General features: G+C 46.7%; 5 protein-coding genes across 5 annotated transcripts; 1 reads left to right on the plus strand and 4 right to left on the minus strand.

The window, feature by feature from the left end:
• The first annotated feature begins 2,865 nt into the window (after positions 1–2,865).
• Positions 2,866–8,011, plus strand: LOC137838373 (uncharacterized). The gene is made up of 2 exons (XM_068647617.1): positions 2,866–3,443; positions 7,999–8,011. Exons 1-2 carry the CDS (start codon positions 2,866–2,868, stop codon positions 8,009–8,011), a joined length of 591 nt encoding a protein of 196 aa, XP_068503718.1.
• A 5,662-nt stretch (positions 8,012–13,673) lies between these two features.
• Positions 13,674–15,952, minus strand: LOC137838374 (uncharacterized). Its single transcript, XM_068647618.1, has 4 exons — positions 15,728–15,952; positions 14,865–15,221; positions 14,623–14,812; positions 13,674–14,488 (listed from the first exon to the last, which is right to left on the minus strand). Exons 1-4 carry the CDS (start codon positions 15,950–15,952, stop codon positions 13,674–13,676), a joined length of 1,587 nt encoding a protein of 528 aa, XP_068503719.1.
• A 17,280-nt stretch (positions 15,953–33,232) lies between these two features.
• Positions 33,233–33,610, minus strand: LOC137838375 (uncharacterized). The gene has a single exon (XM_068647619.1). It carries the CDS (start codon positions 33,608–33,610, stop codon positions 33,233–33,235), a length of 378 nt encoding a protein of 125 aa, XP_068503720.1.
• A 1,085-nt stretch (positions 33,611–34,695) lies between these two features.
• LOC137838377 (uncharacterized) lies at positions 34,696–35,247 on the minus strand. Its single transcript, XM_068647620.1, has one exon. It carries the CDS (start codon positions 35,245–35,247, stop codon positions 34,696–34,698), a length of 552 nt encoding a protein of 183 aa, XP_068503721.1.
• A 1,296-nt stretch (positions 35,248–36,543) lies between these two features.
• Positions 36,544–37,503, minus strand: LOC137838378 (uncharacterized). The gene has a single exon (XM_068647621.1). The coding sequence runs from the start codon at positions 37,501–37,503 to the stop codon at positions 36,544–36,546; it is 960 nt and encodes a 319-aa protein (XP_068503722.1).
• Positions 37,504–71,236: the final 33,733 nt, after the last annotated feature.

Below are 71,236 nucleotides of genomic sequence, written 5' to 3' on the forward strand. Positions count from 1 at the left end.
CAGAAAAGCCGCCAGAGATGGTGTGCACTTCTCCGTGAGTTGGGACTTCATGAGCTTGACCTCCCTCTGGCGTCGCTGGGACTGTGGTCGTGGTGGACCCAGCGAGATAATCTTTCAAGAAACCATTCTTCACAAGCTCGTCCAACTGATAGCCCAGCGCCAAGCAGTTATTAATATGGTGCCCAAACGCCTCGTGGAATTCGCACCATGATTCCTTGTGAGGCCCCAGTATTTTGTCAGACTTCACCGGTGGCCTCAACCCGTCAGCTATGTTGGCCACAACGATGAGGTCTTTGAGTTCCACCACAAAGTTGTGCCTTAGTGGTCTATTTCCCTCTCTCTTTTCTTCGGCTCGACCCCTTGGCTGGGTCCTCCTTGTCTCGTAAGTGCGCTTCCTGTCTGAGTTCCTTTTCTCTGTGGCAGCTTCGTGGACCCTAGCAGGTTGTGTGCGTATCTGCGCCCTTGGTCGCGCAGGTGCAGCAATCGTGCACTTCTCGTATGCCTCGCCCTCCGAGGCAATGTGCTCTACCGTCCGACACCTCACTTCAACAAAAGTCTTGGGGCGGCTGCGGTTGAGCGATTTGCTCCGAGGCAATGTGCTCTACACCCCCTTCCTAAATGCGTACACGATCATGGGCTCGTCTGTGGTACCCACCTTTTGATGGAGATCAAGCTCAAGTGGACATGGAGGCAAATCATCAAGAGCAAGAAGAGGTTGAGGCTCAAATGGAGGACGCTCATGGAGTTCAAAGCCCACCTCAAAGGCTTACAAGGAGCATGTTCAAGGCTTTAGGAGCTAATGGACGTTTTTTTTCTCTTTTTGTAATTTCTTTGTTTGAAGGTGCTTAGAGGGAAACATAAGAAACCTCTTTTGTAAAAGCATCTTTAGGTCTTTAGTTTAGGAGTCTTAGGGGGGTGTGCGTTTAGTAAAGAGGTGTAGGAGTAATAGGGAGGTGCCAAAGTGTGAGGAAGTCACACCTTCCTCATGCTCTAGGATTGGCGCCAGTTTCATGTAATTTGGGGGGGGGGGGGGGAATTTTGAATTTAATTAGCTTTGCATTTCAGCACCTCTAGGCTATAAATTAAGGTGCTGCCTTTGTATTTTTCAGATTTGAATTTTGAATTAGAGAAACTCTACTCAATTTGAGAGAGAATTGGAGAGCTTTGTGCCTTCCTCACTTAGTCTTATCTTGAGAGTTCTTGGTTACCTCAAGTGGCGGCATAGCACACTCATCTTGGAGTCTCCATCCTCTAAGTGGCGTGATCATCCAACCAATTCCTCCATCTTCATGAGCTTTCTCTTCTCCTTCCTTCCTTCTCCTTTTATGTTCATGTCTTAGCTTGTGTTCTTGCTTTTTCAGTTTGGCATTTTAGTTCCTTTGTTGTTTTGCTTCGGTTCCTTTTGCTTTTGCCGATTCTCTTTGCTTCTTCTTCAATTTCTAGTTGCTTTTTTGATTCAATTTGATAATACATGGATCTTCCATGTGAGTTTGGGTTTTGGTACTAATCTTGGTGAGTTCTTGAACATAGAACCTTGATCCAATTCTATCAAAAAGTGCCTACCTCATATCCAACTGAAGTTGATTCCTAAGAATGTCAAGAATCATTCATAATGTGCTATTGGAATCATATCATGTGGTATCTAGAGTTTAGGTTTGTTCTTGTTTAATTTTGAGTTGTGTTACACTTTAATTCAAGAGCTCTTTAATTCTTGTTGTTTACCTTTCTGTTTTTAGGCCTATTTTGAGTTTTATTGCTGTTTTCTTAATTGTGCCTATCATATGTTTGTGTATTTTCCTTTTTTGAATCCATACAAGTTTTGTCATAGTCATGTTTTTTCCAAGAATGTCATCACTTCTTGAAGTACTTTTATTGTATTTTTTGTTTCTTGCTTTGGTGTGATACAGTTTTCTGAGTTTGATACTTGATCCTTTGTGCATTTTCTGTTTTAGAATTGAGTTCATACTTGTATTTTAGACCTATACAAGTTCCTATATATCATTTTCCATTATGTCTTTGCTAGTTCTTAATTATGTTTTTCATTCCTGTTAGGATTCCTCTGTTTTCTGAAAATGTGCTTACTGTTTTTCCTTATTGCAATTCATTTACTCACTGGAAAATTCTGAAATTCTGGATTTGTGTTCTTCAAAGTGTTAGAAAAGAGAAAAAAAAGAAGTACTCAAAAATTCAATGTACACAAAAAATGATAAATAAAATAAAAAAAGTGTACAATTCTGCCGAAAAAAATACGGTAATCTGGCAGCGATTTTGAAAAATTTATCTCAATTAATTGGCTTACTGTTTTTGCATAATTCCAGTGCCATTTTTTAGCTAAGATCTTGAAGTTTCTTTGGTTAAAATTTCATAATCCAGTTCGCTTTATATCATTCCAGTTAAATCAGTGAACATCAAGCACAGTTTGCATAAAAATATTTTCCAGTAGTTCTGTTTTTGTTTTCTTCATCTACTCTAGTGCTTTTCTTTAAGTATTCTTTTGTGTGCCTACTTTTTCATTGAGTTCCTTATTTTCTTGCTCGTCTTTTATTCATTACTCTTTGAGTTTGTCATACATCTAGTATTCCTTTTGTTATATCCTTTTTATTGCTTATACCTTTTCTTGTTTGTCTTTATTGCTTCATTGATTTTGTTGTGGTTGGCTTTGAGATTGGTGTGCCTTGCTTTGACATCTTTCATTTGAGGATTCCTAAGGCCTCAAGATCAGATTGGTGCAGGGACATTATTTCTTTGAGAGTGATTTTCAGGCCAGATTCACTTCAGCAATTTGGTCGCCAAATTCATTTTTGCTAACTTTGTTTCTTAACTTGTTTGCTGTTTTTTTGTTTGTGTTTGCTGTTTCATTTGCAAATGGCTGGTTATTCAAGTGGTGAATCTTACAAGCAGCACTCTCCTTCCAAAGCTTCAGTCCTTGGTGAATTGCATGAAGCTCAACGCACCATTCGGCGTTTGGAAAAAAAATTGCAAAAGATGGAGGTGCAACAAGCTAGGCCATCTCACTCTATCAATGGTGGGCATCGTTCTCATAGACCTTCATCAAGGGGTTCTTCAAATGACTTTGGCCGAGAGGAGGACCATAGGAGAAGGCAAACTCCACCTCAATTCTATGGACATAGACATCACAACCAAGGGGAGAGACATCACCGTGGAGTTGGATACTACCAAGATACAAAGGCTAGGCTACCTTCGGTCAAGCTTCCTTGTTTTAATGGCTCTAGTGATCCTAATGTGTATTTAGATTGGGAGGCTAAGTGTGAACAAATATTTGAGATCCATGAGATCAAAGATGAGCACAAGCTTAAGCTAGCCACCTTAGAGTTTAGTGATTATGCCATGAAATGGTGGCATGGTGTTGTAAAGGACATTATCTATCACAAGGGTCCTCCCGTGGACTCTTGGAACTCTTTAAAGGATCAAATGCGCACTAGGTTTGTACCCCCACATTTTAGGAAAGACCTCATGTTGAGACTCCAACGGTTTCAACAAGGCACGCTAAATGTGGATGAATATTACAAAGAGTTAGAAACGCTTTTGCTTAAAGTTGAATTAGAAGAAAGTGAGGAAGCTATGATTGCTAGGTTTGTGAGTGGTCTAAGGAAGGATATTCAAGATGTTGTTGAGTTACAAGAGTATTCATCATTGGGTGCTTTAGTTCATCTTGCAATGAAGGTGGAAGCTCAACTTGCTAAGAAAAATTCTTTCAAAAATATTCCCAATGATGGTTACTACAACAATTCTTGGAGGAACAAAAAGTCTTTTTCAAAATTTCCTTCTAAAGATTCTTCTTTCAAACCCAAGGAACCTTAGCCATCTACTTCTAGGCCTAAATCCCCAATTAAATCGTCTAGTAAGAAATGCTTTAAGTGTATGGGTTATGGTCACATTGCGGCTAATTGTCCTTCTAAAAGGAATATGTTTGTGCATAATGGCATTGTCATGAGTGAGCATGACTCGGATTCACCTAGGCATTCTTCACCTTCTAGGGTGTCTAGTGAGAATGAGAGTGAGAGTCCACTTGAAGGAGATTTGTTAGTTGTGAGAAGACTTCTTGGACAAGTTTCACAACCTTTTGATGAAAGTCAAAGGGAAAATATTTTCCATACAAGATGTCTTATTCAAAACAAAATTTGTTCTTTGATAGTGGATGGGGGTAGTTGTGCTAATGTGGCTAGTACAAGAGTAGTAGATAAACTTGGATTGCCTACTATCTCTCATACAAAGCCCTACAAATTGCAATGGCTTAGTGAAGTAGGAGAAATTGTTGTGAATAAACAAGTTCACATCCATTTCTCTATTGGAAAATACAAAGATGAGGTATTATGTGATGTTGTGCCCATGGAAGCTACACATGTTCTTTTGGGAAGGCCTTGACAATTTGATAGAAAAGTTTTTCATGATGGCTTTTCCAACAAACTTTCTTTTGATTTCCATGGTCACAAGGTTACTTTAAAATCTCTCTCTCCTAGAGAAGTCCATGGACCACATCATCATGAAAAAAAAGAGGGAGAGTGAAAAAGATAAAAAAGATAAGAGTTCTAAGCCTACACTTCTTGTGTCTAGGCATGAGCTTCAAAGGGAAATAGTGGCTCACCATCCTCTTTTCTTAGCCATCCCTAGAACTCTAAAGTTAGAACCACTTGTTGATAGTCCTCGTTGTTTGGAAAATTTGGTAGAAGAGTTTCAAGATGTGTTTCAAGATCCTTCAAAAGGACTTCCACCTTTGAGAGGGATTGAGCACCAAATTGATTTGATACCGGGATCTTCCTTACCAAATCGTCCATCCTATAGGACCAATCCAAGTGAAACCAAGGAAATTTGCCAACAAGTTGAGGCTTTGATTGAGAAAGGGTGGGTTCAAGATAGCATGAGTCCTTGTGCTATGCCTATCATCTTAGTGCCTAAAAAAGATGGCACATGGCGAATATGTTCGGATTGTAGGGCCATCAATAACATTACAATTAAGTATAGGCATCCCATACCTAGGCTTGATGGTTTGTTGGATGAATTGCATGGTTCAAAAATCTTTTCAAAGATTAATCTTAAAAGCGGCTACAATCAAATCCGTATCAAACCGGGTGATGAATGGAAGACGGCTTTTAAGACCAACTTTGGTTTGTATGAGTGGTTAGTTATGCCCTTTGGTTTAAATAATGCACCAAGTACCTTCATGCGCCTCATGCATCATGTTCTTAGACCTTTCATTGGTAAGTTTGTTGTTGTTTACTTTGATGATATACTCATTTATAACTTATCTTTGAATGACCATAGGTTGCATGTTAGGCAAGTTTTAGAAACCCTTAGGAAGGAACATTTGTATGCTAACCTTGCTAAATGTATGTTTGCACTTGATCATATAGAATTCCTAGGGTTTGTTGTAAGTAGCAAAGGGGTCCATGTGGACAAAACAAAGGTGATGGCCATTCAAAATTGGCCTACACCAAAATCTTTGAATGAAGTCCGAAGTTTCCATGGACTTGCTTATTTCTATAGAAGATTTGTACCAAACTTTGGTACCATTGCTGCACCTCTCAATGATATAGTGAAAAAGGATGTGGTTTTTCAATGGGGAGAAGCACAACAAAAAGCTTTTGAGACCTTAAAAGAAAAATTGACTAATGCTCCCATCTTAGCCCTTCCTAATTTCACTAAAACATTTGAGATTGAGTGTGATGCTTCAAGTATAGACATTGGGGCTGTCCTCCTTCAAGAGGGCCACCCCATAGCTTATTTTAGTGAGAAATTTTAGGGAAGTCATCTCAATTATTCCACTTATGATAAAGAATTATATGCACTTGTTAGGGTTTTGTTTACTTGGCAACACTATCTTTTTTCTAAAGAGTTTGTGATACATAGTGATCATGAATCTCTTAAGTATTTGAAAAGCCAAAACAAGCTTAACAAGAGGCATGCTAAGTGGGTGGAATTCATTGAGCAATTTCCTTATGTGATCAAACATAAGCAAGGCAAAGTAAACATTGTGGCGGATGCACTTTCTAGAAGATATACTTTGCTAAATCTTTTAAGTTCTCAATATCTTGGCTTTGATCACATTAAGGAACTTTATCATGATGACCTTGATTTTTCTCTCATCTATCAAGAGTGTCTTAAGGGAGGACACAAAGATTTTTTTATACAAGATGGCTTTCTTTTTAAAGGAAATCGTCTTTGTGTGCCTCAAAGCTCTATTAGATTATCTCTTGTTAGAGAAACTCATGAGGGGGGTTTAATGGGTCACTTTGGGGTTGCTAAAACTTTGGATGTGTTGCATGAACATTTCTTTTGGCCTCATATGCATAAACATGTTCATAGTTTGTGTGATAAATGCATAGCTTGTCGGAAAGCTAAATCTAAGATGCATCCCCATGGTTTATATACTCCTCTTCCTATCCCTTCAATGCCTTGGGTTGAAATATCTATGGATTTCATCTTAGGATTACCCAAGACATCAAAGGGAAAGGACTCTATTTTTGTGGTAGTGGATCGTTTTTCAAAGATGGCTCACTTTATTCCTTGCCACAAAGTGGATGATGCATGTCATATTGCAAACCTCTTCTTTCAAGAAGTAGTTCGCTTGCATGGGATCCCTAGATCTATAGTGTCCGATAGAGATCCCAAGTTCTTAAGTCACTTTTGGAAGACCTTGTGGGGCAAGCTTGGAACTAAACTTTTATTTTCTACCACTTGCCACCCACAAACTGATGGTCAAACCAAGGTGGTGAATAGAACTTTGGGACAACTATTGAGATGTTTCATTTCGGGGAATACTAGAGTGTGGGAGAATTTACTACCACATGTTGAGTTTGCATATAACCGTGTAGTAAATTTTACCACCTCACATTCTCCTTTTGAGGTTGTCTATGGGTTTAACCCCTTAACACCTCTTGATCTTCTTCCTATTCCCATTCTTGGAGATGTCTTGTGCAAAGATGGGGATCAAAAGGCTTCTTTTGTGAAAACTTAGCATAAAGACATCAAGAAGAGAATTGAGAAGAAGGTTGGCAAGTATGCTGAACTTGCCAATAAAAGGAGAAAAACATTGTTGTTTGAGGAAGGTGATTGGGTTTGGCTTCATTTGAGGAAGGATCGTTTTCCTACTCAAAGGAAGTCCAAACTAATGCCTCGTGGGGATGGACCTTTCCAAGTCCTACAGAGGATTAATGACAATGCTTATGAGTTAGATATGCCCTATACATTCTTAGGTAGTCATACTTTTAATATTAGTGATTTAACTCCTTTTTCTATAGGTCTCCAGAATTCGTGGTCGAATTCTCTCCAACTCGGGGAGTATGATGGAGATCAAGCTCAAGTGGACATGGAGGCCAATCATCAAGAGCAAGAAGAGGTTGAGGCTCAAATGGAGGACGCTCATGGAGTTCAAAGCCCACCTCAAAGGCTTACAAGGAGCATGTTCAACGCTTTAGGAGCTAATGGACGTTTGTTTTCTCTTTTTGTAATTTCTTTGTTTGAAGGTGCTTAGAGTGAAACATAAGAAACCTCTTTTGTAAAAGCATCTTTAGGTCTTTAGTTTAGGAGTCTTAGGGGGGTGTGCGTTTAGTAGAGAGGTGTATGAGTAATAGGGAGGTGCCAAAGTGAGAGAGGAAGTCACACCTTCCTCATGCTCTAGGATTGGCGCCACTTTCATGTAAATTGGGGGGGAATTTTGAATTTAATTAGCTTTGCATTTAAGCACCTCTAGGCTATAAATTAAGGTGCTGCCTTTGTATTTTTTAGATTTGAATTTTGAATTAGAGAAACTCTACTCAATTTGAGAGAGAATTGGAGAGCTTTGTGCCTTCCTCACTTAGTCTTATCTTGAGAGTTCTTAGTTACCTAAAGTGGCGGCATAGCACACTTATCTTGGAGTCTCCATCCTCTAAGTGGCGTGATCATCCAACCAATTCCTCCATCTTCATGAGCTTTCTCTTCTCCTTCCTTCCTTCTCCTTTTATGTTCATGTCTTAGCTTGTGTTCTTGCTTTTTCAGTTTGGCATTTTAGTTCCTTTGTTGTTTTGCTTCAGTTCCTTTTGCTTTTGCCGATTCTCTTTGCTTCTTCTTCAATTTCTAGTTGCTGTTTTTGATTCAATTTGACAATACATGGATCTTCCATGTGAGTTTGGGTTTTGGTACTAGTCTTGGTGAGTTCTTGAACATAGAACCTTGATCTAATTCTATAATAAAGTGCCTATCTCATATCCAACTCAAGTTGATTCCTAAGAATGTCAAGAATCATTCATAATGTGTTATTGGAATCATATCACTTTGACCGTTTATTCTGTGCAGAGGGTCCCTCAGCGCCGCAACCCAACTTAGGGTTATTCTATTGTGTGAGCTTCTCTTCGAAGTACTCTCTGGCACATGGGCTGACTTTCTGGGTGCCAACCCATGCTTCCCAATCACTAGTCACTCACCCTGGGGGGCGTATCTACCTTGCTCTCGTACCATGCACGTGGTTCTCCCCTGGTCATGGCCCTCTCTTGGGTCGTATCTGTCCCAGGGTCTCCCAGCAGTGGCGTGGGTACTTCACGAGTCAGGTTACCCCCTACTGGTACTTGAACTTATGGCCTTGAAGCCACCTTTCTCTTCTCCTTACTACTGTTCTGTATGGTCGAGGCTCGAAGCCTCTCTGGCGATGTCTTTACTTGGCGATGTCTCTCTCGAGCGACGCCTCTCTCGGGCGATGCCTCTTTTGGGCGATGCCTCTCTTGGGCGACGCCTCAGCGAGGCGATGACTCGAGCGGTCAACCTATTGACTTCTTTTCCTTGGGTCCCTCCATGCGTTGACTCTGACCTTTGGTCAACGCCCGGGGACGGGACGGTACACCTCCTTTTTGCATTGCCATGAAATCAAACTTGATCCTAGCAAATGACAGGTGCCACTGGTGCTCTTTCTGTCAATCTTGCATCCTGCAAAGTCTGAATCAGAGTAACCAGTCAAGCTTAATGAAATATTACCTGGATACCACAAGCCAACTTCTTTCATTCCTTGTAGATATTTTAGAATCCTTTTAGCAGCATTGAAATGTGATTCTTTAGGAGCAGACTGGAAACGAGCACACATGCACACTGCAAACATTATGTCAAGTCTGCTGGCAGTGAGATACAATAAGGATCCTATAAGTCCTCTGTACTTAGTCTCATCCACAGGATTTCCAGCAATATCATGATCCAAATGGCTGCTAGTTGAGAAGGGTGTGCTGATTGGTTTGCACTTGTCCATTCCAAATTTTCTCAGCAGATCCTTGCAAATCTTAGTTTGATTTAAGAATATGCCATCCTTGAGTTGTTTGATCTGCAAGCCTAGAAAATAATTTAACTCACCCATCACAGACATTTCAAACTCACTCTTCATGATTTCCACAAATGTTTCACACAATTCTCCATTGTTTGACCCGAATATGATATCATCCACACAGACTTGAACTAGAATTGTGTCATCCTCTTTCTTCTTAATGAACACGGTTCTATCTGATGTGCCTCTGTCATAGCCTTGTGAGGTAAGAAAATCATTCAACCTCTCATACCATTGTCTAGGAGCTTGCTTAAGCCCATAGAGAGCTTTCTTGAGTTTAAACACATGTTTTGGATGTTGATGGTCTTCAAATCCTGGTGGCTGTGAAACAAATACTTCTTCATTGATATAAACATTCAAGAATGCACTCTTCACATCAATTTGTAATAGTTTGAATCCTTTGATGCAGGAGAAGGCAAAGATCAGTCTGACAACTTCAAGCTGAGCCACTGGTCCATATGTCTCATCATAATCTATTCCCTCTTCTTGGTTATACCCTTTAGCCACTAGTCTAGCCTTATTTCTCACCCCATGCTCATCAATCTTGTTTCTAAATACCCACTTTGTTCCAATGATGTTCATTTCAGGTATTCTAGGAACAAGAGTCCACACCTTATTCAGAGCAAACTGATTCAGTTCCTCTTGCATAGCCAGAATCCAGTGCTGTCCTTGAGAGCTTCACTCATATTTTTAGGTTCCTCTTGTGAAACAAATGCCATTGTCTCACACAGATTGTTTAGAGAATTCCTAGTTGAAACACCTTTTTCAATATTTCCAATGACATTATCAAGGGTCAGATCTCTTGGTGTCTTCCATTCTTTTGGTAAATCTACAGAAACATAAGATTCTTTGACAGCATGTGAGTCATCAACATTTATATGAATAAATTCATTTTTATTTAAAACAGATTTTAAATCATCACATTCTAAGTCATCTGAAACTGGTTTTGGCATGTAATTATCAGATTCATCAAATACAACATGCATTGATTCTTCCACTGTTAGCAATCTTTTATTTAAAACCCTATAAGCATGACCATTCAGAGCATAACTGATCTTGCAGGTGATCCGATCGTCGAAGGACTCACCACGTCAAACTCCGTCTTCCGCAAAAACGTTCCAAGCACTTCCCAAAAGCTCAAAGCGAACCTGCGAAACACAACAAACGGCGCCTCTAGCGGCTGATTGCACTCCAATGCTCAAGTCAGCCACGCAAAACCACCAAAGAACTAAGAACTAGGAATCTCAGCGAGACTCGTGTGCACTCTGTGATTCTCTCTTTCTCTCTATGTGTAAACTAGTCACTTGCAAGAAGGAATCTTACCTCCCCTTGTTTGAGCGCGGAATGCCTTTATATACTCTGTTTGCGCGCCTAAGTTATTCGTGTACGAAGTAACTTAGCGTGTTTCTTTCACTAGGTGTCTCGTGCAACCTCAGCGTGAGTACCAGGTGTGGCTTGGCTAAGCGCACGTACCAGGCGTCACCTACTATGTGAACGATCACCTCTGCTTTGCTCCATGCACGTTATGGGTTAAGAGAGCACCAATCACCGACTGGCCGCTAGCTCTCTTAGGCCACTCTCATGCACGACACTACAAAGCACATAACTTCTCCTTTCTCTGATACTCTGCTACACAAGGTTCGTATGCAACGCTATCGCTGGGAATCGCTTCTCATTCCCAGCTCAACTGCGCGTAACCCGAAGACCCAACGACCGCCACTCACCCCAGACGACCGATCGGTGCCCCATAGCACCACGCCCTCTGCTTCATGGCGCTTATCTAGACGATGATCGCGCATCCTTTTTGACCACCGATCACCACCTGATCACCGATCACCCCCCGGGTGACCCTCTCCAAGACACATCAGCTTCCCTGGCCCACGTGTCCCACTAAGAACGGTCGACGTGGCTATCTGTTGCTGACGTCACCGACTACCGATGACCGACCGGATCAATAACCAATGTGAATTCCATCATCAAATTTTGCATCAAATTTTCCCAAATTCTCTTTTCCATTATTCAGTACAAAGCATTTACATCCAAATGCCCTAAGATGACTAACACTAGGTTTTTTACCCTTATACAGTTCATAAGGTGTTTTCTTAAGGATAGGCCTAATTAAGGTTCTATTTAACACATAAGCTGCAGTATAGACTACATCTGCCCAGAAATACTTAGAAAGCTTAGATTCATTTAACATTGTTCTAGCAAGTTCCTCTAGTGATCTATTTTTCCTCTCAACAACACCATTCTGTTGGGGAGTCCCAGGGGCTGAAAAACTATGTGATATCCCATGTTTTTCACAAAACCTTTCAAACTTAGCATTTTGAAACTCACCCCCATGATCACTACGAATAAATTTCACACAACAACCATTTTCATTTTGCAGAACTTTTGTTAATTTCTTAAAAGCCTTATAAGCATCATTTTTATAGGCTAGAAATATAGTCCATGTGTATCTAGAATAATCATAAAAAATAACCAATGCATACAAATTTCCACCCAAGCTAGCAACTCTAGATGGTCCAAACAGATCCATATGCAGAACATCCAAAGGTTTTCCAGTATAAATAATGTCTTTTGATTTAAAGGAAGTTCTGACCTATTTACCTTTCACACATGCATCACAGAACCTGTTATCCTGAAATTTTATGTTAGGCAAACCAGAAACAAGATCCTTGGATTTCAATTTATTTAAGTGATTAGTGTGAATGTGAGCTAGCCTTCTGTGCCACAACCAAGACTCATCACTCTTAGACAACAAACATTCATTTACTGAATCAGTTTCAGAATATCCAAGAGATATATGTTATTCACTCTCTTACCAGTAAACATAATCTTACCAGAGGGACTATGTGAAATTGTGCATCCATTTGACTTGAAGTTTACCTTGTACCCTTTGTCACATAGTTGACTGGTACTTAGAAGACTATGTCTTAGTCCTTCTACATACAAAACATTCTCAATGATGGTTGAACTCCCAGTTCTAACAGTTCCTCTTCCTAGGATTCTTCCACGGTTATTATCCCCATAGGTGACATGTCCTTCTGCCTTGAGCTTTAAGCTTGTGATCTTGGTTAGGTCACCAGTCATGTGTTTTGAACATCCACTATCTAAATACCACTAATTTTTCTTACTGATTTCTGCAAAACAAAAACAGAAATAATACAAATGGTACCCTTTTTAGTCTAGGGTCCAACAGAGATTAATACCTCTCCTCTGGAAGCCATTTGGCCAAGCTTTTAGGAACAAGGTGTTGAATCAAGTGTGTTCAAGCTTTGAAGAATCCAAACCCTTTGAAGTTTGATGGAAGGCTGGATGTGCTTGTTGTTGCTGAGCTGTTTTTAGAATAGGATCTGGGGTAGATTTTCTGTGTAAATCCACTCTTGATTGAATCCAAAGCTTAAGCATTCTCAAACCTTTTAATTGAAAAGTGTTTTTCAAAGTAAGTGAAAAACAACCTATTGTTTTGTCGAAACAACCAATTGTTTTATACTTAGGCGTTTATAGAAAGGTTGAAAACTGTTTTTGATGGTTGACTTGCTGTCAAACCAAAACAACCGATTGATTTGAGCATTCAACCGATTGTTTGTTTTGGGACCATAACAGAAAACTGTTTTGTGCTTTGACTAAGCATTAAATGATTTTATAACTGATTACACTCTAGTTTTAAATGCTTTGACCAGTCTTTGAATGCAATAAATAGTTTGTTCAGTTTATGTAACAAACAAGAACTGAAATTTAATGAAAGAAAAACAGATTTGAGTTTTTCACTGATTTTGCTTTTGAAGAGTTGGAGATTGCTTTGATCAAAGAGAGTGTGATATAGGATTTTCATCTTGTATTGATTTTAGATCTTTTCTGTAACAAGTGTAATCCTTTTGTACTTTGAAGAAACTCTGTGTGTGAAGCTTATAAGTGTTGTGTGTTCTTGAGGTTGTCAAGATCAACATTCTTAGTGGTGTTTGTGCTGAGCCAAAGGAAGTGTGTGTCTTGAGGGGATCAAGGTCACTTCTTTGGTGGTGTTGTAAGTAATCTAGGGTTGATTGCTTAGTGGATTCCCCAGTGGTTTCTGGGAAGACTGGATGTAGCTCTTGGTTTAAGAGTGAACCAGTATAAACCTCTGTGTGCATTCTCTCTATCCCTTGAACTCTTTAATTTCAGTTTATATTTGTGAACTGGTATAAACAACCGATTGTTTCTGCGAAACAACCAATTATTTTTCTGGTGCTGTGCTAATTTGCTTTGTGTTTTTGGCAAACTGAATTCTTAATCAAGTTTTCTCGAAGTGATTTCATTCTAGACTTAAAAGTTTGCGAAAATCCTCTTTAAACCATTCACCCCCCCTCTAGTTTAAAGCCATACATTCTTACACAAGGTATTTCCTAGCAATGCATGTCCTAGAAGTATGCCCAAATTTCATACAATAAAAGCAAGAAACAAAATATGCCTTTTTCCCATTGTTGAAAGATGAAAAACTGGTTTTTGCTGGAACAAAGAAACTTGAAAGCTTTTTAACATTGTTTACTTTTCCAGAATTATAACCAATCCCATTTTTGTTGAAAACAACATTTTGTGAACCAAGAAGAGAGTCAAGATTATTTCTACCTTTAGTGAAATTGGATAAAGTTTTCAGCAAATACTCAACTTGTTTTTCCAGCTTTTTACAGTTTTCACAAGATTTTATGGAAGCATGCAAACATGTTAATTCAAGACTTACAAGATCAATTTTAGCCTTATGCAGTTCTTCCTCAAGAGATTTTACCTTAGGTGCAAGTACATTATTTACTTTTTGCAGTTTACTGCATATAACAGCTAACCTATTTGCCTCATCATGCGTTTCTTTGAAAGCAACCAACAATTGATCATAATTGTCAGATTCCATGGAGAAGTCACTAACCGAATCAGATATTGATTCTTCATCTTTCATCATGAAACACAGATTGGTTTCTTCACTTTCTGTTGAAGAGCTGCTTGTTGAAGAGTTGCTTGTTGAAGACACTTCATTCTCTTCCCAAGAGATGTAAGCTCTTCTCCCCTTGCTTCTTTCAACCTTCTTGCTGGCTGGTTTGTCTTCATTCTCTTCCCAAGAGATGTAAACTCTTCTCCCCTTGCTTCTTTCAACCTTCTTACTAGCTGGTTTGTCCTTAGATTGATTGTTTGGACAATCCATCTCAATATGTCCTATTTTACCACAAGCAAAGCAAGTATAGTTAGATGAATTTGATTCATTCGGTTTAGAATACCTTTTTTTTCTGTTGATTCCTATCTTTGCCTTTTTTTCTTTAGGAATCTGCTGAACCTCTTTGTGAGTAGACTGATTATTTCATCATGTTCAGCATCTTCTACCTTCTCATTGATGTCATTTTGTGCACTTGCTTTCAGTGCCAGTCCTTCAGTTTTCTTTTCCACAGTTTCTTGTTCTTTCAGCCTTTTGAGCTCCAGTTCATGCTCCATCAAATTTCCAAACAATGCAGCAGTGGATAGTTTTGACAGATCATGATTTTTCTGAAATTGCAGTTACTTTAGGTTGCCAGCTTCTATCAAGACATTTCAGCACCTTTATATTTAGCTCTTCTTTGTCAAACTCTTTTCCCAATCTAGTAAGATGATTTACAATGTGGGTAAATCGCTTCTGTACATCAGTTATGGTTTCTTCTAATTGCATTATGAAAAGCTCATATTCTTGAATGAGTGAATGCTTCTTTGATCTTTTCACATAATCCGCTCCCTCATGAGTTACCTCCAAAACCACCCACATTTCCTTGGCAGAGTAGCATTGAGATATTTTGAAGAATTCATCCATTGTCAATGCAGAGGTTATGATGTTCTTCGCTACTGAATCAAATTGAGCTTTCTTTCTATCACTTTCACTCCATTCGGACCTTGGTTTCTTCATTGTTTCATCCTTGATAACCTGCATTGGTACAAAAGGTCCATAGACTACAGCCTCCCAAATACCAAAGTCAATAGATTCTGATCCTGCCGATTGACTTAGTGCTAAAGAGTTGCTTCGTCACGAACCTCCTCACCAGCTTGACTCCACGTGCCCTTTAAGTCGACACCACAGAAAGCCTCTCTGAGAACCTGAAAACACAAGGTGGCGCCTCTGCGGCCGGTGGCGCTCCGATGCTCAAGTCAGTAACAAGAACACCCAAAAAACTGAGAGAAAATATGCTCTGTAGAACCGTACTAAAGGCACACAACCCTAGCAATGAGCCGTAATGAAAAACGTACCTCTGCAAATTCTGTTAAGTTTACCTTTATAGCTAGGTTTCTTCTCTCTCCAAGCCGTTATGCTTTTGGACGCGTGGCTCGCATTCAGCCCTGCACGTGTCGCCATCTGGGCTAGGATAGGAGGTAGCACCCAGCCCTACACGTGTCATCATCTGAGCTAGGGTAACTCGAGCGTCATTCTCATACCGCATCCAACGCTACACGTGTCGCCATCTGGGTTAGAGGCAACTTGAGCGTTATTTCTGTGTAGTAGCCAGCCGCGCGGCTAAGTCCTCTACCCAAGGAGCAAGCTAGCACACAATATGCCCTAGAACACCACCTGACAAGGCGAGTATCGGGTGCAGAAAAATGCACCATATCTATGACACCGCTTGTCGTTAGTGGTACCTTCCTTATTGCTACACCATGCATGTTCTAGCTGGGGGAACCTTGCCACCAGCGAATGTCCACTCTGGGAATCCTGTCGCTGATGGACAAGCTGTTCCCTTCAACCTAATCGACCTCCATGGCCCATGCTAGCGCAACAATCATCTCGTTGGACTTACATGCTTGGACTTATTCTTCTGAGTTCCCAGCAGCCTTAACTGAGTCTATTGGGAAATCCGGCGACGTGCTTCTTGCGGCGATGTCAGGCCACCCGGTCGCCAATCGTCTAACACCTCAACGTTATATAATCTCGGAGGCAACCGATCATGTACGTTGTAGCACGCCGCTTCCACGAGCGGCGACTACACTAGCTTCTGAACCACTTGCCCTTCTCTAGCCACGTGCTCTGCTAAACACGCCTCACGTAGTCACGTGCTAGACACGTCATCACACCCGATGACCTGGTCGGTACAGATTCCATGAAAATTTTCATTCTAATTTTCTAGAAAGCATAATTCATTCCACTAAACATAGGGGGTTTAGACGAACCCTCAACAAAAAGCACTTTAAACTCAGACATATTGCAAACAAACTTGAGTAAAATACAAATCCTAGCTCTTGATACCAATAGTTGGGTTCAATAATGTCAAAGTTCAAAAGGGGGGGGGTGAATTGAGCTTTTAAAACTTTCGCACAGATTTAGATTTATCACAGATCAGAGAAAAATAAATCGATTTATTTGACAATGAACAAATTTATTTTTATATATTGTTTATGTAGTAAGACAGTTATATCAGTTAAGTGATTGATTGGCAAGCTACAATCACATTGATTTTTAGAGAGAAAACAGTGAGAGCAGAATCAATAAACCTCAATTTTTAAAGCAAGTTATCAACGTTCAATTGAAGGCTTGACAATTAATTGGGTAAACTTCTACAAATCAGTGAGATCCAATTATGTTCAACAGTTCATACACTTTTAAAGAGATAAAACAGTTTTTCCAGAAAACAAGAATAGAATGAACAAGCCCAGAAAGAACAAATTTATTTTTAATTGAACAGATTGAATTTCTGACAGTTTAACAGATAAAACAGTAAATGAGTGCAGGGATGAAGAGCGATTGAACACCAAGCGATTATACTGGTTCACTCAAAGGAGCTACATCCAGTCTCACCTAATTCAAGGTGAAATCCACTAACAAACGAATCAAAACACTTACACAGCCACTGTTCTTGAACCCTACAAGAACTTGGCACACCTGGCTGAAAAACACTATTCCAGCACACACAACACTTCAAGAAACCGTATCAAGAAGAGTCTTACAATCACACTTTACAAAGAATAAAAAGATGAAATGAGTACACCTAGTATGAGAATGCATAAAACTGTCTTAGACCAGTAGAACAATTTGCACACAATGACAACACCTCCAACCAAGCCTTAGAACCAAGCAAGAACAAGCATAGTTTCTGGTTTTGACAAACTTTTAAGAACTCGTGCTTATTCAATGAGAAACTCCTCAATCTCTGTTGTAAAACTTGTTTTCTCAATGTTCATTTTAAGTCAGAAACAACTCTCATTTTATAAGAAACATTTTATAATAGACTTTCAAAAAATAGTTAAAGCAGTTATAAAAAGAACAAATTGAAAATAAAATGAACATTTTTATTTTCGAGAGCAGTGATAGATTTATTAGTTGTATGAGACTTAGTCGAACTCCTTGGTGCAAAGATAAAGCTATGAAAAACCTTTTAAGAAAAATGGCACCAGACTAAAAGAGAATTTATTCATTTAAGGAAGAACAAATTCATTTTCAAAACGATAACTAGAACTTTTGAACAAATGAAACTCAGTCGTTTTGATAGACTGAAGATTGAGTCAAGATACATGATGGATAAAACATAATTTTCAAAAACACTTAATCAAGACACCAGTTTAAGAAAAAATCTATTCATTTAGAAAAGAACAGATTCATTTCTATGCAGTAAAGGATATTTTTACAAAACATGTGAAAAACATTTTCATGAAACTTGTGCTTGCTCTTATCACATGGTCAAGGGTTAAGAGATGGGTTATCCAGCAAAAATCCGACTTTAAACAACCTCTACTCTATACCTAAGACATCCTTAAAGGAAATAGAAACACTAAGGGAAAATACACATTTGGTTTCATCAAACACTTTGCTTTGAAGGGGCAGCATCCATCTTCAACACCATCAACGCGACCAGACCATCGATGTTCGATGTCAATGCCTGATGCCGATCTTTGATGCCAATGTCTGAGGTTTTGCCAGTACACAAGCCCCCCAGACTCGAGCTGTAACTTGTTTCATTGGAGAGGCTAAGTCGCCCACGACGACCTACATGGCGAATGAGTGATAGGACGTGCACAGTGCACTGAGGTGACATTTCACCATACTTTTTTATCAGCGTACACGTGGCAAGATTAACAGTCGAGGCTCGTTGGCGCTTGCGCTTCTCTTATACATTAAACCTCTTAACCCCCACGCTCCTTTCACTGTTTCATTACTTCTCTTAGGCATTTTTCAAACCTTTCCACTTCTTAGAACGCTCTGTCTTCTTTCCTTACCCACTTCAACTCCCCGAAGCACAATCACTCCAAGGTATGCTTTTTATTTCATCATCGCCTTTGCGTTATCATTCCGATGATCTTGGTATGCTTTAACTTTTCTAAGACTGTTTAGGTTTTCTGCATTTTATGATTGTTGTTCTTCATTTTCCTGCTTCTCTATTTTTTCAAATGTTTTGAAGTGCGCACATTTCCTTCTTTGAAATTTGCATTTTTCTTCTTTTTCCTTCTTCTTTTTTAGCTTCTCTCCTTAAGATGGCTCAAACGAACCAAATTCCTCCTCCCCTTGACTATAAATCTTTATACCGTTGGGCACCCAACAATCTCTTAAATGAAACCTCTAGTTTTACCTCTTTTGCGAGCATAGCAACCTATAGGAAGAACCAGGACTGCAATAAATACCGCGTCTGTGGGAAGGAGCACGATACATTCGTGAAGGTCGTGCCTTGTAGGATAGGTGAACCTGTGTGTTCTGATGAGTCGTCGGACCTAAAGGGACCCTTTTGTTTCGTATATTCCATTGTCTTCAAGAGACTTACCCTTCGCCTGCCCTTCACTGGCTTCGAGCGTGCTCTCCTTACTGAAGTCAACGTGGCCCCTGCCAGCTACACCCCAACAGTTGGGCATTCGTTAGGGCATTCTCAATCCTCTACGATCATTTTGGCCATACGCCGTTAGTGGACGTCTTCTTATATTTTTTCGAAGCCAAAAGCCCAGGGAAGAAGCTATGGGTGAGCTTCAACGGGGTTGTTGGAAGAGTATTGTTGACCCTTGTTCCGTCCGGTTGACCTGGGACGTCTTCGTGCGCAACCTCAACCGTCAGCTAGGGACTCCTTCCCACTGGTTACCTGTGGATTCCTGCAAAGAAGGACAAAAGGGCGCCCTAGCAGCCGTTTGCACTCCGACGCTCAAGTCAGCCAGCAAGAAACACCAAAAACTATGCACCTCCGTATCGGAGCACCGCGTATGGTACTCTGAAGGTGGTAAAAAGGAACTGTGTCTAGTGTCTATTTTCTTGTTCTGGCCAAAACCCTCCCCTAGTCCCTTGTCAAAACCTCAAGGCTCGAGCAAGCAACTAGAGTGTTTCTGGAAAAGTAGCCAAAAGTTCGAACCCCGTTCCCAACATTCTCAGCGCTATTTAAACTACCCTAGCATTTAAAGCGTCTTAAAGCGCTTTTAATCATAAAACGTAATGCACTTAATTAACGCGTCTAATTAGAAAACGTAGCGCATTTAAGACGTTGAAACGCTTGGGAGCTTTTATAGTACCTTAAATGCTCGAAACAGAAACTGTATTAAATGACTTTAATTACCTGGTACCTGACTAAATGGTGTTTCTATTCTGACCTGGCTGTCATACACATGGAGGGCCTCACAGCGCCATGACCCCATCTGGGGACGTTTCTTCGTGTGAGTCCTCCTGCTTGGGAGTGCTACTGTGCAAGGGGTGACCTTTTGGGTGCCAACTCATGCCCCCAATCCTCTACTCACTCACTTTGAGAGCGTATCTGCCCTCCTCTCGTACCCTGCACCCGGCTACCCTGGGCGTGACCCTCCTCTTGAGTCGTATCTGTCCCAAAGGTGTCTCTGGGTGGCAGGGGTACTTCACGAGTCAGGCTGCCCTACACTGATGCTATCATTATGGCCTTGAAGCCACCTTTCTCTTCTCCTTATCACTACCCCGGATTATCGGGACCTGACGCCTTCCCACGGCGTCGCTCCCTCCATGGTCTTTCCTACCCATGGGTATCGGGGAACCGCACTGTGATTGCCTTGCCTTAATGATATTTGATCTTGGCGACGGCCTAGTTGGGCGACGCCTTCACCTAGGCGACGCCTCGCCTTGGTGACGCTTCCTCTTAGCGACGCTAGTACTTGGCGTCTCTTCACCTAGGCGACGCCTTGTGTTGACTTTGACTCCTGGCGTTGACTTTGACCTTGACTTTGTCAACGCCCGGATACGGGACGGTACACAAGCCCCCCAGTCTTAAGCCGAAGACTTGTCTTCAGCGCAAAGACTAAGGCCTCGCCCACGCCGTCGACGTGCCACCCTGATGACGTGTCATTCCCTGCTGACTCAACAATTCTCGAATTATTGACGTGACACTCTATGAATAATAGGGGCGCTCTTAATGGCTGATTGGACATCCTCTGAAGCGGGGGAAATAACACCTTTTAGGGCTGCGCTTAATCGTGCGCCACGTGGCTCATCACACGACCAACCTCTAGAGTCCCTTGCGCTCCCCTTGGGCGCTTAATCCTTTGACACGCGGCACGATCTCACGGCTCCTAATTAGCGCCTCTTGGGTTGCAAATGTAACGTTCAAGTTACCCCAAACCCCGCGCTCACACCACTGTTCCATCCATTCTCTCTGCGTCTCTGCACTGTTCATCGCCTTCAAACCTTTTCTCTGCAACTTCTGCTCTTTCCTTCGTGCTCTCCTTCCTCCCTCACTTTGACAGCAAAGGTATGATTTTTGCATATCCACGACTCTCCTCCTTCGTCGCATTGCATAGTTTAGTGAACTGCCTGGGACTGTTTACGTTTATGCATTACTGTGTTCTACCGCTTCTCCTTTCTTCTCTGTTCCCTTCTTTCTGGGTTTTCTCGCATGGGTGGTATTTCTTGGGGTTTTAGCCCCTTTTCTGTCTTGGCATCCCTTCTTAAAAACCTTTTTCCTTTCTTCTTTCTCCAGCTATTTATTCACACCATGACGCGCCCGAACGCAAAGTCTGGTTCTCCCCCCAAGACCCCCAAGTCCAACTATAAAGCCTTCTATTCATGGGCCCCCGACGAGCTCTTGAACGAGTGTACCAGCCTGACTACCTTCCAGGACCTGGAGGCTCATCGTGGGGATCCCCACTTGTACAACTTTAATGCTTTCTGCCGCACTCATGACGCGCACATCTCTGTTCGTCCCGGCAGACCTGGGGAACCTGTCTGCGTGGATGACAGACCTAGAAAGGGGAATCCTTTCTTCTTCATGTACCAGACGGTGTTTAAACGCGTTGGGGTGCGTCTCCCATTCACCCCCTTTGAGAGGGAACTTCTCACCGAGATTAACACAGCCCCCGCCCAGCTCCACCCCAACAGCTGGGCATTTGTAAGCGGTTTTCAAATGCTCTGCGGGCACCTGGGCATCCTTCCCTCCGTGGACGTTTTCTTGCATTTCTTCGAAGTGAAGAAACAGGGGAAAAGTTTTTGGGTAAGCTTCTCCGGGATCGCGGGTAGGATCCTCCTCTCCCTCTTCCAAAACTCCTACAAAAACTGGAAAGGAAAATTCTTTAGGGTGTGCAGTGCCAAGCACGACCCCACAGCCTTAGACGGCTTTCCCCTGTACTGGACGGAGCACCCTAAGCTGCTCAGGGCCAAAGCCCTGGATGAACTATCCCCTGCTGATAGGGAGGTATGCAAGGCCTTGGCTGGCCTGGGGATTGTCTTCGATACGTTGAAGCTTATCACGAGCGAATACAACGCCCACGCTCTGACCACATACTTTGGTACGGAGACTCTTCCCTTACCATCTTTTGTTATTTTGTACCTTACTACCGAATGTTTGTTCCTCTGGCCTCTTCCACCTGTTTTCCATTGTACCATGTGACTTGCGTCTCACGCATCTACGCGCTTTGTGGTTTTGTATAACTGCTTTAGCTTTGACTTCTGCTGCTTGGTTTATCTGAATGTAGGATCGGTGATGGACGCCTCCAAAAGGATGATGCTGGCGAAAGCGATGAAGGACGCTCGTGCTGCCAAAGCGGGCGCCTCCTCCGCCCCTGCTGCTGACCCGAACCCCCCATCAACCTTGCCTCCGCCACCACCGACCACTACCGAAGCCCCACTAGGCTCATCTTGACCGTCCCCGCATAGCCCCGAGGTGCTTCAGACTCCCGGCTCTCCTCTGCCCATCGCCGCCATTCCTCTGGCCGTGGCCTCATCGCCGGCCCCAACCCCCCTCGACAAAGGGAAACGGGTATTGGAGATCATATCCGACGATGAGGACTCGGATGGCGTGGCACCCTTCAAGAGGAGGAAATCTACAAGGGTTCCCCTCCTACCAGCGGTGTCGCCCCAGGGAGAGGATTCTTTCAGGGACAACCCTCCAAGCGCTACTTCCCTTCCCCCCACAATCGTCCAAGAGGAAATAGGCGAAGGTGCCGAATCTGCTCCACCTCCACCACCGGCAGAGGTCTCTGCTTCTCCTGCCTCCGTCGCTGCCGCCCCCGATCTTATTGCCATCCCTCCTCCAATTATGCATCTGATGAGGGGCTTCAGTGGTGGAACAATGCCAGAAGGCTCCGACAGGAAGGAGGGCATGCCCTTCTACTTGGGGGCCTTCTTGGCGGTGGCCCTTGAATGGCGCGCCCAAGCCAGAAACGCTGCTCTGCAAACCCAATCCCTCCAGGCCTTGGAAACAAGGGTAGCTGCCCTGGAGGAGGAAAAGAAGATTCTGGGACGCCAAAATGAAACTTACCAAACCACCCTGAAGCAGGCGCAAAAGGCCAAAGTAGAGGCTGAAAAACAACTGGCAGAGGCGGCGGAGCTGTAGGTTGACTCCTACACTCGGGAAGTCACTCTTCAAGTCCAAGTCACATGCCTCCAGGGCACGGTCGAAACTTACGACGAAGTCCAAAAGGTCTTGAAGAGCCGGTGTAGCGAGCAGGCTGACAGACTGGCGCGTGCGGAGGGGGAGATGGCTACCCAGGCCAAGACTATGGGCCTTCTCCAGGATGACTACGACAAACTGCAGGTCGAAGTCAGCCGACTCCGCGTGGAAAAGGAAAGTTTGGAGAAACAAGTGGCCTCGGGGGACGCCACCATCGAAGAGCTAGAAAAGGATAAGAAGACCCTCGTCAATGACATGGCGGGTACCTTTGAGGAGGGGTTCCAAGAGGCTCTAGCCCAAGCCGTCTGCGAGAACCCGGGAATCGACGTTTCCAAATGTGACTCCACTCATCACATCGTCTACGGGAAGGTCGTGCCCCTGGAGCTAGATGACTGAGCTGCCGCCCTCAACCTCCTTTACGCTTTGTCCTGTTTCTGTCCCTCCTTGATAAATTTGTAATTCTTTGAACTATTTGCACTTTCATCACAATTTGTGGGATTTTGCATGACTATTTTTGTGCCATTGAGTTATCGAGTTTCGCCTGTATGATATTCTTTTCGTTTTTTGCCTTCACGTGCTTCGATTGTTTTGCCTGTTCTCTACCCGTTTCTTTCACTGCGTTGGGCGACCCTGTATGCCCGGGGAAGGTCACGCATCGATGCCCACGCCCATGGAGATGCTTGCCTAATGGGGCCATATCGTCCACGGGGTGTCTCAAACACCAAAGCGATCCGTCCCTTGATTCTTGGTGCCCGGCGCCCACGCCTGAGGAGAGGCCTGCTACCGCAGCATCGTATCGTCCCAGGGTGTCTAAAAACGCCGAGTGCTCTGGGGGGGGGGGTCGTTCCCTCCATGGTCTTTCCTTCCCACGGGTATCGGGGAACAACCCTGCCAGCGATCCGCTGGCATTTGGCGATCTCGTCTCCCTCCACAGTCTTTCCTACCTGTGGGTATCGGGGAGGCGACGCCGCTAGTAACTAGTTTCGACTTCTTCGATTTCGTCTCCCTCCACTGTCTTTCTTACCTGTGGGTATCGGGGAGGCGGCACTGCTGATACTTGGGTTGGCGACGCCCGCAACGTCTCACGCTGGCGTCGCCTTTTGCGACTTTCCTGGCGACGCCTCGGGCGTCTCATGTTGGCGTCGCCTTGGGCGTTATCTTTACCTTGGCATTGCTTTGACCTTAGCCCTGGTCGATGCCTGAGGATAGCGAAGAGCTCAAGGTTTCGCCTGTGCCATCCACGTGGCGCTTCTTGCATGGCCGATGGGACGTTCAGTCACTTGACTTGGTCCTGACACCTTCTGTGCCCCTGACCCACTCTCGACGGCGCATCGTACCCTTGGGCATTCTATCGATACGAAGTTTTCTGAGTTTAACCAGTGGTGCCAGGGCCATCCTCCCATCATCCGCCACGTGGCTCGATCATGCAGTGCATTCATTCGCGTCGTTTAGCGCTATAACTGCAATACTTCCATTTGCGTCGTTTGGCGCTCTAACTGCAATATTTAATTCTTCAACACTTTGAAACTGTCCTCATCATTTCTCCGCTTTTCGTAACCTACTTGCACCCTCTCTTCTTGCACCCTTTTTCTTCTTGCGAAGAGTTCTTCTAGTGTTCGTTTCCACCAGCGTTTTACCCTTGCGTTACCAGTGGGCCACACGCCTTCAAACCTCCCTGATTCTGTTCAAGAATGTCTTCTCGTGCTACTTCTCCCAGGGTCAACCCCAAGGACCCATATACTTGGGTTTCGAGCGAGCTTCTTGACGAATGCTCATGCTTACTCTCCACCAGGGCCATAAGGGAACACAAAGGGGATTCATGCTCCTATAATCACCGTGCCTTCGCGAGGAGGCACGACGACGACATTGCTGTGCTCCCTTGCACTCTAGGGGAGCCAGTATGCGGAGACGAACGGGCCAACGACGGGGTCCCCTTCTTTTACTTCTATCAGGTGGTTTTCAAGACAATCGGCGTGCGTCTGCCCTTCTCCCGGTTTGAGAAGGAACTGCTGACGGAAATCAATGCCGCTCCGGCCCAGTTATATCCCAACAGCTGGGCTTTTGTCAAGGCCTTTGACATCCTTTTCGGGTTTCTGGGTTGCGCACCCTCGGTTGACATCTTTCTTCACTTCTTTGAGGTGAAGAGGCAAAGGAACAACCTCTGGGTAACTCTCTGTAACGTTCCTGGCAGAGTTCTCCTGACCCCTTTCCAAAACTCATTCACTGGGTGGAAAGGCCGATTCTTCAAGATCTGCTGCTCTGACCTCGTTCCCTCCGCCCTGGATGGTTTTCCACTGTACTGGGTGAGGGAGACAAGGGCCCTCAAATCCAAACCCTTCAAGAAGCTAGCCCCGAATGACCAGGTGGTTTGCCGGATTCTCGCTGAGGCGGGAGGTTTTGACTCCGCCACCTTGATCAGTTTGGAGTTCAACGCTGGAACTCTCGAAAAGTATATATGTATGAGTCACTGCCCCAGAAACTTCCGCCTTTATTGCTTTCTATCTGTGTGTGTTTTGCTTCATGGTGTCTCTGACACATTCATCTCCCTTGGTGCAGGTTCGAAAATAAACCAAGAGCGGAGGACACGACTTACCCGAGCTCTGCGGACTGAGAGCGGGGCTTCGTCTTCTATCCCCCTCTCTGTGAGCATAAAACCCAAGAACTTACCGGCCTCTACCCCGAAGACACACTTCTCAGGGTTTAGCTTGAGGCGATACTTGGATATAGTGACGAACAACTCCTCCAGGTCTGCCATGTGTTGTGCCCTATCCTGCGACGCCACTACCATGTCATCCACGTAGGCGTATACATTCCTCCCTAGCATGGGCGCCAGGACCTTGTCCATTAGCCTTTGGTATGTGGAGCCCGCGTTTTTCAGCCCAAAAGGCATCACCTTATAACAGTAACTGCAAGTCTCTGTCATGAATGCAGTTTTGCTCTCATCTCTCGGGTGCATCTTGATCTGGTTGTACCCCGAGAATGCGTCCAGGAAGCTCAACACCTTGCTACCGGATGCACTATCCACCAACGCGTCGATGCTGGGTAGTGGGTACGAGTCCTTCGGGCACGCCTTATTCAAGTCCGTGAAGTCCACGCACATCCTCCACTTCCCATTCGCCTTTTTCACCAAGACGACGTTGGCTAGCCACTCAGGGTATTGAATCTCCCTGATGTGGCCAGCACTCAACAGCTTCTGCGTTTCATCCTTTACCACCAGCTGCCTTTCTTCGTTAAACTTTCTCCTTCTTTGGCATCCATGCTGAGGTGATGACACAGGAAATCAGGGTCGATGCCGGGCATATCCGAGGCGGACCATGCGAAAGCATCCAAGTGGCGTGGAATCACCTCTGCCACCCCTTCCTGTTCTTCTGGGCTCAGCAAACTTCCTAACTTAAACGTTTTGCCGCCAATCTCCCTCTCCACGGTGTTAGCTGCCGGTTGTTCCCTGCTATCATCCTCGACGGGCGCCGCCTCTTCCACGGGCGCCGCGTCGTCAGGGCCTTCTTCCATGGGTGCATCTGCTTCGGGCGTCGCCCTCGCAGGTATGGCCTCGTTAGGCGTTGACCCAGCGGGCGTCGCCTCAATCATCGTCGTGTCGACACTCGGCGGACGCTCATACACCATGAACACGCCTATCTTTGTTTTCAGGCTGTTCTCATAGCATTTCCTTGCCTCCTCCTGGTCTGACTTGATGACTATCACCTTGCCACTGAGGTCCGGCAGTTTTTACTTCATATGGCGCGTGGAGGCTACTGCGTTCAGCCGGTTCAACGCCGGTCTGCCCAACAAAATATTGTAAGCGGAGTTGGCGTTCACGACCAAGTACCGGATGCTTTCGGTACGCGAGGCTTCTCCATCCGTGAACGTAGTCCTCAACTCCAGGTAGCCTCGGACTTCCACCTGGTTATCCGCAAACCCATACAGGCACCCTGTGTAGGGCCTCAAAAGGTCGGGGGACAACCGTAACTTATTGAATGTCGACCAGAACATGACGTCTGCTGAACTTCCCTGGTCGAGAAGAACTCTGTGCACCTTTCTTCCAGCTGTGACAACCGAAATGACCACGGGGTCATTGTCGTGCGACACCATGTCTCGGAGGTCCCCTCTCGTGAATACGAGGTCCGACTCCCACGGCTCACCCGAGATCCTTTCTTCGATCGAGTTGACCCCCCTCGCGTATTTCTTTCGCTGGGAGGCGGTGGGTCCTCCGCCGGAAAAACCTCCAGCTATGGTATGGACCTCGCCGAGAACCGGTGTCTCGTGTGCTTGTTCTTCCGCTGGCAGCGGCAGGGTGGCGATCGTGGCGGGTTCCGCGACATAATCCTTCAAAAACCCGGTTCTCACCAACTCATCTAACTGGTAACCCAGTGACAGGCAATTATCAATGTGGTGACCGAAAGCCTCGTGGAACTCACACCAAGAGTCTTTCCGAGGTCCCAACACCTTATCAGACTTCGCCGGTCGCCTCAATCTCTCAGCTATATTAGGCACGGCGATCAGGTCCTTCAGTTCCACCACAAAATTGTATCTCGCCGGCCTCTTTCTTTCTCTGGCCGGGCGATCGCCTCCCGCCGGACCCCGGGGCTGGGGCTTTCTGGCCTCGTAGGGGCGTCTCCCCTCTGGTTTCTTCCTTCTCGTCGTGGTCTCATTGACCCTGGCGGGTTGAGTTCGCGTCGGTCCTCTCGGGCGCGAGGGCACGACGCTGGTGCGCTTCACACACACCTCTCCCTCAGAAGCGATATGTTCCACCGCCCGACGCCGTAGTTCAGTGAAAGTCCTAGGGCGGTTGCGAATGATGGATTCACCAAAAGGGCCGGGGCATACGCCTTTCACGAACGCGTACACAATCATGGGTTCCTCTGTTGTACCAACCTTTACTACCTGGGCCCCGAAGCGATTGATGTATTCCTTTAGGGTCTCCCCTTGATACTGTTTCACATCAAACAAATCGTAGGAAACCGGCGGCGGGGCCTTGTTTGCTAGGTATTGTTCCCTGAACAATCGTGACAGTTGTCGGAAAGAGGTGATATGGTCGTCCGGTAGGCTGATAAACCAATCCATAGCCATCCCAGTCAAGGTGCTCATAAAGAGCTTGCACTTGGCAGCGTCAGAGCCGCCTACTAGGACCATCTGTGTGTGAAACGCAGAGAGGTGCGTCTCAGGGTCCTCCATCCCGGTGAAGATCACCTTGGGCCCCGCGAACGTGTTTGGGATCACTGCATCCAGAATCTCCTGCGAGAAGGGAGTGGAAAACTCCCTTGGCGGGGAGAGGTTCTCCATCTCGTCATGTTCACGTTGCCCCCGATTATTTCGCAAACCCCGGCACAACTCCTCATTTATACGATGGAGCTCTTCATTCCTCTCATGCGAGGCTTCGAGATCTGCATGCATGCGTTCCTGTTCCAGTTTCGACTCCGCCATATCCTCTTGCAGCCCCCGCATTATCTCCAGGACCTGTTGCATGGACAGTTCTGCTGGGGCTGCGCGTGCAGTACCTCGTCTTGTGGTGGCCATTTTCACGGTCTCTTCAAACCTCCTCCAACGTTACTATAACTTGGTAGATCTTCTCAAACTTGCGATGGGAGTGATGTTTTATATCGGCCCCACGGTGAGCGCCAAATGTTCTGTCCGGTTGGCCTGGGACGTCTTCGTGCGCAACCTCAACCGTCAGCTAGGGACTCCTTCCCACTGGTTACCTGTGGATTCCTGCAAAGAAGGACAAAAGGGCGCCCTAACAGCCGTTTGCATTCCGACGCTCAAGTCAGCCAGCAAGAAACACCAAAAACTATGCACCTCCGTATCGGAGCACCGCGTATGGTACTCTAAAGGTGGTAAAAAGGAACTGTGTCTAGTGTCTGTTTTCTCGTTCTGGCCAAAACCCTCCCCTAGTCCCTTGTCAAAACCTCAAGGCTCGACCAAGCAACTAGAGTGTTTCTGGAAAATTAGCCAAAAGTTCGAACCCCGTTCCCAACATTCTCAGCGCTATTTAAACTACCCTAGCATTTAAAGCGTCTTAAAGCGCTTTTAATCATAAAACGTAACGCATTTAATTAACACGTCTAATTAGAAAACGTAGCGCATTTAAGATGTTGAAACGCTTGGGAGCTTTTATAGTACCTTAAATGCTCTAAACAGAAACTGTATTAAATGACTTTAATTACCTGGTACCTGACTAAATGGTGTTTCTATTCTGACCTGGCTGTCGTACACGTGGAGGGCCTCACAGCGCCATGACCCCATCTGGGGACGTTTCTTCGTGTGAGTCCTCCTGCTTAGGAGTGCTACTGCGCAAGGGGTGACCTTTTGGGTGCCAACTCATGCCCCCAATCCTCTAATCACTCACTTTGTGAGCGTATCTGCCTTCCTCTCGTACCCTGCACCCGGCTACCCTGGGCGTGACCCTCCTCTTGAGTCGTATCTGTCCGAAAGGTGTCTCTGGGGTGGCAGGGGTACTTCACGAGTCAGGCTGCCCTACACTGATGCTATCATTATGGCCTTGAAGCCACCTTTCTCTTCTCCTTATCACTACCCCGGATTATCGGGACCTGAGGCCTTCCCATGGCGTCGCTCCCTCCATGGTCTTTCCTACCCATGGGTATCGGGGAACCGCACTGTGATTGCCTTGCCTTAATGATATTTGATCTTGGCGACGCCCTGGTTGGGCGACGCCTTCACCTAGGCGACGCCTTGCCTTGGCGACGCTTCCTCTTGGCGACGCTGGTACTTGGCGTCTCTTCACCTAGGCGACACCTTGTGTTGACTTTGACTCCTGGCGTTGACTTTGACCTTGACTTTGTCAACTCCCGGATACGGGACGGTACAACCCTCTTCCAGCAATCATACAAGGGTTTCAAAGGGAAATTCTTCAAAATCCACTGCAGCAAATCAGACCCCACCCTCTTGAATGGGTCTCCCCTTTATTGGGTGAAGGAACCTGGGCTCAAGAAACCCAGAGGCCTCGAGGACTTACCCACACGGGAACGAGAGGAGTGCCACTTCTTACCCAACTTGGGAGCAGTGTTTAGCACTGTCGAGTTACTCAAGCTCGAATACAACCCTAAGGTGCTAAAGGGCTATATTGGTACCCCCTCTCCCTTATCTCTTGTGTGCATTGCTGGTTTAAATTCTTATGTTCTTTCATCTTCTTATGCAGGTATGGTGCTTAATTGATGTGAGTTGAATCAAGCATAGACACTTTTCAGCATAGGAACACAACAATATATGTGAAGAAAGACAACAATTAAGAGTTGAAAACAAGGACAAACAATTAGGAACAAGTGGAGGAACTTAAGGAATCATCATTGAAGTACAAATCCTTCTAATTGATTAACCAAACTCAAGATTGAGTGCCATTCCACAATGAATCGAAACAACACAAGGAATTGGAGATACAAATATAGAATCAAATTAAGCTACAAGTGCAGAATTGAAAGTAGAACACAAGATGAACAAGAATAATCGGTGGAAATTAATAAACAACACCTAAAAAGACAAACTACCGATTGAAATTGCTAAAAACATGGAAATGGAGATGGAAGGAAGAAGGAACTTAATTGGATGAAGACTTGAAGGATATGGACACGCCACTTGGAGATGATGATCCAAGATGAGTGCTAGTTGCCGCCACTTGAAGCCCTCCAAAGCTCACAAGAAAATACTTAGTTAAGGTGATCAAATCTTTCACAATTCTCTCTCAATTTGAGTAGAGTTTCCTTTCTTCAACTTTTCAATTTTGCATTTACAAGAGCATGGCCTCTCTATTTATAGTAAAAGAGGGCTGAAAATGAAAAGGCACAATTAAAAAACTAGACTATTCAAAATTGGAGCCAAAACAAGTCACATGAGAAGTGTGACTTGCGTTCCTACTTTGGCACCTCCTAAGACTATATCTACACCTACTCTTTTATGTCACATGGAAGGTGTGACTTTGTTTTGTACATTAGCACCCCTTATTTAATATCTACACCTTCCTTTTAAAGTTCTACTAAAAACTACACAAAAGTAATGACAAAAAGAGACATCCATTGATGCTCATTTATTAATGCTCGGCCTACTTGGGCTTGGGCTTAGGCTTAGGCTTAGGCTTGACAAAAAGAGACATCCATTGGGCTTAGGCTTGGCCTACTTGGGCTTGGGCTTCTTGGGCTTGGGCCTCATCTTTTGAAAAGAATAATAAGAAGAACTTTAAATGTTTTGGCCCTTGTCCATTCCTCCTATTAATAACATCTTTTTTATTCTCATCATTAATGCCGAAAAAATGAGGCAGTTGGTTGCTGTGGTGGCTCAACTGAAGGCTTCCCCAGGCCCCTTTGCTCCTGTCCCTTCTACCCCAGCCCCCGTTGACCAAAGGCTAAAAGGAGTGGCCGAGGTCAATGAGGTTGCTGCTTCCGAGAACGAGGATACCTGCTCTGGCCTCATCTTCAAGAGGAAGCACAAGACTGAAGTTGCTGTTCTTGCGCCATCGGGCTAAGACGGTCGAGATCCTTCGTACAGGGAGCACCCTGCCATTGCCTCTTCCCCTCGCGACATCGTGGTGGAAAAGGGTAAGGGGGAGAGTCCTTCAGGGGGCGACCGTGGTGAGCTCTTTGTTGATCTGCCAGTCTTTCTTCAGCGGGCGCTGCAATCCTTCCAGAACCAGGAGAGGCTGGAGAACTTGGAGGATAACCCCCTGCTGTATCACGTGTCAAGGTACCTTGGGGAGACTTTGGTTGGGTCCAACCTTCTTCTGTCCAAGATGCAGAAACTGAAGGAAGCAACTATCTGGGACGCCCTTCAAGTCAAAGAACTTACACGTCGTGACACTGGTAAGATCTTGGAGATGGCAGAGTTTCACAAGTTTGATCAAGAGACTAAGCAACTCTTGTTCGAGAAGTCCCAAGAAACTCTAAGGATCTACGCCAGGTACGATGATCTTCGGGCTGAAGTGGATGACTTGGCGGAGAAGCTTGGTAGCAGGGATGCAGAGGTGGCTCAACTGACTGAAAAATCGGCCAAGCTTGAAGAGGAGATGGCCAAGCTGAGAGAGGAGTTGATCTGTAAGGATGAACTCACCTGGGATGCCGTGGAGTCCTACGCAACAGGGTTTGAGGATGCCATGGCCCAGGTTGCCTGTTGCACCCTGGGGTGGATCTTTCCCAAACTGGGCTGATGAAGACAATCGTTGATGGGCAGCTGGTAGACGCTGATTAGTGGTGATTCTCCTTTGTATTTATTTTGTAGCCTGACAAACAGTTGATGCCTCTGTATATATATATATATATATATATATATATATATATATATATATTATTCCTGGAGTCTTTTCTTCTTTTAACTTGTCTTGCATATGCATGAATGCTTTCTTCTTCGAACTTGTTCCTAGTTGTCTTGCCTGTCTTGGATTAGTCTTGTTGACTAACAACATTTTGATGACTGTCCTTACCTAAGCAGCACGTTCCTTCACCAACCTGCTTGAACTTTAATTGGCCTTACCTTTGGCATACGAAGATAAGGCAGTTGTCTCGCTGTTATCAACCTTGGCGTATAAGGGCAAGGGATATGTCTTATTTCGAACCATGCTACTCTCGACCTGGACGTGTAAAGGCCAGGGAGAGGTTCGACTTTACTGGGAACCTTACTATTCTTGACCTTGACTTACAAAGGCAAGGGAGAGGTTCACTTCACTAGTCTCAACCTTGGTGTATAAAGGCAAGGGAGATATTTAACTGGAACCATACTGTTCTCGACCTTGTTTTACAAAGACAAGGAAGAGGTTCATTTTACTGATCTCGACCTCGACGTATAGAGGCAAGGGAGATATTTAACTGGGAACCATATTGTTCTCGACCTTTTCTTATAAAGACAAGGGATAAGTTCACTTACTGATCTCAACCTTGGCATATAATGGCAAGGGAGATATTTAACTGGGAACCATATTGTTCTCGACCTTGGCGTTCTCACAAAAGAGGGAGACTCACTAAGAACCTTACTATTCCCGACCTTGGAGATTTTACCCAAGGGAGAGGTTCACTGATTGCACTGTACAACATACTTGCAAATATATCTTTTTCAACTAAATTTTTATTGGGTGACCTCATTAAAAAACCCTGATAAGGGAAAAAGAGTCTCCCTTTAACTGTGTACAATAACATGATTAACTGAAACCGAACTTTAAATTGGCTCCATTCCAAGTTCGAGGAATTGTCCCACCTTCTAAGGTCTCGAGCTTGTACGCCCCGTTCCCAAGCGCCTCTGTCACACGAAATGGATCAGTCCACTTGGGAGATAACTTGTTCTCTAGTTGGTAGGGGTGGGCCTTTCGCATCACCAAGTCGACGACCTGGAACTGCCGAGGTCTCAACTTGGAGTTGTACTTGTACTCCACCCTTCTTTTCAAGGCTTCAGCCTTGATGCATGCTTCCTCCCTGACCTCATCCAATAGATCTATGTTCACCTTTCTATCTTCGTTGGATTCTTCAGCCACGAAGTTTTGAAAGCGTGGTGAACTCTCCTTAATTTCTACAGGGATCATCGCGTCTGAACCATACACCAAACTAAAAGGTGTTTCCCTGGTGGTGGACTGGGTAGTGGTGTGGTAGGCCCACACAATTCTAGGAACCTCGTATGCCTAAGTTCCCTTAGTTTTTCCAGTCTTCTCTTTAGACCCCAGAGCAAGACTCGGTTGGCAGACTCAACCTGCCCATTCGTTTGGGGGTGCTCTACTGATGCAAATACCTGTTTTATTCTGAGCTCCGTGCATAGCATGCCCAACTGTTGGTTTGCAAACTGGGTGCCATATCGAATACCAAGCGTTTTGGGATTCCAAAATGACATATTATGTTCTTCCATACAAAGTGCTGGATCTTGTGAGCTGTGATTTGCGCAACGGGCTCGACCTCTATCCACTTTGTAAAGTACTCAATGGCAACCACGAGATATTTCATCTGTCGAACTGCTATAGGAAATGGTCCCAGGATGTCGATCCCCCAGGTATGAAATGACCATGGGCTGTGGATCGATCGTAACTCCTCTAGGGGTGCATTATGCCAGTTAGTGTGTCGTTGGCATTGCTTGCATCGTTGTGCATACTTCGTGCAGTCTTCCCTCATGGTTGGCCAGTAGTATCCCGCGCGAATGGCTTTTGATGAGAGAGCTCGGCCGTTGATATGGCTCTCACATATCCCTTCGTGGAGTTCTGCCATGACGCGCGTGCATTGTTCACCATTTACACAAATCAGGATAGGGTGAGTATACCCATGTCTGAACAAATTCCCATCCACCAAGGTATAGCTGCTCGAATTCTTCTTAATTACTTTGGCCTCTATGGGCTCCAGTGGGAGTACCCCATCAACCAAGTAGCGTTTGTAGGGTGTGATCCGGGTTTCACCTTCTTCAACTAGGCAAACGTGCAACGACTTTTCCCTTGATAGGTTATATGCGCTTATTCTGGGTGTTTTCAACGTTTCTTGGGTCAGCGACCAGTGACTTCTGTTAATGCCTTTCGAGGTGCTCACTTGTTGGACTTCTGCTGTGCAATTTGTGGTGGTTTGAGGTGTCCTCAGGGTCTTCTGTATGACTGTCCTCTGTCTGCCCCCCTTGTTGAACTGACGAGCTTTGCTAGCAAGTTAGTTCGGCCATTCTGTTATCTGGGATGTGTACTAGTTCGAACACTGCAAAAGTCTCTTTCAAGATCTTACCATACTCCAAGTATGCGCCCATCTGAGGGTCCTTGGCCTGATATTCCCCCGTAACCTGCTCCGTTACTAACAGGGAATCACTCTTTGCCAGCAAACTCTTAGCACCCATCTGCTTAGCTAGTAACATTCCTGCGATCAAGGCCTCATATTCAGCTTGGTTGTTACTAGCCTTGAAGGCAAACCGTAGGGCCTGCTCGATCAGCAACCCATTTGGTCCTTCCAGAATGACACCAACCCCACTACCCTGTTGGTTGGAGGACCCGTCTACGGAGAGGACCCATCTAGAATTTGGTTCCTCTTGGTGTGTGGCTGCCAATGAGAGCTCTACTATGAAGTCAGCATAAACTTGGCCTTTGATAGGTCCTATTGGTTCGTACTGCACATCGAACTCTGATAACTCAATCGCCCAGCGCACCATTCGACCTGCCACATCGGGCTTCGGTAAGACCTTGCGAATAAGGAGGTCTATCATCACTATTACGGTGAAACTCTGGAAGTAGTGGCGGAGCCTACGCGCTGAAAACACTACCGCTAGGGCTGCTTTTTCTATGGCCTAGTATCTTGCCTCAGGCCCTTGCAAAACTTTGCTGACAAAATATGTGGGCTTCTGCACATGATCCTGCTTCTGGACGAGGACCGAGCTGATCGCCCGATCTGTGATGGCGAAGTACAAACAGAGTGGGGTACCTAGCAGCGGCTTGCATAGTACTGGGGGCTGGCTAGATATTCTTTTAACTTGAAGAACGATTCTTCGCACTCCTTAGTCCATATGAACCTGTTATTCCTCTTTAAACACTAGAAATAGGGATGTCCCTTATCCCCTCCTGCCGATACAAATCAGGATAAAGCGGCCATTTGCGCTGTCAATTGTTGTACTTTTTTGACTGAGATCGGACTCCTCATGGCTATAATCGCAGCGCACTTCTCGAGGTTTGCCTCTATCCCACACTCGGTGAGTAGGAACCCTAAGAACTTTCATGCCTCTACCCCAAACACACATTTTTCTAGGTTTAACATCAATCTATACTTGGCTATCATGGTGAGTAACTCCTCGAAATCAGCAACGTGCTGATCCTTCACCTGGGAGCTCACCACCATGTCATCCACATATGCCTAGACATTTTGCCCTATCATGGGAGCGAACACTCTATCCAATAACCTTTGATAGGTTGCACCTGCATTCTTGAGCCCAAAATGCATCACCTTATAGAAGTAACAGTAGAGCTCTGTCATGAACAACGTCTTGCACTTGTGTCTGGGATGCATCCGAATCTGGTTATATCTAGAGTAAGCATCCCGGAAGCTAAGAAGTTTTCATCCTGACGCGCTGTCCACCAAGGCGTCAATACTGGGCAGTGGGTATTAGTCCTTCGGGAAAGCTTTATTCAAATCTATGAAGTTGACGCACATCCTCCACTTACCACTTGCCTTCTTGACCAATACTACATTGGCTAGCCATTCGGGATACTAGAACTCCCTTTTGTGGCCAGCATCCAACAACTTCTTGGTCTCCTGCCTGTTGACCAGTCGCCTCTCTTTGTTAAACTTTCTTCATCTCTGGCGTACTGGTCGAACCTGGGGGTCCATGGTGAGGCGATGCCACAAGAAATCGGGGTCGATGCCAAGCATGTTTGAGGCAGACCACGCGAAGGCATCCATGTGTCGCGTTATTACCTCGAGAATCTGGTCCTATGCCTCCTGGCTTAGGGATCTGCCGAGTTTGAACTTCTTTCCCCCAATCCCCCTTTCCAGCACCTCCTTCGTGGGTTCAGGCCGATCTTCTCGGGAGATCTCTACTCGGGTAAACCTCTCTCCCTAAAGGTTGGTTGGTTACGGTACACACCCCTCTCTTCGTCTTCAGGCTATTCTCATAGCACTTCTTTGCCGCCTTCTGGTCAGACTTGATTGTTATCACGGCTCCCTCAGAAGAAGGTAACTTCATCTTCATATGCCTCGTCGAGGCTACTGCTCTTGTTCTGTTTAGGGCAGGTCTGCCCAAAAGAATGTTGTAAACCGAAGGGGCGTTGACAACAAGGTACCTTATGTTAATTGTGCGAGACGCTGTGCCATATGTGAAAGTGGTCCTTATTTCCATGTGCCCTCGCACCTCCACCTGGTCCCCAATGAAGCCATATAGGCAACCGTCGTAAGGTCTCAACTGATCGATCGACAACAACAGCTTATTGAAAGTCGACCAGAACATCACATTTGTCGAACTCCCCTGATTGACGAGGACTCTATGTACCTTTCTTCCTTCCATCACTACTGAGATCACCATGGGATCGTTGTCATGTGGAACCACATCTTGCAGATCAGCCTTCGTGAAGAAGAGGTTAGGTTCCGGGGACTGGTCAGGCTCACCTGCTTCCACTACCATCACCTCTCTAACATACTTCTTTCGCTGGGAGGCAGTACATCCTCCTCTTGAGAATCCTCCATAAATTGTGTTGATCTCTCCATGGACAGGTATTTGATGTCCTTGATCTCCTGTGGGGACCGCTGTCGTTGAGGCCCCTTGGTTCTCTTGTAGGTACTCCTTTAGGAAACCGCTCCTTACCAGCTCGTCTAACTGGTACCCCAACGCTAAGCAGTTGCGCAAGCTGTGGCCAAAGGCTTGGTGGAATTCGCACCAAGTGTCTTTGTTGGGCCCCAATCTTCTGTCGGTCTTCGGGGGTGACTTCAGTCTATCTGCCACGTTAGGGATAACGATTATCTCTTTGAGATCCATTCAGAAGTTGTGTCTGGTGGGGGCACCTTCCTTTGTCTATGCCCTCGTCTAAGGCTTCCTCGTTTCATACGGTGGTTGCTTTCTCGGGGCTTTCTTCTCTGTCGTGGCCTCGTGCACTCTCATGGGCTGAGAACAACCAGTTTCCCGAGGTCTAACAAGGTCATTACTTCCTCACTTTTCTGTTACCTTTTCCTCTACGCAGATGTGGGCCACAACTCGACGTCGGATGTTGCAAAACGTCTTTGGGCGACACCTTATCAGCGAATCACTGAAGGGTCCTGACAACACTCCTCGCCTGAAAATGTGTACTGCTCCTGCCAGTTGACTTAGCGTTAAAGCGTTGCCTCGTCACGAACCTCCTCACCAGCTTGACTCCACGTGCCCTTCAAGTCCACACCACAGAAAGCTTCTTTTGAGAACCTGAAAACACAAGGTGGCGCCTCTGCGGCCGGTGGCGCTCCGACGCTCAAGTCAGTACAAGAACACCCAAAAAATCAGAGAAAATATGCTCTGTAGGACCGTACTAAAGCACACAACCCTAGCAAACGAGCCGTAATGAAAAACATACCTCTTCCAATTCTGTTAAGTTTACCTTTATAGCTAGGTTTCTTCTCTCTCCAGGCCATTATGCTTTTGGACGCATGGCTCGTATCCAGCCCTGCACGTGTCGCCATCTGGGCTGGGGTAGCAGGTAGCGCCCAGCCCTACACGTGTCATCATCTGAGCTAGGGTAACTCGAGCGTCATTTCTCTATTTCATCCAACCCTACACGTGTCATCATCTGGGTTGAAGTAACAGGTAACATCCAACCCTACACGTGTCGTCATCTGGGTTGGGGCAACTTGAAGTTTATTTCTGTGTAGTAACCAGCCGCGCGGCTAAGTCCTCTGCTCAAGGAGCAAACTAACACGCAATATGCCCTAGAACACCATCTGACCAGGCGAGTATCGGGTGCAGCATAATGCACCATCTCTGTGACATCGCTTGTCGCTGATGGTACCTTCCTTACTGCTACATCATGCATGTTCTAGCTGGGGAAATCTTGCCACCAGCGAATGTCCATTATGGGAATCCTGTCGCTGATGGACAAGTTGTTCCCTTCCCCCTACTCGACCTCCATGCCCCATTCTAGCGCAACAATCATCTTACTGAACTTGCCCGCTTGAACTTACTCTTCTGAGCCTCCAGCAGCTTTAACTAAGTTTACTGGGAGATCCGGCGATGTGCTTCTTGCGGCGATGTCAAGCCATCTGGTCGCCAATTGTCTAACACGTCGACGTTATACAATCTTGGCGAACCGATCATGTATGTTGTAACACGCCGCTTCCACAAACGGCGACTACACTGGCTTCTGAACCACTCACCCCTCTTTAGCCACGTGCTCTGCGGCATTCCATCAAAACCCGCCTCACGTAGTCACGTGCTAGACACGTCATCACACCCGATGACCTGGTTGGTACAGAACACAATAAACATTTATCAATGAATCCAAATATTATAATGATATCTATCTTAACTTCAAAACATTTAAATCAAATAACAATAAATAGTAGTATTTTTAAAGTTTTTAAAAGCATAGGTGATCCTGCCTGTTGACCAGAACGTTGGAACCTGCCTCGTCAAAGGATCAACGTGTGCACCGCTTCAAACTTCCGTCCTTCTTCAAGATCCACCTCAAGAACCTGCAAAAGAACAGAGCGGCGCCGCTGCGGCCGATCGCACTCCAACGCCCAAGTCAGTGACCGAACCACCAAATACTAAGAGCAAGAACACTCAAGAAATCTCAAGGAACCGTGCAATGTTCTCTCTCACAGTAAGCTCTAGAACTCGCAAGCGTAAAGAGTATAATCTGAATGTGCGTACCTCAGAAGTTCGTTGAGAACTCTTACATACCTGGTCACTTTCTCTCTCCTGGTAGTTACAGACCTGGACACGTGGCTCGCATCCAGTCGTACACGTGCCATCATCTGGAGCCTCCTTGACTTGGGCGCTGCTTCTGACTCTCTTTTTGGCTAAGTTACTTATGCATGGTACTGCCCAGTGCATAGCTAACTTGGGAGCGCGATCTCTACTGGAATTGGCGAGTTAGGGTGCTCTCGTACACCTTCCCTGTGGTCTCGCCGGCCGCCTTCATAATCTGCACCACCTTCATCTTCGGCGATGTGTTTGCTCTGTCGATCTCCAATCACTTGGTCGCCTGAATTTATCATCTGGCGACTTCATCTTCAACTAGGCGATCGCCTGTCCTGGTATGCTGGAGATCGGAACACGCCAACTTAATAACTGGCGACTACACGAACCCCCCGACTTCCTTCCCTTCTGCAAATTTGGCGCCTTGTCAACACGCCTACACTGTAGCTTGATGCCACGTCATCACTTCCGCCTACCAGGGCGGTACACAAGCCCCCCAGTCTTAAGCGAAGACATGTCCAACGAAAAGACTGAAAGAGTCACGTCAACACCGATCTACGTGGCACTGACGCAGAATTCCAAGCGGTTGTACTTTCTGCTTCTCTGACGCTCCACCAAACCCCTCACCCATCGCTCGACACGTGGCTTCATCAACGGTTACCTTCAGTTACCGTTTGGGCTTCCCAAACCCATTTCGAAAAACCCTTAAACCCATTTTCGCTCCACTGTTCCATCACTTTTCTTCGTATTCTCAAATGCTCTAACTTTCTTCTGCAAAAAAGCTCTCAGCGTTCTTCAACATTCTGAATCACCAGCATCTTTCACCGCCTTCCTGATCATAAAAAGGTACTTCCTTTCCTTTTTCTGCTGGTTTTTCCTGCATTTTAACCGATTTGCATCATCCTCTAACTGTCTGGTGCATACGTTGTGGGTTGTTTTTTTCCATTTCTCCTTTTCTCGTAACTTAGGGTTGCGTCAATCGTTGCAACGAACCTACGTTCGTTCGTTTTTCACCCTTCTCCCATGATCGAGTCAGCCTCTGCGAACCCTGATCATTTTTCCTTTTCTTCTTCCTTTGCAGCTTCAACAATGACTCGCTCAAAGATCACCCCAAATCCTCCTCCTTCATCACGAAACCCTTCCTCACAAGCACACGACCCACCGCGAGCACGCGGCGCTTCATCTTCTCAGGCTGAGAGGCCTGCACCTTCCCGCACCAACCTGGCCCAGGCGACTCCGCCTGTCACCGGAGGAACCTCCGTCCCCCCACCAGACTTCAAAAAACTCTATCCCTGGGCCAACTCGACCCTGTTGAGGGAAACGTCTTCTGTGAACACTGCTGGGGCAGTTTTGCGATTGACGAAGGGGGATGAGCTTCACCAATCATTCCACAAGGAGCACGACGAGAAGATGACGGTGCTACCTTGCCCCTCCGACCTGCCAGTTTGCGCTGATGACAAGGCAAACAATGATGGACCCTTCTGTTTCGTCTACACAACTCTATTCAAGAAGGTGAAACTCAGGTTTCCCTTCACTCGCTTTGAGAGGGAGCTTCTCACCGAGCTCAACATCGCCGCCGCCCAGCTTCATCCCAACAGTTGGGCGTTTGTGCGGGCATTCCAAGTTATGTGCGACCACCTGGGGTTGCCAGCATCTGTAGATGTCTTCTTGTTTCTCTTCGAAGCCAAGCACCCAGGAGACCGCCTGTGGGTAAGATTGAATGGGATTGCTGGGAGGTCCATCCTCTCCATCTTCCAGCAATCCTATAAAGACTGGAAGGGCAAATTTGTCCAGATACGCCCCAACAAGAAAGACGCGTCGTTGCTCGACGGCTTCCCCTTGTACTGGGTAAACAAGGGGAACAAAGAGTCCAAAAGCAGCTTCAGGAGACCCAGAAGTCCTGATAGCATGGGTGCCTTGGACAGGGACCTTTGCTTCTTTTGGAAGAGCGTTGCAGATGCCAACATCACCTTCCTCACCACCACGCTCATCTGCTTCGAATTCTTCGAGGACCTACTCGAAATTCGAATAGGTTAGAACGTTTAAGTTCTTGTTCTAATACTACTTCCGTTAACCGTTTCTGGGCGTCTTGTGCGTTGTGCACAAGACTTTGGTTTTATTTTTCTGCACCCTTTATCGGCTTTGCTGCATATTGCCTTATGCATTTATTTTCTCTCTGAACTAACCCATGCATTTTTGCTCTATGCAGATAATATGTTGGGCCAGGGCAAGCTCGCTGAATTGAGGGCGCTCGCCCGAACCCATGGGTTGGCAACGGGTTCCCAAACAGTGCCAAACTCTGTGGTGGAGATCGCCGCCGCTCAAGGCAGATCTCCACCCAGGGGCCCAGCTCCCTCCGACGTCCAACCCGCCGCCCAACGCAAGAAACTTGTCCTTAGGAAACCCAAGAGGAAAGCCCCCCAGGTAGTCCACGAGGAGGAGGAGGAAGACGACGAGGCCACTGAAGATGGCCTTGTTACGAAGAGGAAGAGGGTGGCACCTTCTTCACCATCTGCGCCACCCCCTCTTCCAACATCAACACCGCCATCCACACCTGCTCCACCTCCAACACTGCCATCTCCACCAGCTCCTGCCTCACCAGTCCAAGCAATTCCTTTGGCCACTGCGCCACCTGCGGTTGAGGCCCCCAAGCCAAATTTCATGGAGGACCCCCCAAGCGCCTCAACTCCTTGTGCAACAGCCGGAGGGGGTCCTCCTTCAAATGCCTCAACCGCAGACGTTGCTCCAATCGGGGATGAGGTTGCACACACCTCTCCAATTCTGATTACTGAATCCCCGACGTCGCCACCGCGCCAAGAAGCACCTGCTGATCAACCAACTAAAGAAGGTGGCGGCGATAGCCAACAACAGGCCCACCCGGTGCCTCCACCAGCAAGCCTCTCTCTCGAGGTCACAAGGATGTGGGAGCCTTTCTCTGCTAAACTGAAGATGATGGCAGAAGACTTCCCCACCATTATAACTAGAGCTGTGGAGAGCTCCACCAGGAAGCTCCAGGACGACCTCTTCAACCTTCGAACTGAGAATAGCACCATGAGGGTTGAGGTGGAAAAGTTGTCCTTCAATCTGACACTCGTGGAGATTGAACACTCCCGAGTAGAAGACGCGATGAGCACCGAGCTCCGGTTGGCGCGCAAGGAGGCCACCGATCTACGCCACAAGGTGCAGCTTCTGGCTCAAGAGAAGATTGATCTGGAAAGCAAGATTGTGCCTTATCGCGTTAAGGTGGCTGACCTAGAAGCCTTAATAAAAACTAACACCGCCAAGGTGAAGAAACTGAAGCAGAGGTCCGCTGATCGGGAGATCTTCCTGGGAAAGGTGGAAAAGGCGAGGGACGACGCCATGGCTGAGCTTGCCGAGGCCAACAAAGAGAAGGGGAAGATCGCTGCTGAATTGGGCCAAGTGCAAGCAGAATCCAAGAAGGTTGCTGAAGACCTTCTCCAGGCTCAAGAAATCAACGAAAAACTCAAGAAGCAAGTTGAAGAGCTGGAGCAGCAGAACAAGGGGCTGAAAGAACAAACTGAAGAACTCAAGAAACAGATTGAAGAGCTTAATCTGAGTTCTGCCCAAATTCTGGCTGCTGGATTCGAAGCTGCACGGGAACAATTCGCCTGCTTGTTCCCCGATCTGGATCTCAGCATGGTGTCCCTTAACAATGAGGTGGTGGATGGGAAAGTGGTTCCCGCTGAAGACTGATCAATTTCCCCTCATTCACCACCTTTATGCTTCTTCTTTGTATGTAATTTGTAATAAACCCTTTCCCTCTTTCTGTATATGTGCCCGAACTGGTACTTACTTAATGAAATTACCTTGGTATTTCTTCCTGTTAACTTCTTTGTCTGCTTTTAACTTTCATTGCGTGATTTACTTCAAAGAAATGACTTAGCGAATTTGTAGGCACGATCTTATACATAATTGCTTCGAACCACTTCAACTTCAAACAATAATCACTTTAACAACTCGTAATCTTAAGGCAATTAACCTTAGCGTAAGATTACTCTTCAAGCAACGAACTTTAACTCAACTACTGGCTTAAAACATTGCTTCACCCGATCTGCTTCATCAAAATGGGTCTTTAGCTTTCTCGCCACTGTTTGAACTTTTCCTGGTCGCCAAAGACTCTTGGCGACATCAACTTCTTTCTGGCTTCATACCTTGGCCATTGTTCTTTTATCTGGGGGTAGAGGCGCCTTTCGGATCCTCCTCTACCTTCCTAGACTTCAGAACAAAAGACCGGGTGGCTAGGCGCTCTCTTCGAACCTACCTTAGCCACCTTCCAAACTTCGTCCACCCTTAACACCATACCTGAACTTGTTCGAGACGAGAAGGATTTTATCTTGCCTGAACTCGCTCATAGGCGAGAAGGTCTTTAACTCGCCTGAACTCGCTCATAGGCGAGAAGGTCTTATAACTCGCCTGAACTCGCTCATAGGCGAGAAGGTCTTTTACTTGCCTCTACATTGCCCCGGGGGTTACATCTTCTCGCCCCCAGAAACACTGAGGACTTTTCACTGGTGCCTCTACATTGCCCCAGGGGTTACATCTTCTCGCCCCCAGAAACACTGAGGACTTTTCACTGGTGCCTCTACATTGCCCCAGGGGTTACATCTTCTCGCCCCCAGAAACACTGAGGACTTTTCACTCTTCCTCGCCTGCGCTCGCTCGACGGCGAGGAGGTCTTTATCTTGCCTCAGAACGCGCGAAGGCGTTGAGGTCTTTTAACTGGTGCCTCCGATCGCCGAAAGACGATGAGGACTTAAAACTTTAACTTGTGCCTCCGATCGCCGAAAGACGATGAGGACTTAAAACCTTAACTGATGCCTCCGATCGCCAAAAAAACGATGAGGACTTAAAACTTTAACTGATGCCTCCGATCGCCGAAAAACGATGAGGACTTCAAACTTTTTAGAAAGCATGCAATATATCTTTAACTTGTCTTAAGTCACGTATACGTGACAAGGTCTTTCTTCAAAACTTTCTGAAAACAACAGGCACGCAATCTAAAACAACTTGTATTTTGAAAACTTCTCTTTATTGGGTGGCCTCGTTAAAAACCCTCCTTAGGGAAAAAAGAGTGCCCCCTTCAAACTGTTTTAACAGAGACATTGTAATGTAACTTCGTGTTTATCTTTACTTACAAAGTTCTCAACTGTAATATAACTTGAGGTGCGTAGCGTTCCAAGTGCGAGGAATCGCCCCTCCTTCCAATGTCTCTAAGCGGTAGGCGCCGTTCCCGAGCGCCTCGGTTATTCTGAACGGTCCAGTCCACTTGGGCGACAGTTTATTCTCCATCTCGTACTGGTGGGCTTTCCTCATCACCAGGTCGCCTTCTCTAAACTGTCTCGGCATCACCTTCGAGTTATATCTTCGTTCAATCCATCTCTTCACCGCTTCAGCCTTCAATCTCGCCTCTTCCCTGACCTCATCCAGTAGATCCAGGTTCAGCCTTCTCTCTTCATTCGAGTCTTCCTCTACAAAGTTCTGGAATCTCGGCGAGCTCTCCTGGATCTCTACTGGAATCATTGCGTCACACCCATAGACCAAGTTGAACGGGGTCTCATGGGTTCCTGACTGCTCGGTGGTGTGGTACGCCCAGATTATACGGGGTACCTCCTCAGCCCAGCTTCCTTTGGCTTTCTCTAGCCTTCTCTTCAAACCTCTCAGCAACACCCGATTAGCTGACTCCACCTGGCCATTTGTCTGAGGGTGCTCGACGGATGCAAACACTTGTTGAATTCCCACCCCTTCGCAAAGCTTCTTCAACAGGTGGCTTGCAAACTGAGTCCCATTGTCCGACACCAGGCGCTTGGGCACTCCAAACCGGCACACAATGTTCTTCCACACGAAACCTTCGATCTTGTGTGCGGTGATCTGGGCCACTAGTTATGCTTCGATCCACTTGGTGAAATACTCAATCGCCACCACCAAGTACTTCATCTGCCTGATCGCCAGCGGGAATTGATGTGATTCCAATAGCCACATAGAACAAGATTCTTGACATTTTTAGGAATCACCTAGAGCTGGAAAATATAGAGGCACTTTCTTAGAAGTTGGATCATGGTTCTAAGTCAAGAACTCACCAATAACAAGTACCAAATCCCAAACTCATTTGGATGAACCAAATATTGTCAAATTGAATCAACAAAGGAATTATAAAATGGATTGACCGAACAGAATTAGGCAAGAACACATATGAACCGAACATAAAAGGAATTGAAAACAAAAACAGAACATAGGTGCTGGAAAATTGGAATAGCCGAACCAAAACAAATCAAAAACACAAGGCAACATGAACAATTGAAAAAGAAGAAAGAAAGGAGAAGAGAATGCTCATGAAGATGGAAGAAAGGTTGGATGATCACGCCACTAGAAGTATGGATGCTCCTAGATGAGTGTGCATGCCGCCATTTGAGGAAACCATGGTCCTTCAAGATAAGACTAGAGTAGAAGCTCAAAAGCTCTCCAAATGCTCACTCCAATTTTGAGTATAGTTTCTTTAGATAAATTCAAATCTGAATTTTACAAGGAAGGCACCTCTATTTATAGCCTAAGGTGCTGAAAAAGAAAGCTAAAACAATTCAAAATTCCCTCCCAAATCAAACTAGAACCGGCGCTAATTTGCAAAGCAAGGAAGGTGTGATCCTTTCCTTCACTTTGGCACCCCCTATTCTACTCCTACACCTATCTACTAATACACCCCCCCAAAGCTCCTAACTAAAACCTAAAAGATGCTATAACAAAAGAGGTTTCTAAAGTTTCCCTCTAAGCAACTTCAACTAAAGAAACTACAAAAAGAGAAAATAAATGTCCTCTAGCTCCCAAAGCTTTGAACATGCTTCTTGTAATCCTTTGAGGTGGACTTTGACCTCCATGGGCGTCCTCCATTTGTGCCTCCACCTCTTCTTGAGCTTGATGAGTGGCCTCCATGTTCTCTTGAGCTTGATCTCCATCATACTCCCCGAGTTGGAGAGAATTCGACCACGAATTCTGGAGACCTACAGAAAAAGGAGTTAGATCGCTGACATTAAAAGTATGACTACCTAAGAATGTATCAGGCATATCTAACTTGATCCTGCCGGCAACTTGAACGTGGGTGAATCACTTCGTAACACTCTCTGCCCTGTCTTCGCGACCGCGTCTCCTGAAGAATCACCTTCTGAACATTCTATCTTCAAAATGTGACCTACAAAACACACAGACGGCGCCTCTAGCGGCCGTTTGCACTCCGACGATCAAGTTAGTCCAACAGAACCACCAGAAACTGGAAACTAGTAATGTGTGTGTGAGAAAAAACTTGCACTCTGTTTTTCCGTCTCCCTCTTTTTTTTTCTCTCTTCCACTCTCACTCTGATTCTGCCTTTTATCTCTCTTTCCCTGCTTCTGGGCATAACAGAATTCTGTTATGCTTTTCTGGCATGTGTCAGAACCCTGTCATGCTTTTCAGAGAAAGCGTACCTTCAGAATCAGCAATGGGGAGCGTGAGAGTCTGCGCATGTCTGCGCTTGGCTGCGCCTGTCTGTACCTTTAGCGGTACGGAGTGCTCTTTTGTCTGGACCGCACCCCTCTCAGATGATGACACGTGGAGGCCTGCAACTCACATCTAACCACACACGTGTCACTTACTGGAAGGGCTCTAGCGCCTCTCTTTGTCTGCCTAAGTTACGCCCTTGCGGAGTAACCTAGGATGCTTCTCTTATCTGGGTAAATTGCATACTCTTAGGAGAACGTCGGGTGTGGCTGGTCTAGGCGCACTCACCAAACGTTACTCTTTGTGTAGGCGACTTACCCTTCAGGATGACACGCACGTAATGGGTTGAGGGAATCACCAATCACCGACTGGCTTACTAGTTCCCTCAGGCCACTCTCGTGCATGATTCCTTGAGGTGTGCTCATGCGAGGCCCATGCGTAACGCTCTCGCTGGGAACCTTAGTCCCAGTTTAACTGCGTGTAACACGAGACCCCGATGACAATACACCCGATGACTGATCAGTGTTTATTCGCTACTCGCGCTCTGCCTCCAGGCGCGAGTCTGGGAACTGGTCTGCTGGTGGTCACTCGGCTACTGACCACCGAGCACCATTCTGGGTGATCTATCCCCCGACCTCTCTGCCGCCTGATCTGTCGGTGGTAACTTGGTTACTGACCACCGATCGCCTCTCTTGGCGATCGTCCCCCTACCTCTCTGCCACCTGGTCCACGTGTCACCCTGCGAGTGGTCCACGTGGTTCTCTGATGCTGACGTCATCGACTACCGATGACCGATCGGATCACAAGCCCCCCAGTCTCGAGTCGAGAACTCGTTCTCAGCGAAGAGACTAAGTGGTCGTGCCTTCAGTCCACGTGGCAAGTGGGGTCGCCTCACGTGCCACCTCACGTGCTGCTTCTTTAACGTTTGGACTCCCTCTCTTCATCTCGCGACACGTGGCGCCATCGACGGCCAGCGTTGTGCGTCGCTAGCGCTTCTTTCATTCAAATTGGCGCGCCCTTCCACTGTTCCTTCATCTTCTTCATTTGACTCCCAGACTCTCTGCGAACTTCTCTTCTGCGCACCCATCTTTCTTCAAATTCTCTGTGATCCTAATCTCTTACGATCATTCAAAGGTATGGTTTTTCTTTTCCCTGGCCCCTTTTTGGTCATCTTTACCGATTGCATTTATCATTCTAGTTATCATGCATCCATCTTCCCTGTTTTTCTTCTTCTCAACCCGCGCTAGGGTTTTTCTCGTGTTTCCGCCTTAACTTCTGCCTCCCCTTCTTTCTCCTTTACCTGGGCATTTCTTTCTCATTCCCTCTCTCTGTTTTTCACCGAACCATCCATCACTCTCTCCCTTTCTATTTCTGACCCTTCGTTTTCCTCCATTGCAGCTATCTCTCGATGGCTCGCTTGAAGCAGACCGCTCGTGTCATTGCCTCTTCCTCTGGTGCACAGCCCTCCGCGAGTGCACCAGCTTCGCCACCGCCTGTTGTCACCTCATTCCATGACAACGCCAAGGTCTATGACTGGGCCCCTCTGGCGTTGCTATCTGAAACGTCCATCTTGCTACCTGAGGACCATCTTAACTCACTTCTGAGCCACGACCCGGACGAACCCTCGTGTTCCATAGACAGGGAAAACGACTTCCACATCCGAGTCCGCATCCCTCCCCGAGGGATGCCCATTTGCGCTGACGACAGGGCCACCAATGGGGTGCCCTTCGGTTTTGTTTACTCTGCGATCTTCAAAAGGTTGAAGTTGCGACTCCCCTTCACCTTCTTCGAGAAAGAGCTGATGATGGAGTTGAACGTCGCGCCCTGCCAACTCCACCCCAACGCCTGGGCCTTCATCAGGGCGTTTCAAATCCCGTGCAACCACTTTGGGCACAACGCCTCGGTGGAGGTGTTCCTTTACTTCTTTGAGGCGAAGAAACCAGGAGATAGGTTTTGGGTCAGCCTGAACGGGGTTGCTGGACGGGTGCTTCTGGGCCTGTACCAGCAGTCCTTCGAAGACTGGAAGGGCAGGTTTTACATGATATCCGCCACCCCACAAAGCCCTCATCTGCTCGAGGGGTACCCCCTCTACTGGGTCCCCCAGGTTCAATTCAAAAAACCCAAGGATCTCGAGACCATGGCCCACTACGAGCGCGAGCTGTGTGGGCTGCTCCTTGGGGCTAAGTATGACTCCGCTCGCCTCATCAAGGATGAGTTTAATGTGGTTTCCCTGAAGAAATATATAGGTAGTTCTTTCTCTGCCGCCCCTTAGGACACTTATACCTCCTCATGCATGCTCTTATACGCTTCACCTTGCTTGCGTCTCTTAGCTGTCTAATTTTCCCCTTTCTTGCCTATGCAGATTCAATGTCAGGGAAAGATAGGAGGTTGGCGGTGTTAGAGCTTGCTAAACGCCGAGCGGCCAAAGGGACTGGCTCCTCCTCTTCCACCACTGAGCCAATTGAAGCCCCTCCACTCTCGGTCGCGCCAGCTGAAGGCCCCGAGCCAGGGAAGAAAAGGAAAAGACTGGTGAAGGCTTCTTCACTTGTACCTGCTGCTGCTGCTGCCTCAGTGGAAGAGGAAAGCTCTGGCTCCCCCCTCATTCACCGCCAGAGGAAGAAACCAGTGGTTGAGGGGGTCTCGTCTCTCCAGCCTGGAGAGATCGAGGTGGTGGAGGTAGAGGAAGGTTCACCACCTCCCCCTCCCTCTACTCGACCTGCCCCAGAGCCCGCATGCCCACCTTCTCCTTGCCAACAATCGCCCCCAGTCTCTCTACCGCCAACTTCCCCCCCAGCAGGCCAATCGCCTGGTCCATCCGCTCACCCTGCTGGGGGTGCCTCTACTCAGAACGAGTGTGCCCCGACTCCACTACCAATCTCCACTGCTCATGCTGAACATGGTGGGTCCGGCTCGCGCCCAAGCAACACTGGGGCCAACCATGAGAACTTCAGCAGAGTTATCTCCATGGTGCGACAGCACATCAGCAACGGGGAGCTCGTCGACTGGAGCGGGGAGGAGATAGATGCACACCTTGCCAAGCAGGTGGTGCTCTCGCTGGAGTTCTCCACCCAGCATCGCAAACAGAAAGCCCTGGAGAAAAGGGTGAAGGAACTTGAGCACGACAAGGAGTCGCTGCAATGTGACCTTGAAGCCGCCCAGGGGTCTGTTGAGCTGATGCGAGGCATGGTGGAGAAGGCCAGGAGGGAGTATTTGATGCAGGTCCAGGAGACCATCAAGATGGAGATCTTGATGGGGCAGACTGTTGGTCCTCTGGACTGCAAGGTGGCAGAGCTAGAGGCTGAGAATTCTTCCTTGCGCGAACGGAGTCAGATGGTGGAGGAGTTACAGGCTGAGAACGCCTCCCTACGCCAACAGGATTCTCAGCGGGTGGAGATGCTCAAGTCTGCCAAAGAGGCAACTGCTGCTGCTGAAAGGAAGCTTGAGGAGGCAGTGGGCAAGCTGACTGAAACTGCCTCCTCCCTTGTTGCCCTCACCACTCAGAGGGATGCTGCAGAGGCTTCGAGGCGAAGTCTGGAGGCGGAGAAAGAGGACTTGATGAACGTGGGCGCTGATTCCCTCATTGATGGATTCGAGTTGGCGCTCGAGCAAGTCCGCTGCGTCCTCCCAGAACTGGACCTTTCACAATTCAGCATTCATCACTCGGTGGTAGATGGAAAACTTAGGCCTCCTACTCCCTGAATCTCTTCCTTTTTGTAAATTTGACTTCTTCTGTACAAAGCTTCATTTTGTAACCTTACGTTTCTGCACCATTCAACTCATTGTAACTGACAATTGTATGAACATCTCTGGTGATATACCTTGATTTTAACTGCTCAACTTCTCTTTGTATTTTCTTTGGACTTCCCTTATCTTTATGTGCGCGACTAATTGTTAGCTAGTTTAGGTTCAGCGCGATCCTGGGCTTTACCTTTCCTTTCGCACACGACTAAGTGTTAACCAGCTTAGGCTTAGCGCGATCTGCTTCTCTTACTCTTTGCGCGCGACTAAGTGTTAACCAGCTTAGGCTTAGCGCGATCTGCTTCCCTTACTCTTTGCGCGCGACTAAGTGTTAACCAGCTTAGGCTTAGCGCGATCTGCTTCTCTTACTCTTTGCGCGCGACTAAGTGTTAACCAGCTTAGGCTTAGCGCGATCAGCTTCTCTTACTCTTTGCGCACGACTAAGTGTTAACCAGCTTAGGCTTAGCGCGATCTGCTTGATCACGACTGGCTATTCCCTCAGCTTGGTGTTTAACAGTCCTCGTGCGCTGCTTTGCACTACTAGCCAATTACCGACAACTCATCAGTGATCGATCTTTAGTCCTTACTTAGCTTTCTCTGTCGCTCTAGCGCTAAGTGCATAAAGGACCTTGACATCGATCGCTCAAAGTGATGCCTCATCTTGGGGAAAGAAAGTGTTTCTCGCTAACCCCTTTCCCTTTCCCCAAGGTCATCACCCTTTGGCGGGTTTAGTCGCCCAATTCCTGTCTCACTCCTGGGGTGAGAAAGGTTTCTGACTGAGAGTCTTACTGGGCCAATATTGGTGTATGCCAGGTGGGTAAGGACGTTTTGTCAAAACCTTTCCTTTCCCTCTCTTGGTCTTACTAGCACCCCTGGCTTTTCAAACCTTTCTGCTTGCGCTCACACCTGGGGTGAGGAAGACTTAGATCGGTGCCAGTACTTGCGCCTAGGGCAAGTAGGGCCTAACCAATCACCTGCACTTGCACCTGGGGCAAGGAGGATTTTAACTTTAATACCTGAGCACACTTGATATGCTGGAAATTTTTCTTTAATTGGGTGGCCTCGTTAAAAACCCTCTTTAGGGAAAAGAGTGCCCCCTTGTCTGTTCGACTGTTTCCACCATATACAAAGCATGTGTCTTTTAGCACGAGAACGCCATTACTGTACAACTTTAACTGAAATAAAATTTTAAATGGGTGGCGTTCCACGTTCTGGGGATTGCTCCTCCTTCCAAAGTCTCTAGGCGATAGGCTCCGTTCTCTAATGTCTCCACCACTCTGTACGGGCCTGTCCACTTTGGGGATAACTTGTTCTGCATGTCATTCTGATGCGCCTTTCTCGTCACCAGGTCACCTTCCTGGAAGCGCCTGGGCCTCACTTTAGAGTTGTGCCTCCGCTCTACTCTCCTCTTCACAGCTTCAGCACTGACTCTGGCCTCTTCTCGCACTTCGTCTAGCAGATCCAGATTCACCTTACGCTCTTCATTGGACTCTTCAGCAACGAAGTTCAAGAATCTGGGGGAGCTCTCCTGTATCTCTACCGGAATCATGGCGTATGTCCCATAGACAAGGCTGAAGGGTGTCTCATGGGTGCTGGACTGTGGGGTGGTGTGATAAGACCACACAATTCTGGGGACCTCCTCTGCCCAGCCTCCTTTGGCCTTGTCTAGTCTTCGCTTCAGCCCCCTGAGCAGCACTCGATTTGCTGACTCCACCTGCCCATTTGTTTGTGGGTGCTCCACTGAAGCGAAAACCTGTTGTATCTTTAGCTCTTCACACATCTTCCTCAACTGATGACTGGTGAACTGGGTGCCATTGTCGGAGACCAGCCTCTTGGGTATTCCGAAGCGGCAGACAATATTCTTCCAGACGAAGTGTTCGACTTTCTGTGCGGTGATGTGTGCAACTGGCTCTGCCTCCACCCACTTAGTGAAATATTCGATGGCCACAATGAGGAACTTCATCTGCCTTGTCGCCAGGGGAAAAGGTCCTAGGATGTCAATCCCCCATGTATGGAATGGCCACGGGCTATGGATGGACCTCAACTCCTCAGGGGGTGCCTTGTGCCAATCTGCATGCAGCTGACATTGTTTGCATCGCTGAGCAAACCTTATGCAATCTTCCTTCAGCTTTGGCCAGTAGTACCCCGCGCGGAGTACTCTACTTGCCAAAGCGCGACCACCCACATGGCTTCCGCACACCCCCTCGTGCAGCTCAGACATGAGTCTGGTGCATTGCTCGCCGTGTACACAGATCTGCACAGGGTGAGAAAATCCAAATCTAAATAGGCTTCCATCTATGAGAGTAAACTTACTTGAACCCCTCTTTATTCTTTTTGCCTCTGCCAGATCGAGCGGGAGTACACCGTCTTCTAAGTATAGCCGGTATGGCGTCATCCAGGTGTTGGGTTCCTTCTCCGCATGAACCTCCATCGACTCATCGGTCTTTGAGGGTCGCGATCTCACCCTCGGTGCTCTTAGCGTCTCTTGAGTCAACGACCGATGACCGATCGTTAGACGCTCCATTGACTTGTATACATGAAGCACCTGGTTGTCTGATACAAACGCGCGCGGCACCTTCAGGGTCTCCTGAATGACAGTCCTCTGCTTCCCCCCCTTGCCTGAGCTGGCCAGCTTGGCAAGCAGGTCTGCTCGGGCGTTTTGCTCTCTTGGCACATGCACTAACTCAAACTCGGCGAAAGACGTCTTCAGGAGCTGCACATACTCCAGGTAGGCTGCCATCTGGGGGTCCTTTGCTTGGAACTCCCCGGTAACCTGCCCGGTGACCAGTAACGAATCGCTCTTAGCCAGCAGATTTCTTGCTCCCATTTCCCTTGCTAGCAACATTCCTGCGATCAGGGCCTCATACTCCGCCTGATTGTTGCTAGCTTTGAAGGCGAAACGGAGGGACTGCTCGATCAGTACCCCGTTTGGTCCTTCCAGGATGACTCCAGCGCCGCTTCCCTGCTGATTAGAGGAGCCATCCACCGATAACACCCATCGGAAATCTAGCCCTTCTGCAGGTGTCGCGATGGATGACAGCTCGACTACAAAGTCCGCGAACACCTGCCCCTTGATCGGTCCTCGGGGCTCGTACTGGATGTCAAATTCTGACAATTCCACCGCCCATTTGACCATCCTTCCTGCCACATCAGGTTTCTTCAATACATTCTGGATAGGCAGATCAGTCATCACCACCACTGTGAAGCTGTGGAAGTAATGCCTGAGTCTTCTGGCTGAGAATACCACCGCCAGAGCAGCCTTCTCGAGGGCTTGGTACCTTGTTTCAGGGCCTTGCAGCACCTTACTTACGAAGTAAACAGGCCTCTGGGCCTGGTCCTGCTCTTGCACCAGGACTGAACTGACTGCCCTCTCCGTAACAGCAAAGTATAGACGAAGAGGGATGCCTACCTGGGGCTTTCGCAAGACTGGTGGGCTTGCCAGATACCCCTTCAACTTGATGAAGGCCTCCTCGCACTCCTGCGTCCAGAGAAATCTGCTGTTGCGCTTGAGACACTGGAAGTATGGGTGACCTTTCTCCCCACCAACAGACATAAATCGGGACAGTGCTGCCAAGCGACCGGTGAGCTGCTGCACCTCCTTCATCGTCGTTGGGCTCCTCATTGCCACGATCGCCGCACACTTCTCCGGGTTGGCTTCAATTCCTCGCTCTGTCAAGAGGAAACCCAAGAACTTCCCAGCCTCCACACCGAATATGCATTTCTCAGGGTTGAGCTTCAGCCTATACTTTGCAATGGTGGTGAATAGCTCTTCCAGATCAGCTGCATGATGCTTCTTCTCTTGGGACGTAACCACCATGTCATCTACATAGGCGTGTACGTTCCTTCCCAGCATGGGCGAGAGCACCCTATCCATGAGCCGCTGGTAGGTAGCCCCCGCATTCTTCAACCCAAATGGCATGACCTTGTAGCAATAGCAAGACCGTTCCGTCATAAACGCGGTCTTGCATTCGTCCATTGGGTGCATCCTGATCTGGTTATACCCCGAGAAAGCGTCCAAGAAGCTGAGTAGCTTTCCCCCCGAGGCGCTATCGACTAGAGCATCTATACTGGGTAAGGGGTAAGAATCCTTGGGGCACGCCTTGTTGAGGTCAGTGAAGTCCACGCACATTCTCCACTTGCCGCTTGCCTTCCGCACCAGTACCACATTCGCTAGCCACTCGGGGTACTGGATTTCTCTGGATGCCCTGCGACAAGGAGCTTCTGCGCTTCGTCGTGGATCACCTTCCTCTTCTCCTCGTTGAATTTCCTTCTTCTCTGTCGCACCGGTCGAACCATGGGGTCCATTGATAGACGATGGCAGAGGAAATCGGGGTCGATTCCTGGCATGTCGGATGATGACCATGCAAAGGCATTCATGTGCTTCTCAATCACACCCCTGATCAGCCTTCGCTCTTCTTCAACGAGGGATTCCCCCAACTTGAATTTTCTTCCCCTGATGTCCATCTCGACCCATCCTTCAACTGGGTGGGGCCTCCTCTCACTGGCAATGACCGCTCTCGCGATCCCTGACTCGCGAGGAGTGATCGTGCCTTCCTCTTCTTCCTCAACTTGGGCCACCTGGGAGCCCCCCACCGCAGCGTTCTCCATCCTCTGAGCGCCTTGTGTCTCCCTGACCGCCAATCGCTCTTCGCGCACGCCTGGTGGTGGTTTTGTGGTGACATGGCACACACTTCTTTTTTGTTTCAAGCTGTTCTCATAACAACGTCTTGCCTCAGCCTGATCCGACTTGATGGTTATCACGGCCCCTTCCATCGACGGCAGCTTCAACTTCATATGCCTTGTCGATGGTATTGCGCCCAGTCTATTGAGCGTTGGCCTCCCCAACAGGACATTGTACGCAGAAGGGGCGTTCACCACCAGGTACTTTATCTTTTCAGTGCGGGCTGTCGTTCCGTCAGTGAACGTCGTCCTCAGCTCGATGTATCCCCGCACTTCTATCTGATCCCCTGCGAACCCGTAGAGACAACCAGTATACGGTCTTAACTGATCAGGGGACAACTGTAGCTTGTTGAATGTTGGCCAGAACATGACATCCGCCGAGCTTCCTTGATCTACGAGTACTCTATGCACCCGCCTTCCTGCTGTGATGAGAGAAATGACCACAGGGTCGTTGTCGTGCGGGACAACATCCCGTAGGTCAGCTTTCCTGAAGATAATGTCCACCTCAGGGTAATGACTCTCATTCACTGCATCGACCGCCATCACCGATCGAGTGTATCTCCTTCTTTGCGAAGCTGTGCATCCCCCACCAGAGAAGCCTCCAGCGATCGTCTGCACTTCCCCATGCACGGGGACTTCATGCTGTTGCTCTCCAGTTTGGGATCCTGACGCGCGATCCCCCTGCGGCTCACGCAGGTAATCTGCTAGAAAACCAGACTTCACCAACTCTGCCAGTTGGTGTCCCAGCGCCAGACAGGAATGAAGTGTATGGCCAAAGGCCTGATGGAACTCACACCATTCATTCTTCTTCCTTCCGAGTACCTTATCCGTCTTCTCTGGTACTCGTAGCCTTGCTGCTACGGCAGGAAGGGCGATGAGATCCGCCAATCCCACCATGAAGTTATATCTCGGGGGTGCGTTATTCTCCCTTGCACGCCCCTTGCTCTGGTCTTTGCCTGGTGCATAGGGACGAGGTTTTTCCCGCACCTTCTTCCCCTCTTTGGCCTCATGCACCCTTGCTTGCTGTGGTTTTCCTTGCCCTCCACGCGGTCTGGGTGGTGCAGCACTTCCCCTCTTCTCAGAAACCTCTGTTTCTGCCACTATGTGCACCACCGCACGTCATCGGATCTCTGCAAAGGTGCTGGGATGGCTCCTGATGAGAGACTCGCTGAAAGGGCCAGGCAGCACCCCCTTCTTAAACGCGTGCACAAGCATATCTTCATCTTTGCTGGGTAGTCTAACCACTTATGCTCCAAAGCGGTTGAGGTAATCTTTCAGCGACTCCCCCTGGTATTGGCGCACATCGAACAGGTCGTAGGACACCACTGCAGGTGCCTTGTTGACGATGTATTGTTCAATGAAGAGCTTCGAGAACTGAGAGAAAGACGTGATATGCCCTTCTGGTAAACTCACGAACCACTCCATGGCGATTCCGCTCAGTGTGCTCATGAACATCTTGCAGTACACAGCATCTGAACCCCCAGACAACATCATCTGGGTGTGGAATGCCGTCAGATGCGCCTCCGGGTCTTCTACCCCTTTGAACGACGCTTTTACCCCCACCAGGTTGGGAGGCACCATGGTTCCCATGATCTCAGGGGAGAATGGCATGGGGAATGCCCTTGGAGGTGAGGGCTGCCTAGACACCCTTTCGTCAACAACGTGCTCCCTCTGCGCCTGCAGCGTTCTTCTCAACTCTTCGTTGACACGATTCAGTTCGTCGTTCCTGCTTTGCGACGCAGCCAACTCCGTCTGCATCCTTTCTTGTTCGACTTTCGACGCTGCAGCGTTATCCTGCAGCGTGCGCACCATTTCCAGGACCTGCGCCATTGTCACAGCTCCTTCATCAGCGGATGGCGCAGGTGATGGTTGTCTGTTTCTAGGCATCTTCTCTATCAAAGAAACTGATAAAACTCTGGTGAGCTTTAAAACTGTGGTATGTATGGGACAACGATTCACTCGGGCCCCACGGTGGGCGCCAAATGATCCTGCCGGCAACTTGAACGTGGGTGAATCACTTCGTAACACTCTCTGCCCTGTCTTCGCGACCGCGTCTCCTGAAGAATCACCTTCTGAACTTTCTGTCTTCAAAATGTGACCTACAAAACACACAGACGGCGCCTCTAGCGGCCGTTTGCACTCCGACGATCAAGTTAGTCCAACAGAACCACCAGAAACTGGAAACTAGTAATGTGTGTGTGAGAAAAAACTTGCACTCTGTTTTTCCGTCTCCCTCTTTTTTTTTCTCTCTCCCACTCTCACTCTGATTCTGCCTTTTATCTCTCTTTCCCTGCTTCTGGGCATAACAAAATTCTGTTATGCTTTTCTGGCATGTGTCAGAACCCTGTCATGCTTTTCAGAGAAAGCGTACCTTCAGAATCAGCAATGGGGAGCGTGAGAGTCTGCGCTTGGCTGCGCCTGTCTGTACCTTTAGCGGTACGGAGTGCTCTTTTGTCTGGACCGCACCCCTCTCAGATGATGACACGTGGAGGCCTGCAACTCACATCTAACCACACACGTGTCACTTACTGGAAGGGCTCTAGCGCCTCTCTTTGTCTGCCTAAGTTACGCCCTTGCGGAGTAACCTAGGATGCTTCTCTTATCTGGGTAAATTGCATACTCTTAGGAGAACGTCGGGTGTGGCTGGTCTAGGCGCACTCACCAAACGTTACTCTCTGTGTAGGCGACTTACCCTTCAGGATGACACGCACGTAATGGGTTGAGGGAATCACCAATCACCGACTGGCTTACTAGTTCCCTCAGGCCACTCTCGTGCATGATTCCTTGAGGTGTGCTCATGCGAGGCCCATGCGTAACGCTCTCGCTGGGAACCTTAGTCCCAGTTTAACTGCGTGTAACACGAGACCCCGATGACAATACACCCGATGACTGATCAGTGTTTATTCGCTACTCGCGCTCTGCCTCCAGGCGCGAGTCTGGGAACAGGTATGCTGGTGGTCACTCGGCTACTGACCACCGATCACCATTCTGGGTGATCTATCCCCCGACCTCTCTGCCGCCTGATCTGTCGGTGGTAACTTGGTTACTGACCACCGATCGCCTCTCTTGGCGATCGTCCCCCTACCTCTCTGCCACCTGGTCCACGTGTCACCCTGCGAGTGGTCCACGTGGTTCTCTGATGCTGACGTCATCGACTACCGATGACCGATCGGATCATAACTCATAAGCATTGTCATTAATCCTCTTGAGGACTTGGAAAGGTCCATCCCCTCGAGGCATTAGTTTGGACTGCCTTTGAGTAGGAAAACGATCCTTCCTCAAATGAAGCCAAACCCAATCGCCCTCATCAAACAACAATGCTTTTCTCCTTTTATTGGCAAGTTCAGCATACTTGCCAACCTTCTTCTCAATTCTCTTCTTGATGTCTTTATGCAAAGTTTTCACAAAAGAAGCCTTTTCATCCCCATCTTTGCACAAGACATCTTCAAGAAGGGGAATAGGAAGAAGATCAAGAGGTGTTAGGGGATTAAACCCATAGACCACCTCAAAAGGAGAATGGGAGGTGGTAGAATTTACTACTTGGTTATATGCAAACTCAACATGGGGTAGTAAATTCTCCCACACTCTAGGATTCCCCGAAATAAAGCATCTCAATAGTTGTCCCAAAGTTCTATTCACCACCTCGGTTTGACCATCAGTTTGTGGGTGGCAAGTGGTAGAAAATAAAAGCTTAGTTCCAAGCTTGCCCCACAAGGTCTTCCAAAAGTGACTCAAGAACTTAGGATCTCTATCGGACACTATAGACCTAGGAATCCCATGCAAGCGAACCACTTCTTGGAAGAAGAGGTTTGCAATGTGGCATGCATCATCCACTTTGTGGCAAGGAATAAAGTGAGCCATCTTTGAAAAACGATCCACTACCACAAAAATGGAGTCCTTTCCCTTTGATGTCTTGGGTAAGCCTAAGATGAAATCCATAGATATATCTACCCAAGGCATTGAAGGGATAGGAAGAGGAGTATAAAGACCATGGGGATGCATTTTAGATTTAGCTTTGCGGCAAGCTATGCATTTATCACACAAACTATGAACATGTTTATGCATATGAGGCCAAAAGAAATGTTCATGCAACACATCCAAAGTTTTAGCAACCCCAAAATGTCCCATTAAGCCCCCCTCACGAGCTTCTCTAACAAGAGATAATCTAATAGAGCATTGGGGAACACAAAGACGTTTGCCCTTAAAAAGAAAGCCATCTTGAATAAAAAAGTCTTTGTGTCCTCCCTTAAGACACTCTTGATAGAGGAGAGAAAAATCAAGGTCATCATGATAAAGTTCCTTAATGTGATCAAAACCAAGATATTGAGAGGTTAAAAGATTTAGCAAGGTGTATCTTCTAGAAAGAGCATCCGCCACAATATTTATTTTACCTTGCTTGTGTTTGATCACATAAGGAAATTGCTCAATGAATTCCACCCACTTAGCATGCCTCTTGTTAAGTTTGTTTTGGCTTTTCAAATATTTAAGAGATTCATGATCACTATGTATCACAAACTCTTTGGGAAAAAGATAGTGTTGCCAAGTAAACAAAGCCCTAACAAGTGCATACAATTCCTTATCATAGGTGGAATAGTTGAGATGACTTCCCTTCAATTTCTCACTAAAATAGGCTATGGGGTGGCCCTCTTGAAGGAGAACAGCCCCAATACCTATGCTCGAAGCATCACACTCAATCTCAAATGTCTTAGTGAAATTAGGAAGGGCCAAGATGGGAGCATTAGTCAATTTTTCTTTCAAAGTATCAAAAGCATTTTGTTGTGCTTCTCCCCAATGAAAGACCACATCCTTTTTCACTATGTCATTGAGTGGTGCGGCAATGGTACCAAAGTTTGGGAAAAATCTTCTATAGAAAGAAGCAAGCCCATGAAAACTTCGGACCTCATTCAAAGATTTCGGTGTAGGCCAATTTTGAATGGCCACCACCTTGGTTTTGTCCACATGGACCCCTTTACAACTCACAACAAACCCTAGGAATTCTATATGATCAAGAGCAAACATACATTTAGCAAGGTTAGCATACAAATGTTCCTTCCTAAGGGTTTCCAAAACTTGCCTAACATGCAACCTATGGTCATTCAAAGATAAGCTATAAATGAGAATGTCATCAAAGTAAACCACAACAAACTTACCAATGAAAGGTCTAAGAACATGATGCATGAGACGCATGAAGGTACTTGGTGCATTAGTTAAACCAAAAGGCATAACTAACCACTCATATAAACCAAAGTTGGTCTTAAAAGCCGTCTTCCATTCATCACCCGGTTTGATACGGATTTGATTGTAGCCGCTTTTAAGATCAATCTTTGAAAAGATTTTAGAACCATGTAATTCATCCAACAAATCATCTAGTCTGGGTATGGGATGCCTATACTTAATGGTTATGTTATTTATGGCCCTACAATCCGAACACATTCGCCATGTGCCATCCTTTTTTGGCACTAAGATGATAGGCATAGCACAAGGACTCATGCTATCTTGCACCCACCCTTTCTCAATCAAAGCCTCAACTTGTTGGCGAATTTCCTTGGTTTCACTTGGATTGGTCCTATATGCGGGACGATTTGGTAAAGAAGAGCCCGGTATCAAATCAATTTGGTGCTCAATCCCTCTCAAAGGTGGAAGTCCATTTGGAGGATCTTGAAACACATCTTTGAACTCTTCTACCAAATTTTCCAAGCAATGAGGACTATCAACAAGTGATTCTATGCTAAGAGTTCTAGGGATGGCTAAAAAAAGAGGATGATGAGCCACTATTTCCCTTTCAATGTCACGCCTAGACACAAGGAGTGTAGGCTTAGAACTCTTATCTTTTTTATCTTTTTCACTCTCCCTCTTTTTCTTCATGATAACTTGGTCCTCATGGACTTCTCTTGGAGAGAGAGATTTTAAAGTAACCTTGTGACCATGGAATTCAAAAGATAATTTGTTGGTAAAGCCATCATGTAAAACTTTTCTATCAAATTGCCAAGGCCTTCCCAAAAGAACATGAGTGGCTTCCATGGGCACAACATCACATAATACCTCATCTTTGTATTTTCCAATGGAGAAATGGATGAGGACTTGTTTATTAACAATTATTTCTCCTACTTCACTAAGCCATTGTAACTTGTAGGGCTTTGTATGAGAGATAGTAGGCAATCCAAGCTTATCTACTACTCTTGTACTAGCCACATTTGCACAACTACCCCCATCCACTATCAAGGAACAAATGTTGTTTTGAATAAGACATCTTGTATGGAAAATATTTTCCCTTTGACTTTCATCAAAAGGTTGTGAAACTTGTCCAAGAAGTCTTCTCACAACTAACAAGTCCCCTTCAAGTGGACATTCGCTCTCTTCCTCACTAGATGTATGAGAATGCAATGAATGCTTTGGAGAATCCGAATCATGCTCACTAACTACAATGCCCTCATGCATGTACATACTTCGTTTGGAAGGACAATTTGCAGCAATATGACCATAACCCATACATTTAAAGCATTTAGTGTTAGATGTTCTAGTGGGAGACTTAGGTCTAGAAGTTGATGGCTTAGATTCCTTGGGTTTGAAAGAAGAATCTTTGGAAGGATGTTTAGAAAAAGAAGTTTTGTTTCTCCAAGACTTGGAGTAGTATCCATCATTGGAAGCATTTTTAAAAGAGTTTTTCTTAGCAAGTTGGGCTTCCACCTTCATTGCAAGATGAACTAAAGAGCCCAATGATGAATACTCTTGTAACTCAACAATGTCTTGGATATCCTTCCTAAGACCACTCACAAACCTAGCAACCATGGCTTCTTCACTTTCTTCTAATTCAATTTTAAGCACAAGCGTCTCAAGCTCCTTATAATAATCATCCACATTTAGCGTGCCTTGTTGAAACCGTTGGAGTCTCAACATGAGGTCTTTCCTAAAATGCGGGGGCACAAACCTAGCGCGCATATGATCCTTTAAAGAGTTCCAAGAGTCCACGGGAGGACCCTTGTGATAGATAATGTCCTTTACAATTCCATGCCACCATTTCATGGCATAATCACTAAACTCTAGGGTGGCTAGCTTGAGCTTATGCTCATCTTGGATCTCATGGATCTCAAAAATTTGTTCACACTTAGCCTCCCAATCTAAATACACATTTGGATCACTAGAACCATTAAAACAAGGTAGTTTGACCGAAGGAAGCTTGGACTTTGCATCATGGTAGAAGCCATTGCCGTAGTGAATTCTTTCCCCTTGGTGATGATGTCTTTGTCCATGGACTTGGGGTGGAGGTCTCCTTCTCCTATGCTCATCTTCACGGCCAACATCATTTGAAGAAGCTCTTGAAGATGGTCTATGAGAATGATGTCCATCATGGATAGAAGGAGATGGTCTAGTTTGTTGGACCTCCATCTTTTGCAATTTCTCCTCCAACCGTCTAATTGTTCTTTGAGCTTCATGTAATTCACCAATAATTGAAGCTTTGGAAGGAGAATTCTGCTTGTAGGATGCATCACTTGAAAATCCAGCCATTTGTAATTAAAAACAGCAAACACACAAAAACAGCAAACAAGTTAAAAATTAGCAAAAACAGTGAGCTATAATGAAACTGCCGAAGTGAACTTAAGGCTGAAAAAGATATCACTCTCAAAGAAATAATGTTCTTGCACCAATCCCAGGATGTCGATTCCCCAAGTATGAAACGGCCAAGGGCTGTAGATCGACTTCAACTCCTCGGGAGGCGCCTTGTGCCAATCGGCGTGCTGTTGGCATTGTTTGCAACACTGGGCATATTTCTTGCAGTCTTCTCTCATCGATGGCCAGTAGTACCCTGCACGGAGAGTCCTTGCGGCCAGAGCTCGACCCCCGACGTGGCTTCCGCATATACCTTCGTGGAGCTCTGCCATGATTCTCGTGCACTTCTCGCCATGTACGCATTCCAGGAGCGGGTGAGTGAACCCAAACCTGTACAGATCGCCATCAATCAATGTGTACTTGCTAGAATTTTTCTTTACCTTCCTAGCCTCTGTCGGATCCAGTGGGAGAAGGCCATCTGCCAGGCACCGCTTGTACTGTGTTATCCAGGTGTCTGGCTCATGGATAGCGCAAATCTGCGTCATGTTCACCTTCTCTCCTCGACATGTTCTAATTCTCGGCGATCTCAAAGTTTCTTGCGTCAGGGACTTATGACTTCTCGCTGCTTTCTCCGTCGACTTGCTTATCTGAAGAACCAGGTGATCTGCTACAAATGCTCTCGGCGTCTTCAGAGTTTCTTGAATCACCGTCCTCTGCCTACCCCCTTTGCCTGAACTGGCGAGCTTAGCTAGCAAGTCAGCTCGGGCATTCTGCTCTCTGGGCACATGCACCACTTCAAAGGAGGCAAAGGAACTCTTCAATTCCTGCACATACTCCAGGTAAGCCGCCATTTGTGGATCTTTAGCCTGGAACTCGCCTGTTACTTGCCCTGTGACTAGCAGCGAGTCACTCTTAGCCATTAACACCCTGGCTCCCATCTCTTTGGCCAGCAAAATTCCGGCGATCAGCGCCTCATACTCTGCTTGATTGTTACTGGCTTTGAAGGCAAATCTCAAAGATTGTTCGATCAGCACGCCGTTGGGTCCTTCCAAAATGACTCCAGCACCGCTACCCTGCTGGTTCGACGATCCATCCACCGAGAGTACCCAACGGAAGTCGTCCCCTTCCACTCGTGTCGCCTCAGATGAGAGCTCGACCACGAAATCCGCAAAGATCTGCCCTTTGATCGGGCCTCGGGGCTCATATTTAATATCAAACTCTGACAATTCTACTGCCCACTTCACCATCCTTCCCGCAACGTCAGGCTTCTTCAAGACCTTCTGGATGGGCAGGTCAGTCATCACCAGTATGGTGAAGCTATGGAAATAGTGGCGCAACCTCCTCGCCGAAAATACCACAGCCAGCGCAGCCTTTTCCAGGGCCTGATATCTCGTTTCGGGGCCCTGCAACACCTTACTAACAAAATAAATAGGCTTCTGAGCCTGATCTTGATCCTGGGCGAGCATCGCACTCACCGCCCTCTCAGTTATAGCAAAATACAACCTGAGAGGGGTTCCCACCAGCGGTTTGCACAAAACCGGCGGGCTCGCCAGATACTCCTTCAGCTTGACGAAGGCTTCCTCACACTCCTTCGTCCAAGCAAACTTGTTATTGCGCCTCAAGCACTGAAAATAGGGATGGCCGTTTTCTCCGCTAGCTGACACGAAGCGAGACAGGGCTGCCATCCGACCTGTTAGCTGTTGAACTTCCTTCACCGTAGCTGGGCTCCTCATTGCCAAGATGGTGGCACACTTATCAGGGTTGGCCTTTACGCCTCTTTCAGTCAAGAGGAAACCCAAAAACTTTCCAGCCTCCACGCCGAAAATGCATTTCTCTGGATTAAGCTTCAATCTGAACTTGGCGATCGTCATGAACAATTCCTCCAAGTCTGCAACGTGCTTGCTTTTTTCCGGCGAGGTCACGACCAAGTCATCGACGTACGCTTGCACGTTCCTTCCCAGCATCGGTGCAAGTACTCGATCCATCAGCCTCTGGTACGTGGCCCCCGCGTTCTTCAGCCCAAACGGCATCACCTTATAGCAATAGCACGATCTCTCCGTCATGAAGGCTGTCTTCTCTTCATCCATGGGATGCATCTTGATCTGATTATACCCCGAGAAGGCATCCAGGAAGCTTAACAACTTACACCCTGCAACACTATCTACCAGGGCGTCTATGCTTGGTAAAGGATATGAATCCTTTGGGCAAGCCTTGTTCAGGTCAGTGAAATCGACGCACATGCGCCATTTCCCGTTACTCTTCTTCACCAGCACGACATTTGCCAGCCATTCAGGGTACTGGACTTCCCTGATGTGGCCTGCAGCGAGGAGTTTCTGTGTTTCGTCCCTGATCGCCTGCCTCCTCTCCTCATTGAACTTTCTTCTTCTTTGTCGTACTGGTCTCACCAAGTTGTCCATCGCCAGATGATGGCACAAGAAGTCGGGATCGATCCCGGGCATGTTCGAAGCGGACCATGCAAACGCGTCCAGATGCCGCTCAATCACCTTGGCGATCTGGTCCTGGAGCTCAACCTCCAGGGATCTCCCCAGCTTGAAGATCTTTCCCCCGATTTCTCTCTCGAGCCACTGCTCGACGGGTTTTGGCCTGGTTTCTCTGGCGATCACCGCCCTGGCGATTCCCAGTTCTCTCGCTTCCTCAGGGCGATTCCTTGCCTCTTCCTCCTCCAGACCAGCGTTCCCCTCTCCCAGCTCAGCGTCCACCATCTCCACGTTCCTTCCGGCGGTCTCTTCTGTTACCGTCGATCTGGGCTTCACACCAGGAGGCGGGGTGGTTGTTACGTAACTCACCGATCTCTTGTTTTTCAGGCTATTCTCATAGCACTTCTTCGCTTCCTTCTGATCGGATTTGATGGTGATAACCACCCCCTCCATGGACGGCAACTTCACCTTCATGTGCCGGGTCGACGGTATGGCACCTATCCTGTTGAGCGTGGGTCTTCCCAACAGGATGTTGTACGCTGAAGGAGCGTTTACAACGAGGTATTTGATTTTCTCCGTTCTTGAACCCGCCACATCTGTAAACGTTGTCCTCAATTCTATGTAGCCCCTGACCTCCACCTGGTCACCAGCGAAACCATACAAACACCCTCGATAGGGCCTCAGCTGGTCAAGGTGCAGCTCCAGCTGCGTAAAAGTCGACCAGAACATCACGTCTGCCGAGCTTCCTTGGTCCACTAGCACCCTGTGGACCTTTCTTCCTGCTGTTATCAGCGAAATTACTATGGGATCGTTGTCATGAGGCACAACATCCCGGAGATCTTGCTTGGTGAATGTAATATCCACTTCCGGCGAGTGGTCTTCAAACATATCCACCGTCATCACAGACCTCGCGTACCTCTTCCTCTGTGATGCGGTGCATCCACCTCCTGAGAAACCCCCTGCAATGGTGTGGATTTCTCCGTGCGTAGGCATCTCGTGCTGCTGAGCTTCAGCACCTGCTGGTTGGAAGCTCGACGCGCCCCCCGTCCTTCTGTCCAGCAAATAGTCATTGAGGAACCCGCTCTTAACCAGATCGTCGAGCTGGTATCCTAATGCTAAGCACGAGTCCACTGTATGGCCAAAGCCCTGGTGAAACTCACACCAGGCGTCTGGCTTTGGTCCCAGCACCTTGTCGCCCACCTTTTCTGGCGCCTTCAACCGAGCGGATATATTGGGAATGGCGATCAGATCCGCCAATCCCATGACAAACTTGTGTTTAGGCGGGCGATTGTATTCCCGGCGTGCTGGTTGCTGGCGTCCTTGGCCCCTGCCTTTGTTCTTCCTTGGATCATAAGGATGGCGAGTCCTCTGATCCCTTCTGGCCGCCGCTGTCTCCAGCACCCTCTGTGGCTGGATCCTGGTCTGGGCGCGTGGCCTAGTGGGGGCCACGCTTCCTCTCTTCTCGGCGACTTCGCTCTCGTCGGCGATGTGGGCCACCGCAAGTCGCCTAACCTCAGCAAACGTGGCGGGGTGTGCCATGATCAACGCCTTGCAGAATGGTCCCGGCAGCACGCCTTTCTTAAATGCATAGACCAGCATTTCTTCATCTTTGGCCGGCGATCTGACCATCTGCGCCCCAAAGCGATTTAGGTAGTCCTTGAGGGACTCTCCCTGATACTGCCTTATATCAAACAAATCGTAAGACACCCTGGGCGCTGCCTTATTCACGATGTACTGCTCGACGAAAATCTTCGAGAACTGTTGAAAACTGGTTATGTGACCGTTAGGCAGGCTCACAAACCATTCCAGCACCGTTCCCTGGAGCGTGCTCACGAACATCTTGTAGTACACGGCGTCTGATCCCCCTGACAGCATCATCTGCGTATGGAATGTGGTGAGATGAGCCTCTGGATCCTCCACGCCGGTAAAGACAGCCTTAACAGGTACCACACTCGTGGGAATAGGTGTGTCGGTAATCACCTGAACGAAAGGCATAGGGAAAACACGAAGCGGCGTCGACGGCGCGACCTCTTCAGCAATAGGACGCCCTTGCTGCTCCTGAAGAGCTTGACGCAGCTCCTCAGTCACCTTGCTAAGCTCATCATTCCTGGCCCGAGAGGCGGCCAGGTCCTCATGCGTTCTTGCCTGTTCTATGCGCGAGGCTTCCACGGTTGCCTGCAACGAGCGCATAATCTCTACCATCTGCGCCATGGTCATGGCGGCGGCGCCTTCAGCAGCGACGGGCGCAACTGGACTTGAACGATTGCTTCTCATTTTTCTCATGAAACTTGGCGAATCACAGAATGCAGCGAACAACACTTACTTCAGCTACGATCGATTCAGCGATCAATCGGAAAAAACTGCGCGAAACTCCGCAAGAAAACTCAAGAACACCGCGAACCTCCAAAGAAACCTGCAACTCCACCAGAAACCACCGCTTCTCCCACGGATAACCAAACGAGCGAAAGAACTCAAGCTCCACCGAACAAATCACGCGAAAACAGCAGAAAACCTCACTTCACCGGACAAAATCCAAACGAACGGTGGAAAGCGCGAAGTCACCGAACAAATCTCAAACGAACAGCGAACGATGGTTGCACCAGCACACAACCACGCAGAAAACTACGAAAACCTCCAAGAACTCACGCTGTGGATGGGAACAGGTTTTACACGGCCCCACGGCGGGCGCCTGATTATCCTGCCTGTTGACCAGAACGTTGGAACCTGCCTCGTCAAAGGATCAACGTGTGCACCGCTTCAAACTTCCGTCCTTCTTCAAGATCCACCTCAAGAACCTGCAAAAGAACAGAGCGGCGCCGCTGCGGCCGATCGCACTCCAACGCCCGAGTCAGTGACCGAACCACCAAATACTAAGAGCAAGAACACTCAAGAAATCTCAAGGAACCGTGCAAGGTTCTCTCTCACAGTAAGCTCTAGAACTCGCAAGCGTAAAGAGTATAATCTGAACGTGCGTACCTCAGAAGTTCGTTGAGAACTCTTATATACCTGGTCACTTTCTCTCTCCTGGTAGTTACAGACCTGGACACGTGGCTCGCATCCAGTCGTACACGTGCCATCATCTGGAGCCTCCTTGACTTGGGCGCTGCTTCTGACTCTCTTTTTGGCTAAGTTACTTATGCATGGTACTGCCCAGTGCATAGCTAACTTGGGAGCGCGATCTCTACTGGAATTGGCGAGTTAGGGTGCTCTCGTACACCTTCCCTGTGGTCTCGCCGGCCGCCTTCATAATCTGCACCACCTTCATCTTCGGCGATGTGCTTGCTCTGGCGATCTCCAATCACTTGGTCGCCTGAATTTATCATCTGGCGACTTCATCTTCAACTGGGCGATCGCCTGTCCTGGTATGCTGGAGATCGGAACACGCCAACTTAATAACTGGGGACTACACGAACCCCCCGACTTCCTTCCCTTCTGCAAATCTGGCGCCTTGTCAACACGCCTACACTGTAGCTTGATGCCACGTCATCACTTCCGCCTACCAGGGCGGTACAATAGGCATTCTCAATCTTTTTAAAAGAAAAGTTGGTGTAGGTGTAGTTTTTGGGAGGTGTCATAGTAGAAAAAGGTCACACCTCCCATGTGACTTGTTTTTGGTGGGAATTTCAAATGAGTTTATTTGAAATTTCCCACCTATTTTTCAGCACCTTAGGCTATAAATAGAGGTGCTTCCTTTGTAAAATTCAGATTTGAATTTTATCTAAAGAAACTATACTCAAAATTGGAGTGAGCATTTGGAGAGCTTTGAGCTTCTTCTCTAGTCTTATCTTGAAGGACCATGGTTTCCTCAAGTGGCGGCTTCCACACTCATCTAGGAGCATCCATTCTTCTAGTGGCGTGATCATCCAACCATTCCTCCATCTTCATGAGCATTCTCTTCTCCTTCCTTTCTTCTTCTTCAATTTGTTCTTATTGCCTTGAGTTTTGAGTTGTTTTTGTTTCGGTTCCTTTAATTTTCCAGCACCTATTTTCTGTTTAGTTTTTAAATTCTGTTCGGTTCTTTTGTTTTGAAGTTCAATTCTGTTCGGTTTGTTCTTTTCCTTCTCCTTTGTTGATTCAATTTGACAATATTTGGTTCATCCAAATGAGTTTGGGATTTGGTACTTGTTTTGGTGAGTTCTTGATCTTAGAACTATGATCCAACTTCTAAGAAAGTGCCTCTACATTTTCCAGCTCAAGGTGATTCCTCAAAGTGTCAAGAATCTTGTTCTATGTGGCTATTGGAATCACATCATGTGGTATCATGAGTCTTAGGTTTATTCTTGTTTAATTGTTGAGTTGTGTGCACTTTATTTCAAGAGCTCTTTAATTTTTCTTGCAATTTAAGTTTCTGTTTTAGAATTTTAATTGAGTATTCTTGCTGTTTTTCTTTTGCTCCAAGTGTTTGTGGAAAGGTTTATGGCACTCATAATTCTTATGAGTATGGTTGCTCTTTTGGAATGGCATTATCCTTCCTAGAGTTTACCTTAAGCTTCCTTCCACTTGTTACAATTTGTGTTGTGTCTTTTAATTTTTGAATCTTGTTAAGTTTTGTCTTAGTCATGTTATTCCATATATGTCATTACTTCTAGTAGTACTTTTATTGTTTTGATTGTTTCTTGCTTTGGTGTCATATATTTTTTCTGAATTGATGTTGATCCTTTGAGCATTTTCTTTTTAGCATTGAGTTCATACTTGTATTCTAGACCTATACAAGTTCCTATACATCATTTTCCATTATGTCTTTGCTAGTTCTTAATTATGTTTTTCATTCTTGTTAGGATTCCTCTGTTTTCTGAAAACGTGCTTACTGTTTTTCCTTACTGCAATTGATTTACTCACTGGAAAATTCTGAAATTCTGGATTTTTGTTCTTCAAAGTGTTATAAAAGCATAGAAAAAATAAGTACTCAAAAATTCAAAGTACACAAAAAATGATAAATAAAATACAAAAAGTGTACAATTCTGCCGAAAAAAATACGGTAATCTGGCAGCGATTTTGAAAAATTTATCTCAATTAATTGGCTTACTGTTTTTAAGTAATTCCAGTGCCATTATTGAGTTAACATCTTGAAGTTTCTGTGGTTTAAATTTCATAATCCAGTTCGCTCTATATCATTCCAGTTAAATCAGTGAACATCAAACACAGTTTGCATAAAAAATATTTTCCAGTAGCTTGTTTTTGTTTTCTTCATCTACTCTAGTGCTTTTCTTTAGGTATTCTTTTGTGTGCCTACTTTTTCATTGAGTTCGTTATTTTCTTGCTTGTGTTTATTCATTAATCTTTGAGTTTGTCATACATCTAGTTTTCCTTTTGTTATAGCCTTTCATTGCTTATACCTTTTCTTGTTTGTCTTTATTGCTTCATTGGTTTTGTGGTGGTTTGCTCTTAAGATTGGTGTGCTTGCTTTGACATATTTCATTTGAGGATTCCAAGGCCTCAAGATCAGATTGGTGCAAGAACATTATTTCTTTGAGAGTGATCTCTTTTTTCAGCCTCATTTCACTTCGGCAGTTTCATTGCCAAGATCACTGTTTTTGCTAATTTTGTTTCTTAACTTGTTTGCTGTTTTTGTGTGTTTGCTGTTTTTTATTTGCAAAATGGCTGGCTATTCAAGTGGTGCATCTTACAAACAGCATTCTCCTTCCAAAGCTTCAGTCCTTGGTGAAGAAGAACATAGAAGAAGGAGGCATCACCATCATTCTCATGAAGAGAGCTATAACCGTGACCAAAGATATCACCAAGTGTTCAACATTGCTTGTAAAAAAGTCCCTAGTTTTAATGGTGATAGTGATCCTAATGTGTATTTAGAATGGGAGACTAAGGTTGACCATTATTTTCATGTGTATAAGGTCCAAGATGACCAAAAACTTAGATTAGTTTCTTTATCCTTTTTGGGCTATGCCAAAGAATGGTGGCATAAAATTGTAATGGA

Source organism: Phaseolus vulgaris, chromosome 4, assembly GCF_000499845.2.
Source record: "Phaseolus vulgaris cultivar G19833 chromosome 4, P. vulgaris v2.0, whole genome shotgun sequence".
Taxonomy (NCBI): Eukaryota; Viridiplantae; Streptophyta; class Magnoliopsida; order Fabales; family Fabaceae; genus Phaseolus; species Phaseolus vulgaris.

Bases quoted from the DNA above. Each gene is read 5' to 3' on its own strand.
- LOC137838373 (XM_068647617.1), top strand. From the start codon at position 2,866: ATGGCTGGTTATTCAAGTGGTGAATCTTACAAGCAGCACTCTCCTTCC.
- LOC137838374 (XM_068647618.1), bottom strand. From the start codon at position 15,952: ATGCATGGTGTAGCAATAAGGAAGGTACCACTAACGACAAGCGGTGTC. The intron at 15,222-15,727 runs GTATGAGAATGA...GTACCAATGCAG, and splicing joins CACGTGTAGCGTTGGATGCG to GTTATCAAGGATGAAACAAT. The intron at 14,489-14,622 runs GTCTACTCACAA...GTGGTAAAATAG, and splicing joins TGAACATGATGAAATAATCA to GACATATTGAGATGGATTGT.
- LOC137838375 (XM_068647619.1), bottom strand. From the start codon at position 33,610: ATGATCCCTGTAGAAATTAAGGAGAGTTCACCACGCTTTCAAAACTTC.
- LOC137838377 (XM_068647620.1), bottom strand. From the start codon at position 35,247: ATGATAGACCTCCTTATTCGCAAGGTCTTACCGAAGCCCGATGTGGCA.
- LOC137838378 (XM_068647621.1), bottom strand. From the start codon at position 37,503: ATGGATCTCAAAGAGATAATCGTTATCCCTAACGTGGCAGATAGACTG.